The sequence below is a fragment of the Miniopterus natalensis genome, chromosome 7, assembly GCF_054644295.1.
Source record: "Miniopterus natalensis isolate mMinNat1 chromosome 7, mMinNat1.hap1, whole genome shotgun sequence".
Taxonomy (NCBI): domain Eukaryota; kingdom Metazoa; phylum Chordata; class Mammalia; order Chiroptera; family Miniopteridae; genus Miniopterus; species Miniopterus natalensis.
In genome coordinates, this window is record NC_142087.1 from 69,218,195 (window position 1) to 69,288,931 (window position 70,737).

The window sequence follows — 70,737 nt, forward strand, 5'->3', positions numbered from 1 at the left end:
GCACAAATACCGAAGGAAAGGATTCTTGATGTTTGTGACTCCATTGCTTCAAGTTATCAGCTGTGCCTAGACCAGAACGGTCATCAGGTTGAAAACAGGCATTGACAAAAAAAATTATTCATTTCTGTAGATTTTTTAAATTTTGAAAATGAGCTATATGTTTAATAAACACTGACTTTATAATCATTCAAAGGGTATATACATTTTTGGAGGGGCACTCTGTATATCCAATGAAATATTACTCAGCCTTAAAAAGGAAAGAAATGACACATGCTACAGCAGATATGAACCTTGAGGAAATTATGCCCAGTGAAATAAGCCAGTCATGAAAGGACAGATATTGTATGAGCCACTCATATGAGGTTCCTATAGGGGCCAAACAGAATGGTGGCTGCCAGGCTGGGGAGTGCTGGTGTTTAATGAGTACAGGGTTTCACTTGGGGAAGGCAAAGGCCTGGAGATGGATGGTTCTGGACCCCAAGTCATTTCTTTTATTTACATATTTTCACGTCATGAAACTCCTTATACAGTGCATTCAGGAACTTTGCATAGGGATCAGGTTAGCCCCTAACTTTTGGGTCTTAGTTCCCTTTCCTCCAATAGAGCAGATCTTTTTGATAAAATCTGTCTTTGAGAATTATCTATTCTACGGACATGCATTGAAAAACCAGCATTTGTTTTGGTTGGTCTGGCTTTGATTAAACAGCTCTAAGTGTTTTAGAGGTAAATTTTCTAAGTCTTTTGGATAATTCCCTTTGAAAGAGAGCAAATGTTAGGAAAAGGAAATCTGTGTATACCCTGGGAGGCTGTGGGACAGAATGACAGCATGATTTATTGGAAGCTAGCCTGAAGGGAGAGATGAGAGAGGAAAAAAGAGAGGTGGGGAGAGGGGGCAAGAAGAGAGGAGGGTGAGAGAGGAAGGGGGGCAGAGAGAGAAAGGGGGACACAGAGAGACTGCTGCCACCAAGCTCAGACAAGAGGAGGTGACGCTGGATGTAGAAACAGCAGTGACCTTGCCAGTTGCCCCCCAGCCTTTAGTTTCACCCCAAGTCCATTCTTCAAGTGGCCTCTAAAACGAAGCTCTACAAGGCTAAGGGCTGATAAGTCTGTTCTCTGCCTTCATTCCTCATCTGTTACCCCATCCCCACTGCTGCCCCTTGGCTTCGAACTGTCCAAATACCACGCTTGATGGGAAGCATCCACGATGGTCAAGGAGCTGGGAGTAGAGGTGGTGTGGCCTTTGCTTGCAGGTGAGTCCGCAGCCTGGGCTCCCGGTGGCACCCTGACCTGCCACATCTTTCTCTGAAGGGACCTGGAGTCATGCTAATGATTGGCCAAGGTGAGACCTTGCCCTCTAAGGAAGGAAGTCAAGGAAGAAACCCCATTTGCTTTTGTTTCCTTCTGCCTGTCCTGAGGATCTTTAAGCAGGTGTCTGTTGAACCCTTTCACAGCTGCAACTCCGTGCTCAGCCGCACTGACAGCTGAAAGGAGAGTGTTATCATTCTCTGCCGCCAGGTGCTAGCTAAACGTCCTACGGGGAACAGTTAGAACAAACATCGAGTTGTTATCTATGTGTTGATATAGAATTTCGTCGTCACGGTTTTTCTAACCCTGCCCACTGCGTGGAAGCCTATGCTGCTGAACACGTCCAATAGGAGAGCGGTCCCCTCGCCTTCACTGGCCCCTCCCTCGCCCCGCCGCCCCTCACATCACAGCACACTTCTGCTCCGCCGTCTGCCTGATTCCCGAGAGTGTGGCCTCTGCCGTCTGCTTGATTCCCGTGGCCGTGGCCTCTGCCGTCTGCTTGATTCCCATGGCCGTGGCCTGGGCTTTTTCTTTGACGGTGTCCAGGTCCACGTTCTGAAGACTCTGTAGCTGCCTGAGGATAGAATCCTTGTCTTCTTCCTCCTCTTGGTCTTCATCTACCATTTTCCGGAGATCTTCGGGCACACCCACGTCATCTCCAGCCCCCTGGATCTGGGTCTCATCCATTTCGCTCTATGCGGAGAAACAAAGGCTTAGACGGAGAGAACACTCTGAGCCCAACAACATGCAAACAAATATTAAAAGCTGCAGGAGAGCAGAGGCCTGTTGAGGGGTGAAGGGAATGGCATGCTTGGCTGTCTCTCAGTGGAGCCCGGGCTGGTGGCCACGGCAGAGGTGGGGGTCCTGGCTGAGACACCCCTCTTTCGGTGCACTTGCGGGGGTCAGAACCACTAGCACAGTGGTTTTCAAAGCGTGGTCCCTGGACCCAGCAGCCTCAGCATTATCTAGGACCATGTTAGAAAGACAAATTTTTAGGCCCCATCCCAGACTTACTGAATCAAACGCTCCTGGGCCAGGCACACCCATCTGTGTTTTAAGAAGCCCTCTCTGTTATGCTGATGATGCAAAGCTTGAAAACCACCCACCGATCTGGCCTCGGCAGCTCTGGGAGCTTTTCTGTCCAGTAGCCCCAGTCTGGGACTCAGTGACCCTAGCTGATCTCATTCTAGAGGGTGGGGTTGGGGTTCACAGTGGCCTCACAGTGCTCCTCAATATTAGGCATCACTCTTGAGTGGCAGCTTCTGCTTAACTATTTATTGTCCCTTCCGCCCCTTCTACTAGATGAGGGGACGGGGGGGCCCTGGTGGGTGCAGAATCATGCCAACTTCAGCCTTTCATCCTTGGCACCTGGAAGCTAGCCTGGCTCCCACTCAGCATCCTGACTGTCTGGCCATAGTTTGCCTTACAATTTCATCTCGTGTTCTAGGCATGACTGTTCCTGAATTTCCAAGAGCCTGACACCTGGTATTAAAAATCCCTTTGTTTTATAATGAGAGAAAAGAATCTAGAGAAAAAGTTTCTCTGGGAAAGGTTAAGGGTGGTGGACACTCCCAGATTGCTGCTATCAGATAATTTTCTGAGATTAGGTTGTAACAGGAGACACACTGGGCTTCAGGGGCAGATACGATTAAAGAGAGTGTCAGAAAAGCGAATGTTAGGGAAGACCTAGGTAAAGTTGAGGGCCACCTCGATATGTTTTAACCAGTCTGGAATTTGTCACCAAAGCGCATGACAGATCACATAAAAATAAAACGATCATCTTAGTCTTAATCAGACAACATTGATTTGGCTAAAGAAAGATTTTGATGCCTGCTGAATCCCCAGGTGGAGTTCAAGTTAGCACCTACAGGGAGCATCCCCTTGCCTGGGTGCAGAGTAGAGATAATCATAAACATCGGTTGTCTCGAGGTCCAAATGGTGAGCCAGGGTGACGTGTAAACCTGACCCTCCATCTGTAAAGTGGGTGTCCGAGGGCCCTTTCCATTCTAACTGTCCAAGGCTCCATACTTCTCCAGCAGATCCTTTGAGAAGCTGGAGGCCACAGCCTTTCCACAGAGCTCCTTCCTGTATTTCTTTCTCTGGGCAGAGTAACAGCAAGCCTGGCTCTAGAAACAGCTGGAGAGGCAGACTTCTGCAGGGGTGACAATGCCTCAGAGGCATGAGTCTCACACAGGTCCTCCTGAAGACCTCTGAGGTCCATTCCTAGCGTCACCTCCTGAGGTTGGAGAAGTCTCTCCTGTACTTGGCCAGGCCTTGGCCCCTCAAAGTGCTTAATGGATTAATTAGTTCCTGGGCAAACTGTTGTGGGGATTAAATAGTTAGCTAATCCCCAGGGGCTCTCAGCCAATCCTCCACATCTATTTATTTTTTATTTGCCTACCCTAGAAATTGCCTTCGTGCTGATTATCCTCTGGGCAGTTTTGCAGGAAAGAGAGGAGACACAGGACTGCAGGCTGGCGAGCTTCAGCTTATGTCAGTGCTGGACATCGGCCTTCTCTTATGCACCCTGGAATAACGTGATTTGAAAGGGCATTCCTGGGAATTCTGACAGCTTGTCCCTCTAGTTGGTAATAAGATCTCTGTGGATGTCACCAGGCCTCAGATGAGGCTGGGGGTTTGCACTGGGTAATTGTGACTTGTGCACATGTGGTCAGCCCCATCAGAAGGACTTACTCTCTTTGCACCTCACCCCTGGCCTAGGAATGGCCCTGTTTTTGCTCAATAGGCTCAGCTTTCCTAGCAACCTAGGCCTATTCATTTCTCTTTTGTCACTAGGCCCTCAATTCTGGGAGAAAGCCACCTAGAGGGCCCAACTTCCCCTTTCCCCTGTCAGGCCCATCCTTATGTTTGTAGGTCCCAGAGGATGAGTACTGGTGAAGATCCTGGCTCACAATCTGGCCCCCTTTTTTTTCCAGGCCCTGGCTCCATCTTCCCCTGGGAACCTTGTGTGTATGCATCCCAGACTCCTGCCTTACTCTTCAGCTCTAGCATTACTCAGGCTGGGGCAGCTCAGTGTAGTCTCAGGATGACAGGCCAGGTGCAAAGGCCTGGGCTGGCCCCAGAATACATTTAGGCAAGGAATCTGGGGTCCTGGGCAGCCAGAGTGTGGTCTAAAAGAGGGGTGTGGGCTCTGGATAGGCCTGTCCCTTTGGCCCTGTAGACTTCTCACCCCATGAGAAGGACTGTGGCCTGAGGAAGGACAGAGGGGAGCCCTCTACAGTGTGGGTTCCAAGGCAGGTAGCCAAAGTTGTCCAGTCTAAAGACAATATTGGTTGCCATGGCCAGTGTGGCCTAGTTGGTTGGAGCGTCGTCCCAACCAACTGACCAGGTTCGAACTGACCAGGTTCGATTCCTGGTCAGGGCACATACTTAGGTTCTGTCCCTGGTTGGGGTGCATGTGGGAGGCAACCAATCGATGTGTGTGTGTGTGTCTCTCTCTCTTTCTCCCTTCTCTGTAAAAACCAATAGGAAGGAAGGGAAGGAAGGGAAGGAAGGGAGGAAGGGAAGAAGGGAAGGAAGGGAGGAAGGAAGGGAGGGAGGGAAGGAAGGAAGGAAGGGAAGGAAGGAAGGAAAGAAAAGAAAGGAAGAAAAGAAAAAAGGAAAGAAAGGAAGAAAAGAAAAGAAAAAAGAAAAGAAAAGAAAAGAAAAGAAAAGAAAAGAAAAGAAAAGAAAAGAAAAGAAAAGAAAAGAAAAGAAAGGAAAGGAAAAAAGAAAGAATTGGGTGTAGTCAATGGCTGTGGTCAGAGTCCTACAAGCGCCATACTTCTAGAAGGTCAATGCTACTGACCACCCGTCAGCAACACGTTGCTTCTGGTGACGATTCTAGTACTGGAATCAGTTTCCCTGGGCTTCAGCCTAGGTGTGGACACCTTATAACTACGGGTAGGACAGGGCCCGTGAGTGGCTAGGGGACAAAATGAAGTGCTCTGGACCCACCTGGACCCCTGGCCTCATTAGTCCTGGGTCCTCACCAAGTGAGCTGGCCCGGACCTAACAGGCCAAGGGCCAGGGGCCCATTTGCACAGGCTGAAGCAGGTGCACACTGCTGTCCTGCAGAGATAGCCTATGACAGTGGGAAGGTCATGGGTTTGGAGTCAGGAGGCCTGGTTCGAGTCCTAGTTCTGTCATTTGTCCGCTGCATGACCTTGGGCAAGTCACCTTACGCTTCTAGTGCCCAGTGGGAGGGCCCCTCAGAGGATTATTGAGCAGATTGAATGAGACACATTGTGAAACAGATTTATAAACTTCTAAGTCTGGGACAACCAGTGCCTGTGGTTATTTTAGAGGAAGAAGCTGCCGCTCGGTGTCAAGGTCCTTGCTGAAAGGGGCCCTGGGATAAAGAAGGCATGGACAGCCAACAGAGGGGAGGTGGGTATCAGCCCTTAAGAGAAAGATCGGGGACAGAACAAGCAATTAAGGAGTATAAGTGGGAGGACCCTGGGCTGCCTTGCCTCCTGCTGCCTGATGAACCACCCTGCTGATGGGACCTTGTCTACAGTCCAAACAATGAATGTCTTTCCAGACTTTCTGCTGCCTGCTGACAGATCTTGGGTTGGATATTTTGATGCAGGATATTTTGACACCATTCACACATCCAGAAAAGGCAGTAATGCTTCTTTACGCCCACAAATATAAATGCAATTATAGCCAATATGAATCAGCTCCAGGGAGGGGAGGCTTGGCACTGAGAACCATGACATGAATGACTGACTGAATGAATAAAATGAACCAGCATAAAGTTAGGGGACTTACAGGCTACACTGTGTTCTTGAAGGTTCTGTTTCAGAGGTCTTTCATTTCTAGAAATCTTATCAATCTGGGACATTGTTTAATGCAGTTAAGAGCTAATTATTTTTGTGCCAGCTGACCAGACTCAGTTTTAATCTCTTGGTTTTTAACCAGACTTACAATCTTTATCATCAGTGCTGAGTGCCCCACTATTTAAATAGTCTCACAGCCAGCCTCTGTTATCCTGTGTGACTGATTACTACTCACTGAAGGGTAGGGAGAACCCTGGACCTAGACTTCCTACACCCTGGATCTTGATAAACTGGCCTTCACCTTGTGGCAAACTTTAGATATGATGACAAACTGTTGTTGATGGTTATATAGTCAGAAAGCTGAGCATTCACCAGAAGCGCCGTTCGAGTCTAGTCCACGAGCTTGGTGTGTCAACAAATACCAGTGTATTTGACATGAGGTAGCTTTGATTTGTTTTGGGTTTATTTATCTATTTCGGTCTACATGATACCAGACAGCTAGCTTAATGGATTTCTTTCCCTTTGACGAGTTGATCTAATATTTGATATTTACATATTTGTGAGGATCATGGGCTTCAACAGTCCCTGTCTTCATTGACCACGTGGCCCTCACTGTGCTGGCTGTGAGTGAGAGAGCTGCACTGGCCTCTAGGCAAGGTGGTGGAAGCCCTGGTTCCTGTTCTGCCAGAGCTCTTAGGACCTTAGCTGAGTGGAAACAGAAAATAGAGAGAAAACAAAGAACGCAGCCAGTCAACAAAAGCCTCCATGGAAAGTAAAAGTGAGCAAAGTAAGGGGCATCTGGGCAGGCCAGAGAGGAGTAGGCATGAGGATTTTAGGGGCCAGGCTCCAATAGACACTCATTCTTGTTCTGACCAGTTGCCACTGAAGGACAGAGCCAGGTTTATGTTCTGTCCCCCCGCCTCCCCCCCCCCCCCCCCCGCCAGGGACAGTGATTCTCAGTCCTCTCTGGTCCTCTGAATCCCTTGTGAAGGGTAGGAAAATACTGATGGCCAGGCCCCAACCCCAGAGAAGTAGCTCCTGTGGTTGTGGCAGGGGCCCAGGCAGTAGAATTTTAAAGAGCTTCCCGGGTGAACGTGTGAGTGGTGTTGAGACCCTTGTCCAGGGCTTGCTGGCTGCTCCTTCTGTGGGGTCACACTGGTCTTCGCTCTTCAGCTGCTTCAAGAGCCCTCAGTACACCCACATTAGGACAGACAGTGTAGATTTGACTTCTTGAATAATAGGCGTCTGTTTTTAGTGTTGGTTGAGAATTTCTGGAGCCAGCTGTGCACATCTTACACTTCTTTCCTTTCTGCAGGCATTCCATAGGGACTCAAAAGGCTCTGTGAGGTCACTTCTCCAAGCCTCTCATTTACAGGGGAGGAAACCCAGGTCTGGCAAAGATACTACATAAAGGTCATTCAGCTTGCTGGGCCACGAGAACCCAGCATGGCCACCAGGTCAGGCAGGAAAACATGGCCAGCGGGGGCCGATCGGGTTGAGGGTCTCACCTTGCCCTGCCATTTGCAGGCTGTGTGACCTTGGGAAGTCACTTTTCCTCTCTCAGCTGGCATTCTTATCTATGAGGGGGAAATAATACCTGCCTACCTTCCAGGGTGGGTGTGGGGATTAACTGAGAAAGCTGTGGCTAAGATAACTGTATTGAATTCCTGCTTTGCCACAATAGGGTCCCAGGGCTTTTTCTTCCTTCCTCACGTCCCCTTAGGATACTCAGTCCACAGATCTTTCAAGGGCATGAGTAGAAGGGGAGAACTGAATTGGGGCAAGATGGGAGGAGAAGGGACAGAGGGCCCTGGCTGGCCTTGGATGGCCTCCCCACCAGGCCACCAGGCCACCAGAAACAGCTGCTCAGAAGCAGGACGTTTCGGTGTTTTGCCTCTTAATTCAAAGGAGGCGGCAAAGAAAGGTTTATAGAATCAAATCTTTATTTAAGAGGCAAATTTTGAATTCAATTCTAATGGAGCTTTCAGTGTGATACTTTGAAAGACAATTCTATCGATAGACTGTCTTCATCTTCATCTTTATTCAAACTGAACGATGCCCTTAATACAGCAGACAAACACCAGGTGTAACTAAATCACGGAGCTCAGCAGGGGGCATGACATTATTTTTCAATGACTAACCTAGATTGACAATTCCGTTAATAGGATTAGGGTTCATTGTGGAACTGTTTTCTCGTATTAATTTGGCTTGACTTACATGTACATTTTGAATTGGCTAGGAAGAGGGGCACCTTTGTTTCTACACATAATCTTGTGGCTTTATTTAAAATGAACTACTTCCTCCATTTGAAGAAATATGACATCTTAATTATGATGTCAAGGAGCCTTTGCATTTTACACAAAATTATAATTTTGTATTATATTATGATCTCAAATCCAGACTTGTTCTTTTCGTGAAAATTTATTTTACTATAACTCTTCCTGTTGTTTTTGACACTTTGTTCTTTGGGTGTGTTCTCCCCCCCCCCCCCTTTCCCAATAACATCAATCATTCAGCAAACCTTTTGCATAGGGGGGGCGTGTGTGTGTAACTTCTACATGCCAGGCACCATACAAGGCTTTGAGCACAAAGATGAAAAACTGAGGCCCTTTTTTGTTAAGGAGCACACAGTGTAGTCAGTGAGAATACGCAGGGTGGAAACGACATAGAGACATGTACTGGTATCATGGGAGCAAGGAGGAGGGTGGGGAGAGGAAGGTCATGGAAGGCTCTGGAAGAAATGGCACTAGACCAAAGTCTTACAGGAGGGAAAGGGACCACAGGAGCCACATCATGGTGTACAGGCCAAGGGGTCTGAACTTCATTCTAAAAAGTCGTGCTAAGTAGTTTTGTTTTTTTGGTTTTTATTTTTATTTTTTTTGCATTTTGGAAACCTCACTCTGCCTTTTTAAGAGGAACAAGACTCGAAAGTCGAAAAGCTACTGAGGAGCTGTTGTAGTAAAAGAGGTGAGGGAAGATGAGGCCTGCGCCTGGGGATGGGATTGAGAATTATTTAGGAGGTGAAATTAGGGTGACTTGGTGCTTTGCTGGAGAAGGAGGAGTCAGGGTGACTTCCGATTTCCAGCCTGGGGCGGGGGGACCGACAGGAGGGGCAGGTTTAAGGGGAAAGGAAGGACTCTGCTCTGGATGTGAGGCTTGAGGAGCCCCGGGAGAGGTGACCTCAGGGAGAAGGCGTGGGCTGGGCGTCTGCGTGGCACACATGCATAGGTGGTGGCAGAAAGCAGCAGCGAGGTGTAGTCCCCCCCACCCCGCCGGGAACAACGTTTGATTAGAGAGGAAGAAAGAGCAGACGGAGGGGGCGCCTGGAATATTCCAAAGCTGGGGGCCCACAGGAGGAGGGTAAGCCGCGAGGAAGGCAGAGAAGGGACAGTCTGAGAAGGGCGCGGTGTCCAGAAGCCGAGGGCAGAGAGGGCTTCAGAGAGGAAGCTGCGACCAGCGCTTAGGGAACCGAAGGGAAACAAAAAAGCAACGGAGGGTCTGAGGGAGGAAGTCTCGGCAGAGCAGGGGCAACCAGCTCTTCAGGGAAGAACCTAGAAAGGCGCGTTCACTCAAAATGTGCAGTTTGTTTGTTTCGCTGGAGAGAGTCAAGTCCTTTATAAAGGAGAGGCCAACAGAGAGAAAAACTCGCAAGTACAGGATTAAGGAACGGGACCCAAGTCTAACATGAGCATCCTGGCTCCCTGTAGCACTTGAGGTCCTTTCATTACCAGTGACTTGAAAACCAGAGGAAGTGAGCAGAGTGGACGTGCACACGAGCATGATCGGGACTGATACGTTTACTAGGTGAGCTTCAGGCTGCTGCCATTTGATCACTGCACATACTTGACTCCTTAGGTCATTACTGCATTTAAATATGGTCATCAAACACACGGGTGTGACACATGGTATTGTCACTGACAGTAAACAATAACCTCAGAGAGGAGGCCTTTCATAGTTTGTCTGCGGGGCCAGGGCCCACACTGCTCCTTCTCGCAGCCCAAGCTTCCTTTCCCTGCTCAACAATCGGGTGACAACGCTCTTGTTCACAGAAAACACCGGCTAAATAACTTACTTAGAAAATTCAGTTCCCAAATGTGACATGGTTATTCTCATCAGACCCGACAGCTCCTGGGAAGACATTTTCCTCCACTCTGCCCGAGTGAAGGGAAGGGCCCAGGGCCACCTCCTGCTGGCTGTGCAACATGGACGTGACCCTGGGCAATAGTGAATGAGGTGCCCAGCTTGTCCCTCATTAGCTAGGGGACAGGTTGAGTGTGTCCAGCTCCCTGCGGACTGTTAATACTATTAGTGTGGCAGCGTGCCCAATGTGGACTTTATAGGATGGCACAGGGCTACCAATTCTGCAAACTTTGAGGGAGGAGAAGGTTGTTATTAGGAGCCCAGTAAGATGCAGGTGACCCTTATCTGCTGCCCAGTACTTTTTTGGTTCAGTTCTTAAGTCTACCATCCTGGGTACAGAGACTCAGGCTAGAGGGGATGTGGGGGGAAAGGGCATGAAAATACCAGGGGAATAAGGGGGCTCGAGGCCCCGTTTGTCACAGTAAACTTTGTGACCTTGGAAAAGTCCCTCAGTTTACAGGAGTTTTATGGTTGTGCATTGATGTACACCTATGTCATGAGCGTTTCTGTAGATAAGTTTAATAAAATAAGTTTAATAAAAATAAGTTTAATAAAAAGATAAATAACACTCGGACACTGGGGTCAAGGAACCAAGTGCCATGGTGGCTCGGGAGCCCATACCTGCTCTAGGGAGACAGAGAGAGGCAGAGAAAGGGCTCCCCGACCCGGCACGCTCCCCAGGTGACCCTGCCTAGCCCAAAGGTTATTGTTAATTGTTAATGACAATATCAGTTGCCCTACCAATGATTTTTGATGACCATTTAATAAAATAGTCATCATGCTGTACGTTACAGCCCCAAGGCCTATTTACCTTCTAACTGATCCCCTTCACCTATATTGCCCAGCCCCAACCCCTGCCTCTGGCAACCACCAATCTCTTCTTTCCTTCTATGAGTTTGTTTTTTTAAGATTCCACATATGGCCCAGCCAGGTGTGGCTCAGTGGTTGAGCATCAACCTAGGATCCAGGAGACCGAGGTTCGATTCCTAGTCAGGGCACATGCCCAGGTTGTGGGGTCAGTCCCCCCTTGGGGGCATGCAGGAGGCAGCCGATCAATGACTCTCTCATCATTGATGTTTCTATCTCTCTCTCCCTCTCCCTTCCTTTCTCTGAAATCAATAAAGATATATTAAAAGAAAAAGATTCCACATATGAGTGAGATCATGCAGTATTTTTCTTTCTCTGACTTATTTCACTTAGCATAATGCCCTCAAGTTCCATTCATACTGTCACAAATGGCAGGATTTCCTTCTTTTTTATGGCTGAATAATATTCCACTGTATATATACCATGATGATTTTTTTTTTTTAAATAAATGTCTAGTGAATTGGAGGGAAAAGAATGAGGGGCTGACAGGCCAGTGTTACACTCTTAGAGCAGCAGGGAAGGGACAGAGGCCTACGCCAGTGAGGAACTGCTAGGTTGGAGATGGGACAACAGATACCCAAGTCACTTCATACATCTCCTTCATGGGCTGGCACCTTGATTACTGTACTTAATTGATTACTTATCTGATTACTGCAAGCAAAAATGGTCATCATTCACCCAGCCCGTGCCCCTCCAGGTACATGGATTTGAGACAGCATGAGACTCAAAGCATGGCATTCAAGTCCTGGGAAATGACTGTCCCCACAGTCGTTTCCCCTCAAGTCATCTCTCAAGGCTGCATATCCCAATTTCACAATCACTGCCTGCCTTTCAAAACCCCTCACCATCCTGGCTGCTATGGAGACGGCTAAAACCTCAGTCCTGGCATACCATGCACGGAGGGTCCCGCTGCTCAGACGCTCCCCTCCCGGCCTGTCCCCATCGGGGTCCCTCACGGGAGCTGCCACCTGTGACAGCTGCTCCCGGTAGGGCCCACCAGGCTCTCCTGGGCTTGCTAGCACAGCGACCGCTTTAGAATAAAGTGCACAATCCAAAGAATGGACTTCAAAAAAGAAAAGCCACCCTCAGACATTTATTTCTGTTCCCCACGACCACCGCCGTTGGCGCTACAGCCCACGGTCCCTGCGGAAGAGCTGAGGTCAGGGACCGCGAGGGTGCGTGTCCCTGGGGCTGCCGGCTCCCGACACCAGGGGGCGCCAGCGGCCCGGGTTCCCGACCACGCCGCCGCCGCCGCCGTGCGCCCGTCGGGGAGCCAGGGTCCCGCTTGGACAAGAGTGACCGCTCTGCACGGACACAAAGCCGCGCCCCAGCTCTGATGCCTGATGGGGGGGTGGGGCTGGGAAATGTGGCTGTCCCCCAGCGCCCCCCTCTAGCCTCGGAGGCTACTGAAGGCCCGCTGCACTCAGAGCCTCAGTGGGGCGCGTGGGAGGGGACCGTGTGACCTGTGACAGTCACGGGGGGGAGGGGGGCCGAGGAAGTGCCCGCGGGGGGGGGGGGGCTGGGTGGCAAAGTGGAACATGAAGGATCGCATTCCCCTCAAAATGTTGCTTTTATATGGGGTACTTTCTATCAATTACGTTTTGTGGGTAGCGTGCGCTGGGTTAGAATGTCCATCTGCTTTACAAAACCCAGGCAGTGATATTATTTTTAGTATCTTCTGCACCATAGGGACATTCTTGGAGCATTGTGCTCAGAGTCCACTTTTACAAAATACAGCCGTACATAACGGTGGCCCAGGGGGCCCGTCTCACAGCAGACTCTGCAGTGAAGGATTCAGTGACTATTTTCATCTATTTATCTGGATTGTATTTGGAATGTAGGCCTCAGCTCACAGGTCTGTGGTCAAACCATGAGACAATACAGAAGAAGGAAAAGCCATGTGCCCGGCTGCTGGGGTGGCGTTCTGGGACACTTCCCTGAAATAGTGACCAGTACAGGTTGTCCTCAAGGTCCTCATGCAGTTTTTGTTTGTTTTTTTCTGTGTTGGTAGCATCACACAAATTCTGCTACAATTCATGTAGTTTTAAGCCACGTGGAACTGAAAACTGCACAAAACTTTTGGGACGCCTGGACTATTAAGAGGAGAAAGAGCAGAGACCTTGGGGTCAAAGGGAGCGGTGTTCAAATCATTTGGTATGTCACTCTTTGTCATGGTTGAGCGGCCTAAGTTCCAATCCTGGCTGTCACTCAATAGTTGCAGGTTTTTGCAAAGCTATTTAACCTATAATTCTTTCGTTTTTCCGTCGTTTCTGTTGGAAAAGTTCTTGTCCCAGAGGCTAGCTTGGCTCAAAGATGTGGGAATTATTTTTCTCTGAAGAGCGTCAAAACCCTGCTGCTAAGCCTGAAAGTGCTCACCCCTGAGGATCTGGAAATGAATAAGACCACCGGCTCACCGTCAAGGAAGAAAACAACCAAAAGCTCAGATTCTTGAGGTTCAGGGACCTCCAGTTGCATTGTTTACACACGTCAGCACGCTTGCCCATGGTCTTCAGGACCCCTGGTTGTTGTTATCAAGAAATAAGACTTCTGTGCAATAATAAGAGCTATCTTATATTGAGCCCTTTCCACTAGTCAGGCTCTGTGCTAGGTTCTTTACATTATACAGGGCTGGGCAAAAGTAGGTTTACAGTTGCGGGTACACAAAACAGAGTTTATTCTTTGTATTATTTATTAATTATTGCATTATTTTCCTTATGAACAACTGTAAACTTATATGCACCTATCCCTATATTATCACAAAGACCTTATTAAGTAGATATCATTGCCCCATTTTATAGATGGGGAAGCTGAGGCTCAGATAGACTTATTTAAAATCTATTTTTATTGATTTCAGAGAGAGAAAAGGAGAGGGAGAGAGAGAGAGAGAAACATCAATGATGAGAGAGTCATTGATCTGATGCCCCCGATTGGGGATCGAACCTGCAACCTGGGCATGTGCCCTGACCGGAATCGAACCCCGATCGCCTGGATCCTAGTTCGACACTCAACCGCTGAGCCACGCCCGGCAGGGAATGCTTTTAGCTTCTGAAGTCAGCTTTTGGGGGATCTGCAAGGACCCACTGGGGGAGTTGGTTTAGTGGCGCATTCTACCCCACCCAGCCGACTTAGAGGTGGCTCTCATCCCAGGGGAAGCATCATGTACTTTGGAGGGATCTTCCTCTCTGGCCTCTCCAGGTGGAAGATGCTCCCATAGGGACTGTGCACCTCCGGAATGTGGAGTTGAACACCAGCCCAGAAGGTGACGGTGGAGTCATTTAGAGGAACTGGGTGATCTCTGGGTAGGGGAAATAAGAGTTGAGCCAGAGGAGCTAAGTGCTGGGCACTCATGTCACTCCATGCAAGCCTGGAACAGTGCATCTGAGCCTTGCTACACATGTCAACACATCTTCCCAGCACTCAGCCAGTAAAATAAAAACACATGTGCAGTGAGCGCCCTGTTGAATACTTTTTAGTTTACAATCCGCAGAGCCCATTCTTTTCTAAACCAGCTACTACACCGGAGCTTACAGGCATTGGCCCCCTCAGCCAAGACAGGCGGATGGTGGCAGGTGATGACCAGCCCTACCGCACCATCCCCCAAGAAGCAACCAGTCATTCCTCTGACATAGAGGCAGAAGAGTAGAGAGTTTAAAACCCTGGGCTCCGCCTTGCTGCTGTGTGGCCTTTGGCAGGAGGGGACTTTCTCTGGGCCTCTGTTTCCCCTACTGTAGGAACCTACCTTACAGGACTGTTGAGAGGATTCAATGAATTGATACCTGCGGAGCACTTAGAGCCCAGTGAATGGCAGCTATGATCACTGTCCCTTATGTGAATTTATATATAGCAGTTCTAGGAACTTTAGATAAATTTACATAAAAATGTCATCTATAGGTATTAACTTCATTTTGCTGAGTGGAAATGGAAGTTCATAGAGGCTGAATGACTGGGATCCAGTCTTTATGAGTTCCTAGTTCAATGCTTTTTTTTTTTCTTCCCATTGATTTTTCAGAAAGAGTGGATGGGAGGGAAGAAGGGAGAGAGAGGAACATTGATGGGAGAGAGACACATTGACTGGTTGTCTCCCACATGTGCCTAACTGGGACCTGGGATCCAACCTGCAACCCAGGCACATGCCTGTGACGGGGAATGAAACCCGAGACCCTTTGGTGCACAGGCTGATGCTCTAACCGCTGAGCCACAGTGGCCAGGGCTCAATGCTCTTTTTCACTACAAGAAAATGCCTCAACCAGTCCAAAAATATTAAATGAAAAATTCCAGAAATAAACAATTTATGCATTTTAAATTGTGTGCTTTTCTGAGTAGCATGATGAAATCTCATGCTATCCCCCCAACCTCACCTCGTACATAAAGCATCCCTTTGTCCAGCATCTCCACACTGTACACACACCCGGCCCTCTAGTCACTCAGTAGCCGTCTCGGTTATCAGATGGACTGTCATAGTATCGCAGTGCTTGTGTTCAAGTCACCCTTATTTAACTTAACAATGCCACATTCACATGACCTTTATTACAGTATATTGTAATCGCTCTATTTTATTATTAGTTACTGTTGTTAATCTCTTACTGTGCCTAATTTATAAATTAAACTTTATCATAGGCTTGTATGTATAAGAAAAAACTTAGTACATACAGTGCAGTGTTCTGTACGCTCCGCGGTTTCAGGTATTCACTGGGGGTCTTAGAACATATCCCTGTAGATAAGGGAGGACTACTGTATATATATGTTCATGAGCATGATCCTTTGCTGATAATCACGCCTTCTCCATTTTTAATTATGTAAGAAATGGTTGGATGCTTATTGTGTTAAGAATGCCTCACCTTTGGAAGTCTGTACTTCTCTCGGAGATGAACTCTGAGGCACGCCCTCTCTGCCTTTTTTTGTGTAAATGCAGCATCTCTTTCCATCCTAAAAGGAAACCAATAAAAAAAGGATCTAAGGACAGGGAGCTGAGGATGTTCCAGCCCCTGCTCAGAGGAGCCAGTCACTGGGCTACCCCTGCCAACCCACTGCTCTCAGATGAGTGAGATGGGGCCGGGGAGCTACATTTCTAACAAGCTCCCTAGTGATTCTTCAGCCAGCTAAAACATCCAGAACTGGGGGTGCTTTGGAGGCACATGGCATTTGGGGATGCAGTGTAAAGCCATTTCCCTTCCTTGTCTCCCCTTCTAGGGGTGGTCCCTTCCCTGTTTGGAAGGAGGCATCCCAAGCAAAGCGAGGTAGATTGACCACCTAACTGGCCTTGTGATTGTGCTGGTTTGAAATAAACTCCACAGAGGCAGACACCTTTGGGGATGTCTGCAAAGTTCACAGCACCGCCTCCCCTCCCTGTCCACAGAAGTGCATGACTGGGGCTAAATTTACACATGGCCATGAGCTGTTTCCATGGGCCACGTGGCCTGGGAAACGGAGGAGAGAGCTCACTCCTGGGAAGGAAGAGCAGAGCTGCACTGAGGATATGGAAGCAATGGCGAGGAGTGGAAAGGGTGCTCCCGGCTTCCCAGCAGCTCTCTGCTTCCTAGTCGAGGCCCAGGGTATCTGCTCATGGGTTTGGTGAGGCATCTTTGCATGAAGCATTATTTGCATTAAAACAAACTACGTTTTCATTTTCGGGTGGCTAAGCTGGTTTCTATTCTTGACTATAAGTTTTGAAATCATCTTAACCATGACCTGTAAGGCTGACTGCAGGAAGCTGGATGTGAAGCATTCAGATTAAACAGCCCCCTGGGCCCTGGGCTCTGGGCTCAGGCACCCCCTGAACTCACTGCCCGCCACAAAATGTCAGGCCTGGGGTAGGCAGGAGGGAACACTGGGTTCAATCTCCTAGTTTTGGACAGGGAAACAGAATAAGTGACTTACCCAAGACATCAGTGACCTGTGGCGTGGGGCAGAAGCAGGTCTTTTTGTTCCTCCCAATATTTTATCATGAAAAATTTCAAACATACAGAAAAGTTGAAGGAATTTTACAGTGAAACCCATATACTCACTGACTAGATTCTACAATGAGCGTCTTACCAGACATGTTTTATCATATATCTATCCCTCTCTAACCATTCATTTATCCATCTTTTTTTTGGATGCATGACCTGTAGAAATCAGTACTCTTTTCCCCAAACACTTCAACTGCATACCATTAATTACAGTTATGTATTTGTTTATAGTTTTATCATCTACCATCTATCTATCTATCTATCTATCTATATCTATCTATCTATCTATCTATCTATCTATCTATCTATCTATCTATCTATCTAATCTATCATCTATCATCTATCATCTCTATCTATCATCTATCTATATCTATCTATCTATCTATCTATCTATCTATCTATCTATCTATCTATCTATCTATCTATCTATCATCATCTATCATCTATCTATCTATCTATCTATCTATCTATCTATCTATCTATCTATCTATCTCTATCTATCTATCTATCTATCTATCTATCTATCTATCTATCTATCTATCTATCTATCTATCATCTATCTATCTATCATCTATCATCTAATCATCTATCATCTTTGTCCTATTGATTCTGTTTGTGTGTGTAACCCAAACCCTATTAAGATATAAAAGACATTATTGTCGCCTGAGTATATTCTCACTTCCCCATTTCCAACCAATGCCTACTCCCCAGTCCTACAGTCAACCACTGTCTTTTATTTTTTTTTACACTTTTAATTTTTTAAATTCTCACCTGAGGATTTCAGAGAAAGTGGAAGGGGTGGGGGAGAAACATCTATGTGAGAGAGACATATTGATTGTTTGCCTCCCGCACATGCCCCAACCAGGCCTGGTATGGGGCCTGTAACCGAGGTACGTGCTCTTGGCCTGAATTGAACCCGGGACCCTTCAGTCCCCAGGTCAATGCTCTAACCACTGAGCAAAACTGGCTAAGGCAACCACTGTCTTTTCGCCATGGTTAGATTGGTTTTGCCTGCTCTACAACTTCACATAAATGTAAAGCTTCTTTCATTCAGCATAAAAAACTTTTGAGATTTATCCAGGGTTTTTTTTGTTTTGTTTTTAAAAATATCTTTGTTGATTTCAGAGAGAGGAAAGGAAAGGTAAAGAGAGATAGAAACATTAATGATGAGTCGTCATTGATTGGCTGCCTCCTGCACACCCCTGACTGAGAATCGAGCCCGCAACCCAGGCATGTGCCTTGACTGGGAATCAAACTGTGATCTCCTGGATCCTAGGTCAATGCTCAACCCCTGAGCCATGTCCGGCAGGGCATCCAGGATTTTTATTTATCAGTACTTTCTTCCTTTTATTACTGAGTGTATTCTACCGTATGAATATATCACATCTGTTCATTCATTCTGCTGCTGATGGACACCTGGGCTATTTCCAGTTTGGGGCTACTGTGAAGGAAGCTGCTGTGAACATTTTTGTAGGCTTTTTGTGATCATGTACATTCATTTCTACTAGGTGATATCTAGGCCTGGGATTACTAAGTGATAGGGTATTGGCTGACTAAGTGTAGTTTTATTAGAATCTCTCAGACCGTTTCCCAAGTGGTTATACTATCTTACATCTCATCGACCAGAAGAATTCTGTCACATTCAGGTCAACACATTTGGCATTGTGTCCTTTTAATTTTAGCCATTCTGGTACGTGTGTAATGTTACCTTAGTGTGATTTTCATTTTCATTTCCATGATGACTAATGATATCAGGCTCCCCCCCCCTATGTACTAATTGGCTGTTTGTATATCTTTGTGAAGCATTTATTCAACTCTTTTCCCCATTTTTTTTTTCTTTTATTATCCAGTTGTAGAAATTTTTAAAAAATACGTTTTTATTTATTTCAGAGAGAGGAAGGGAGAGGGACAGAGAAGTAGAAACATCAGTAATGAGAATCACTGATCCCCTGCCTCCTGCAATGCCCTGTACTGGGGAACTGGGCATGTGTCCTGACCAGGAATTGAACCGTGACCTCCTGGTTTATAGGTCGATGCTTAACTACTGAGCCACGCCAGCCGGGCTGTAGAAATTCTTTATATATTCTAGATCCCAGTCTCTTGTCAGATATGTTTTGCAAATATTTTCTCTGTTTGTGGCTTGCCTATTTATTTTCTTAATGATGTCTTTTTTCCCCTTTATTTTCTTTATTTAATAATTTTTGCCTTGTTGCATTAACTAAGATTTCTAGAACAATGATAGCAACCACGTGTATTGTGCTGTGCCTGACTTGATCTTTTAAAAATTTTTTATCTTTATTGTTGAAAGTATTACAGATGTCCCCTTTTCCCCATTGCCCCCTGGACCCCACTCCCCAGGCTTTCAGCCCATTATTGTCTATGTCCATGGGTTTTGCATATATGCATATAAGCTCTTTGGTTAATCTCTTTCCCCCCTCTTCCCTCTGAAATGGTGTCTTTTGATACACAAAAGTTTTTAATTTTGACAACTAATTTATCATTTAAAAATTTTATGGTTATTGCTTTCACAGTCATGTTTAAGAAACCTTTGCCTACTTCCAAGTTGCAAAGATATTCTATGCTCTTTTCTAAGAGATTTATCATTTGAGCTCTTATGTTTTGGCCTGTGATGCATATCAAAGTTCAAGTTACGAATATTACTGTAGCAATTTTTGTACCATAACTAAGGTAAAGGGACATTTTAATATAATTTAGAGACATGGAGAGATAAACAGATTGTTTTATTTAGACTTTTCCAAATGTTCTGTTTAGGTATAAACCTCTTTCAGTATTAATGTTATCAGTAGTGGAAAAAAAGCTGAACATGGAAGTAAAATAAAAATGTGCAGTAGAGTGCATTGTTTAGTAGATTTTAGTTTACAATTAGTGGAGTCAACCCCAAGACTTCTCTAAAATGATGAGGGTAGGTTTAGAAGGCTTCCATCTGCTAGTATTCATTTTAATGATATATGACCTATGGTGTCTATAGCTCTCTCTCTATGTAACTTGTGATGAACTATTTTCATGCCCATCTCTTTATGTTGTATTCTTGGTGATGAAGCTCTTGAAAACTCAACAATGTACTAGAAGTGATGTCTCTTGCCATGGGGAAGCAGGCTGGCCCCATTGCCTCGCTATTATTTCTTACATTAGATGACTACATAAATTTATAATATTCACACACACACACACACACACACACACACACACACACACACACACGAGTAGCTGGCAAATAACCCAACCCACTGATTGGCCATACCATTTGGGTATTTTGGTCTTTGATCTGCCAGATATAAAATTAAGGAAAACCAGGACATTAGTTAATCAAACAGATACATATCTGCGAACAGATTTATTGCTTAGACATTAAATATTTTACAGAATCAGGTGTATAGTCTAAATTTCTGACCATTTTCCTTTTATAAGCCCACTTGAGCTGAGAACATTTGGTGCTATTGTTCATTGTACTTGTTTTGTTACATGGCAAGGGCAAAACTAGCCAAAATTCAAGGAATGCTGCTTTGTTTTTTTTTGCCCAAGGATAATCCTAGCACCAACATCATTTTTTCAGTTGTATTTACTTTTTTAAGCTGACCTTCATTTACTGAAAAGCCAAGCATAATACCATTCTAGGTAGTTTCTAAGCCATGATTTCTTTCAGAAAAAATACAATAGACAAGGTTTCCATGAGATGTAGGCCTTTGAACTTTCTTAGTTTCCTCCAGGTAATTAACCTTTTCACTTATAATCATCTTAGCAATAGGACTTAGGCAACTGTTATATAATTGATCGTTAGCAAAATAGCCATGGTGGCAAAAGTATTTTTCTTCTGTAGCATATGATAAACATTTAACCTCAAGATCGATGTTTTGATTCTTAGTTGATTGCTAAAAGACTCTTAAAGTAATTCTACCTTGAACTTAAAACATTACATATAGGTTGCACGTGTTTAAAGATCAGTCTTTAGCAGTGACAAATTGTTTATATTCACATTCCATAATACCCAACTAATGTATTACAAATATTTTGTTTTTATTACGTTTTATATAGCCAGGACAATGTCTTTATCTTTTGGAGGTATATGGCTGAAATATTCAGGGGTGAAGGATGATGATGCCTGTAATTTACTTTAAAAGTGGTTCTATCTATCATCTGTCTATGCAACTACTCTATCTATAAGCAAATATGTCAGAATGTCATATGCCCTGGCCAATGTGATAGGAGCTTTGGTAGGAGCGTCATCCTGCACACCGAAAGGTCTAGGATCGATTCTGGTCACGGCACGTGCTTAGGTTTCAGGTTCGATTCCTGGCCCCGGTTGGGGTGCATCCAGGAGGCAACAGATTGATGTTTCTCTCTCTCTCTCCCTTCCCCTCTCTAAAAAATCAATGAAAATGTCCTTGGGTGAGGAATATATATATATATATATACGTAGTGTTATAGGTGTAAATATATGTATATGGGTATTCATTATACTGTTCTATTTTTCTGTATCTTTAAAATTTTCACAATACGCTGTCCACAAATGTATTCATAGTCTTTGAGAAGCAAAGTCACGCTGTGCTTTCTAGGGCTTTTTCGCACATGTGAGACCAAGAAGCTGCACTAGATGTTCTTTAAGGCCCCCTTCCAGGTGCCACGTCTGAATTCTCACAAATTGAAAGGTTTCTACTTGCTAGGAGGATGAATTTCAGAAAAACTACAAAGATAGGCTCACAGTTTTTCATGTGAATAAACTGAGGTCTATTAAACGCGCCCAGGTCAGGGAGTGCTAAGCTGCTTTAGAGGCGACATGCAGGTTCCCTTACTATTTTTCATTTCTGCTCACACAGGTAGGACATGGACTGCTGGTGCTGCAGCACTGCTCCCTTCAGCAGAGCGCTTTCCTACGCCTGGAGGCAGAGGGCACAAGGTGAGGCGTGGAGAGAGCCAAGGGCAGGGGTGGGGAGCTGAGGAAGGTAAGGCCGCAGGAGCTCCGTCCTGCTCTTAAAGGGAATGAGGCCGCGTGTACTTACTTCTCCTCGATCATCTGCTTCTGATATTCCTCATATTCCTCCCTGGTCATCCCTTGAGCTGCAGCAGGATCCGAGGTCCCTCCCTCTTCTTTATTTTCTTCAGACCCGCCACCAAATCCTAAATTCTTTACCTGGTTACTTATCATAGTTTTCACAAAGAAAGCCATTGTTTCTGCCCCAGAAAAAGAATACCAAAACTCAGACTAAACCTGAAGAAGAAGAAAAAAAGACAAAAATCTCCAAATATCCTCAGTGACAGCCACACATTTAAGAGCAAAGGGCTTTGCGGGGCCTCATCTGCTCAAGGGCATCCCGATGGAGGAGGCAGTTTGCGGGTGGAAGCCGGATTAGGGGCGAGCTGCCTGCTACGCAGAGGCAGATGGTTCAGATTACTGAGGCCTGCAATCAGATGGGACCGACTCCTTTCTGAATTAATACACTAAGCTAATTTCAGAGGGGAAAAAACCCTTCCCATTATCTCCCCTCCTTCCCCACCCATTTCTGAATTTTAAATTATAAGCACAGCAGGGCTTCTTCCAGAGTTCTGCTTCCGTTAAATTCATCAGAACTGACATTATATGGTTGTGGTAGAATTTCCAAATTCCAGCTCTTGAGCATAATTATCCTGTTGAAAACTGAGTCCAATGACACTCAAAACCCAAAGTGCTTCATTAAGCAAAAAATAATCCTTTGATTCATCATTCTGTCTCATTGGACTTCTAAGTGCCATGGGGGGATTTGCCTTTGGTTTGCTTGGGTTCTGTCCTGCTTTGGTGGTTACCATGTCTCGTACGTAGACAACCAAGGGAGGCAAGTCCAAAGGGACGGGGTCCTTAATGTATATCTGGCAGGTTCCCTTGGTCTTCTGCACTGAAATGTTACACTTCTGCGTGGAAGTGATGCTCTGGACATGTTCGGTGCTCCCACCATCCGGAAGGTCAGGACATACATGAGTCATGTCATTATTGTGTAATGGGTCACCTTTTTCTCTTACACGAAGCCCACTTCCTGGGTGCTCTAGCTCAGTGGTGTATAGTACTTGGAGAAAGCCTTTGACAATGGTTAGTGAGGCAGCGTTCTCAAGTCATGGTTTTCCTTGGGTCAAGAGAGGAACTGAGTATGGCTAAGACTTTAATCTACATTAGCATCTAATTACAGCATTCCAAACTGGGGGTGGGGGGGAGACTGGGGTGGGCTGATATGGGCTATTTGTAACGTATGCTTAGTATTCTATCTGTAGACAGGAGCCATCCCAGGAAGCAGATGACTATCCTTGATTGTACAGAACTACATAATCTGGATTTTTGCCTAAAATGCTTTTTTATATATTTAAAGATCTGCTTTCCCTTTTGCTAACCTATTTAAAAAACTTTTATTTCCCAAAGATAAGGGCCATTTGCTGAAGATCTGTCCTATATAATAGTTTTGGTTAGAAAGTGAAATCCCCAAAGCCAACTTGAATTTGGTAGGTCTGACCAAAAAAACCCCAAACAATAAAAATTCATTTAATTTTATTATAAATTATTTATACTTATTATAAAATCTACTTCTAAAATTTTACTTTATTAGGAATTAGAAAATATTAATGATAATGGTGTCAATTCTACACTCTAAAGCATTTGTAAAGCAGCCTCTCCCTGTCTGGTCCTTTTGTGTGTGTGGGTGTGTGGGGGGTGGTGTCAGCATTAGAGACCGACCTGTAAGTGGTAGCTACACCAGTGCAATTGAAGACTCTCTGGTTTTGCTTTGTTTTATGAAATCAAATCACTCAGTCTCCCCAACAGATAATTCCGTTCAAAATGGTATGTCTTTAAACTTTTTATTCCTCAATTTATTACAATGGCCTTTCTACTTGGACATCCAGTAACTGTACTTGCTGCTGTGTACAGAATCATTCATCCCTCCAGAAAGGGAAAATAATTTCCCCAGGACCTGTGAAATGGGTCCACTAGGTGTTACCCCTCCAAAGGCTTCCCATCCTACTTGAATAAACCCCAGATGTTTACTATCACCTGCAAGCCCATGTCCCAATGCCCCAAATAATGCCTAGGGCCTTCATAGCATCTAGTTTGCACCATACCACCTCCAGCAAGCTTGCTAATCTGGCTTAAGTTCCCTTTGATTTCTTTCAAACCCATCTAATTTATTTAAATCTTTTATCCAGTATTTCTCAGAAGAGGTGTCCATTTCCGTAGTCTACCATTTTCTGAAACCACTTTATAAAGATTCTCTTTTACAATGCTACCAACCGTGGAGATAAGTATTCTGAGGAGACTGAAGGTCATCTTTACTGAGTGGCAGAGCCAAAATTCAAACTCCGATTTGCTTCACCCCACAGCTCTACTCTTCCCTTCTTATACTGCATGACTCTCAGAACTAGAATTACCTGGTTAAATGGTGCTTGCTAAGAAGATTAGAAGATTTTTTCCCTGCCATTACTAATGACTAAGAGTTCAGGGTGAATTACACTTTGACCAGTAGTTGGTTATTAAAAGAGGTAACACCAAATACAGTTTTAATTGATTTGTGCTTTTCATACCAGTAGAGTTAGCATTTATCCATGACCACTGCTACCTCTTTTTATGCTTCCGTGTGTTGATTCCACAGGTGGTGCCCCACCTTGGGCAGAGGGCACAGCTCATCATAAATGAAATACTATGAAATACTATCACGAATCAGGGCCTATTTGGAAAATAAATAGCTACTGATTACCAGAGACCAATGAAGGAAAAAGCAAATTTACTAAAATAATTTCTTTATTTGAATAAGGTCAATGTCATTTAATTCCAGCTAGCATCAAATAACAATCAGAAAAAAACACTTGACAAAATGTTATCCAATTGAAATAAACAGTGGATAGAAAACTCTTTTAAATTTTAAAAGCAATATATTAAACAGGCAACATACAGATCTAAAAAGTTGCAAGTGGTGATTTCACATTAGATTGCATAAATAAAAAATTCCCCAATATAATCATTTGTTCATGATCTCCCTGCGAAAAGCACAGGGGCAGGGAAAGATATCAAATCTTAATATTCACAACTGTCATGTTCTCTACACAGACACTGTGTCTCTCCAATGTAGTGGACCTGGCAATCCCTTATTCAAGTAATTTCTGTTTTCCCCAAGTTATCAAAAAGTACAATTGTCTGAGATAAAATGTCACAAAAATCGCAATCAGGAAAGCAAAAAGTTTTAGCAGGCAGATGTGAAGATGAGAGTTTTCATGGTTTGACCATGATCTGAAAATGATTTTGTAAGTTTAAAAGCCATCAACCAAAGTACAAAGGGCTACAGGCAACAATCTGGGTTTAGTTGGTAGCTGCTACTAAACCGCGAGTTTCAGTAAAAAGACCATGAATTAAACTGGAAGTATAAAAGAATCAGTGCACACTGCTAATACCACTGACAATGAAAGTGTTATATTATGCTCTCAGCTCAGCTTTAAGCCAACAAAACAGCACTTATTTTTTCCCCACTCTTCTTAGTGGTTCTCAAACAGTGTGCTCAGAATCACCTGAGGTGCCTGTTGAAAACTGATTCGGAAGCTGACTCCTGAGTTTTGGTTCAGGTGGTTTGGAATGGAGTCCTAGGATCTGCACACTTAACAAGCACTTCAGGACCCGGAAGGCCCATGGACCACACTGTGAGAGACACTGATATCCCCTCAGTAAGTAACAAAAAATTGTTTATTATTTGTGGTTTCACAAGAAAGTTTCCAGCGGCTTAAAACATCCAAACATTTAGAACACAAATAGGCACATTAAATAAGGGTGTCAGCCATTATGTAATTGCATTTCTTTTTAAAAGTGGCATCATAAGCTCAACTTACACTAACATTTAAAAATCAATTTTGTTTTAATCCAAGGCACCTGTAAAACACTTGCTGGTGTGAGAGAAGTTAACAAGTTCAATTATACAAAACAGTACAGAAATGAAAGAATCCTGGCAGTGACGGATTTTTCCACAGAGCAAACATTTTTCTTCAGCAATGAGCTTTTAAAGTCAATCGTTTTGAGGAAAATAAAACAAATTTCAGTTAATATGATAAACACCAGTGTAAACTGCTCGGCTGAGTAATTTTTAGCAAATTAAATTACTAAGTAGAAAAGATTCATGCTCATGATCTTTCATAATAGCTGTCTTCAATTCTGTTAGGAACGATGAGCATGGTTCCTCCAGAATTTCAGCCTGAAAACGCGCACTGCATGGACTGGTATTCTTCTAAGTTCAGGCACACGTGACCATGGATTTATAATACTGAATATTTGGAAGCCTTTTATCTCAAGAGGATTTCCAAGTTCACAGTCTACAACTTAAACACTCTTCTGAAGGTATTAATTTTCATGAAATAAGAGTAAGTTCTGTGATGATGGTGTCTCTCAAACATGAATTCAAAATATTAACACTATAAGGAAAAACACTAGGGAAGCATTTTTTATGTTGCAGTGACTGGAGTTGAGCCAGTAATCATTAGGATATTCTTGTTCAGTGTTCTAGGATAAATGCTAATATAAAAAGCAACGTCAGGACTGTTTGCATATATAGTTCAAGTTAGGTGCTACTTCATAGTCTTTGTATAGATTATAACCAGTTAGCCTAATCTGTAAATGACATTTTAAAATAAATTTATGAAGGTTTAGAAGAGTTAAATAGTTCTATTTTACAAAAGAGTATTATTTCAGATTCTATGTTAAATGGAAGATAACCACTTTAGCTAAAAGCGATAAGGGGGTTTTGAAGCCAGCAAAAATAAGTCTACATCAGCTGTGAAAACAAAGTGCATTTTAAAATGTCATTGACAGACTGTTTCTCTGATACCTAGGACCCTGTACAAAGACTACACCAACTCCTTCCAGTCTGACATTTCGAGGGGAAGCTTACTAACAAGTACTTCACAATGTCCTCAGTTCTGACTTGAAAGAAGGGAATCAGAAGCATTAACTCTGTTTTTCAAATTCTGCCTTCAAAGATCCTAACCCTGCTCCTATCCAGCCTCCTTGATTTACATGAGCATGCAGTTGCTAACACCAGGCTGCATGGAGTAATGTAAACCAGAACACAGTGGTGGGTTTTGTGAACTAAAATATCCTCCGAACATGCAATGTGAACTGAACTTACAGGCTGCACAAAAGGGGAGAAGTTCCTTAAATTACAACTACAGACACAACAGTATTTTCATGATATTGAACTGACACTTGTAGAATGGAGACGTTCAAGCATATGAACGATCATGAAATGAACACATCACCAGGTAAAGTACTCATAAAAACTATTGTCAGAGGAATGCGGTCACCTAAATTTTTTTTTAGGCAAAGAGCAGCTCTTAATTTCCCCCTAAAATTTCCATTAAAGGTGAAATATATCATTGATAATGAGAGGGAAAAATACTTCGAAAAACATTATGAAGCTTATTATCCAGATCCTAATGCTCTCAGACAAAATATTCTTTGATGTCAGAGGGAGTAGTATTAGATTGCAGGACTGCAGGGTTGGGTCTTAGAGTAGAAAATTCTGGTATCTTAAAAAAGACTTTGTTACAAAATAATCATGATGAGGAGCTCCTAGTCAGACCTCATATTTGGAGGGCAGGAGGGCAAGTGTGTTTATTTTAAATAGAGATCTCCAACATCTGAGACTTAGAGGTAACTTTCATATCTGGGGGTTGCCCCATTTTCTATTATTTACCCTCTTATTTATCAATATTCTGTTCAGTGGCTATATTCCACTGGCCAAAAATTCAGTGAAATTTAAATAGATTTTATGTACTATGCACAAATTTACACATGGTTGTCTTTAAGGTCTACTCTTACCGCAAATCAATGTTTAAAGTTCTTTTATACAAAATTTAATAATTTAGCCTATGAAGCAATTTAAATACTTACAGTCCCTCAAAAAGACAACATTTTGTACATACATACATGATGTACACATATGAAAATGGTGGTCAAAAGAATTTTTTGGCAGCTGCTTCTTGCTGAGTCCTAAGAAAAAAGAGAAAAAAAAGCCACAAAGAATTTCTATATATTTTTCTTTGGAAAGAAAGAGGATTGCTTAAAATTAAAATATACGTCTTTTGAGGTATAAAATACATTAAGATATGCATACATTTTGTACATACATGCCCATATGAACTGAAATAGACTTGAAATGATATTTGCTTTGTATAAGCCTAATTTATAAGTATTGAAAGTTCTGGTATGAACACAGATAACTTTATCGAGTATTTCAAATTAAACAAACACAAAAATGTTCGGTCAAATTTTAGAAACTTACCTATACATGATGTAACCAATGAATAACACCGTTTGTATCACTACAAATAGAATGAAGTGAACCGTAGATAAACATGATGGAAATGGTGGTAGTTCTGGGCATTTTGGTCTTTCATTTGATGGCTATAAGGCAAAGAACACTCTTAGAAAAAGAAATGTGAAATCTCTATAAAACTCATGGCTTCCTGTGTAAACTCAAGTATTTCCACTTATTCATCCTATAAATACCTTCCATCCCCTTACTTACACCACCAAGCTTTCTGAAAGAGTGGCCGACACAGGACAGCTTCCACCTTTCAGTCTATTCACTAACTCACTGCCCACTGCCTCCTATCTTCATCAAAGTGACAATTATTTTAGTGTTCCTGAAGGTCACAGACCACAAATTCCCCGGGTACTACCAGTGGAAACTTGCTGCACTGGAGTAATTCTTAATGGTATCACCTTCACCAGGGTAGCCATGTAATTGTCTGAACCAGAACACTTGAAAGCATTCAGCATCACTCTCAGAAGTGCTCTGGTTCAGACAATCACATGGCTATGCTCCCAACGAACTGCTGACAAATCTAATGGCTTGATTGCTGCTCTTGTAGCATTCAACATTACTAATTAGTATTTTGAAAAATGTTTCTGCCCTGGCCGGGTAGCTCATCCGGTTAGAGCATCGTCCCCATACACCAAGGTTGCAGGTTCCATCCCGTCAAGGCACATACAAGCAGCAGCCAATGAATGCATAAATAAGTTCAACAACAGATCAGTGTTTCTCCTCCACCCCTTCCTCTCTTTCTAAAATCAACTTAAAAAATAAAATAAAAATGTTTCCTTTCCCATTTCCATGAGTATTATAAGGAGATAATTAAATATCAGGGACAAAGATTTCCTCAAGGTATGCAGACAGAATGGTTTCTAAGAGTATTTGTTTTCAATATGCTTACATCTATGGGACAAAGTTCTTCAGTATGTATATATAATACCCACAGCATCAACTTGGTCATTTCAACAAAGGCTCAAGTGGGGGAAAAATAACCTCAAACAGAATAAGATAATAATGCTTACGATGAGGGTTAGTGGTCAATAAGAAAACTAATAAGCCACATTTGGAAAATTGGAAGGGGAGGAGGCAAATGCTACCAGCATTTGTGACTTTTATAAGGATTTTTAAAGCAAATAATTAAGAAAAAACTTAAAGTTTCAGAGGTCTGTCTTCTAATATTATCTTATATACATGTTTAATTTCAAAAAATGTTACCTATTTTTAATATTTATTGCCAATCTCCAATAATGTAGATGGGGCTTACATTATTAAAAATACCTGATAAAGTAAAACAGAAAAAAACAAAGTTTTAAAAACGAAACAAGACAGGAAAAGTAGCTAAAAAAAAAAAGAATCTTGCTTAGAGAAAGCTGCTATCAGATTTAGATCTGTGCTTCCTTAATGTCAGAGAGAGAAATGTGGGTTACCCAGCATGGTTTGTCAGTCTAACACAAGAGTTTGCCAAGAGAAACATTTACCTTTTAAAGTTGTTGAAAGGTTATTACTGAAAACAAGAACCTTGTTTTGTTTTTTTAAAGAAAACTTACAGAAAAGAATCTAGGGGAAAAAAGTCCGAGATTATGACAGTTCCACTAATTGGAACAGCAATTAATTAAAAAAATAATAGTTCTCTTCAGTAAGCTATGGAAGCATGACAGAGAACTTATAGCATACAGAACAATTCTACCTGAATAGAGGGGTGGGAAAAAGTAGGTTAATAATAATAAATACAATAATTGATAAATACCAGAATAAACTCTGTTTCATGTACTCACAACAGTAAACCTATTTTTGCCCACCCCTGTATTATAAAAGAGCATTCAGCACTCACTAAATAGTTAAAACAGTTTCAGTAGAATTAGTAGAATATGTGTCCTTCCTTTCCTAGAAAAGGCTGGTCCTGAGGCTGAAGGAAGAGAGCTCACCGCGTTGCGCAGCACGAGGCTCTCTATGTCCCGCTTCACTATGTGAAGATGCTCTTTGATGTCGTTGAAGTGCTGGGTTGTCTCGTAAACGCCCCCTGCAGACCCAGGATGCTGGATGCCGCTGACCAGCCTGATGGTTTCACTCATAGAATTCCTTCAACAGAAAATCCCTTTAGACAATGGAATCACTAGAAAGATTACTTTTTTCTGTCACAGATTTCAAATGGTTAGATATACTTCTAAGCTCAATATATCAGATCATAAAAAACAGATAAAGAATATCAATATTTTTAAAAACTGAATTGTCTTCAACAACTGGAAAATAACTTATGAAACTATAACTTAACATTATACCTTTATCTTTTATTAAAAGTCATCTAACCATATAGAGAATAACACTAAATAACTTGTGTTAAAACCAGTATTATAAATGGGTACTACATAACATAATGGATGACAATTTTAATGAACTTAAATCTTTCTAGGGTGTTTAAATGCTATGCAGTAAAGAATTAACCCTTCAGGCCTGGGCTGCCCAAACCCTGTACATTCCAAGGGTTTTCAGGACTGGCTATTGACCCCAGGAGGTAACCTCTAAGCCTCTGGGATATCCTGCTTGATTTAAGAGTGTTCTTGTCTGCCTGGGAACTTGGACCCCACCAGATAGTTTAATGCTAACAACATGATTTATGTTTTTGTTTGCCTGGGGCCTTAGATGCTGTATCAGTTTGACCCCTAGGGGGACTGCAGACTGAGTAGTTAAGTCACATGGGTGCTTCATGACTATGTGACTGGCACCTAATACAAATCCAGGAGGCCAGGGCTTGGCGAGCTTCCTTGGTTGGCAACACGAAACACGTCACATGTCACTCCTGAGAGGAATAAGTACTGTGCATGGACTCCACTGGGGATGGGGGCAACTGAAAGCTTGAGCCTGGTTTCTCCAATTCCACCCTACTTACCTTTTTCCTTGGCTGATTTTATTCTATCCTTTTGTTATAATAAAACATAACTGTGAGAATAGCAGATTTTCTGAGTTCTGTGTACTTCTAGCAAATCACAGAACTAGGGATAGTCTTGGGATCCCTAAGTTGGACGTAATTCTATTTCCCCTTACAGTTCTCTCAGATAGCCCCAATATACAAACCTACTGCCTTGGCTAGAACTCAGCTAAAGAGGCATCTCTCTGTTTCAAATATGAAGGAAAAATTGGTTGGTTAGCATACTGAGCAGTGGTATGTCAGTCTTTAATGTGTCATCTTTCTGAAGGGTAATTTTGATTTTATACATTTCACTTTACACATATTGACTTCAGAATATAATCTCCATGTAAAATGTGATTCCACTATTTAGATATAAGATCAAGACGACCACTGAGAGGTGCAGTGGTGGGCTGGGTCACGGGGCTTGAGGAGAGTGGTATCTTGTATGAGTAAGCTATGATCAAGAAGGAAGAAGGATGCTAAGCAGCTTAAGTATTATTACAGGGACAGGCCAAAGGCAGAGAAGAGGATAACTAAGGGCAACCCCGGAGAATATGTAAAAATAGTCATGTGACAATGCATAGGCCAGCCCTGGCTGGTGTGGCTCCGAGGTTACAGCGTTGGGCTGCACACTGCACACTGAAGGGTCTTGGATTTAATTCCTGGTCAAGGGCCTGTACCGGGTTGCAGGCTTGATCCCTTATCCCAGTTGGAGCACATGTGGGAGGCAATAAATTGATGTTTCTCTCTCTCTCTCTCTCTTCCCCTCTCCCCCTCCCCTCCCCTTCCCTCTTTTCCACTCTATCAAAAATCAATGGAAAAATATCCTCAGGTGAGGGTTAACAAAACAAAAATGCCTAGTACAGTACCTAGAACGCATTAGGTATATGATAAATAAGGTAAGTAAACATGAAATGCTAAATGCTGTCTACTCACCAAAAAGAGCATTTAATACTTTGAATTCAACAGTTAAAATATATAACCAATTAACAAATGACACAAACTACCACATACAAATGGCAAAGTTCAAAAAATATTTGTAACTCTGTCCACTGAAAAGGCCTAGAAGCAATGACAATCCAGAAGCAATGAGCACTTGACTGCCTATAAACAACATTTCCCACTGAAACACCAGGGCTCCAAAGAAAAATGGCTTTGCCGGGTGTGGGACAGAAATGTACAAGAGAAACCTGGAAAGACTTATGCTGGAAAAGAAGGAAGCTACTGAAGATTACCTGGTTGTGTTGATAGGATGCTGACGCTAACTTGACTGGGGGCGCTAGTGGCCAAAGATGAGACAATTTGAACATTAATTATAAAGACTAGTGGCTCGAAACAGCAAGACCTTAAAACCCATGAGTTGAAGGAAAAACATCCCCTTGCTACCTCTCATTTAACCTTGGAGATTGCCAGGGCCCTGGCTTACTATTCTGAAAAATGGTAAGGAGAAAGAATCAAGTGTTTATTCTGCCTTTTCCGAATTGGCTCAGGATAACGAGTGATGGGGAAAATTCTAATTTTTAAATGGAGAGGAAATTTTAGGATGTGAGAGTCACCCCTCTTTAACCTCTGATGAAATGATAGATTCAGGCGATGGCCATCACTGGCTACTAAAACTTAAGAGTGGTCGAAGAGGCATTTTATCATGAACGGCTCAGGCTGACACTGGGGTATCTATCAGTTACTGCTGAACGTGGATGACAGGGTTATGAGGGAGGGCTCTTGTTCGCAACACTTTTTACGTTTGAAAATTTCTGTAAGGCTTTATGATATCCTAGAAATAGCACTTGAAAGTGAAGAGATAATGAGAACTAATTCTGACTCTGTTTTCATATTGTGATCTTGTATCATCCAGGGCCTTTCTTTCTTTTTGTAAACCAAAGGGGATCGAACTCCATGCTTCTGCTAAAAAAGTAATTCTACAATTCCCCAAGAATATGAAAATCCATAAAGACACAAACCACCCTAACCATAAAAGGCATATATTATATCTCTTTACATTTTTTTCTGAAACTTAATCCTGAAGAAACAGCTCTAGAGGACAAATTAAGAAATCTGAGTTCAGTTTTTATACTAACTTATTGTATATATGACATTTGGTCTCGGTAAGTGGGAGTTTACAAGGACTGCTAACAACCCTGATTAAGTGCTTCCAAGGATAATACAAATGGATGGCTAGGAATTACTAATCACTAATTGAATCTTAAGATGTTCTTAGCATTACTGTTGAGTAAGACAAGCAAAGCACAAGAGTATCTAGAGCAGGCTACCATCCACATAAGAAAGAAGAAAGTCTGAGAAAATACATATGTGCTGAAGTACAGGAAGAACAAACTAGAAATTAATGGGATGAGTCACTAACAGGGGTGGGTGAAAAAGGCTGAAAAGAAGGAAAGAATGGGAAAGGGACAGCAGTGATGAAAAGGGAGTGAAACATCAATGGAAAAAAAAATATATGTACACACACACACACACTAGCTCTTAGAACCCATAGTATTCACCTATCCTTCATATACCCAAAACATAAACAGTTAAAATCAACCGGATATAGGAGGAATACAACCACTAACAAAAAACCTAACTGTATTATAAATAAATATCATAAACATACTGAAGAGAGTGGGGAAAAAGAGAATTAAACTACCTGGAAAACCATGTCTGGACTGCAGGCGAAAGAACTTGACATAAATCTGTCAGTAAATGTGTTTCTCACAGGGATATGTGTTAACAATTTGAAACCACTTTATGTACATGCTAAAATTAAACCAATAAGAAAATACCTTATAGATACTAAGAACCAGGTTTCTCCCTGTTGGAGAAAGAATTTTCAAACAGGAGAAGGAGAAAGGCCAAAATGAACCCTGTACTGTTCAGTCTAGTCCAGTCCAGTCCAACTAGAATCCTAAGTATCCACATAATCCCATGGTTTTTTAATACAAATGTTGTGATGGATACAAAAATAGACATATGTGTACATGTGTGGGTTAGTATACATTCATCCATTCTGTAGCTCTGTCCACTAAGAGGGCCTAGAATCAATGGCATCCCAGTAGTAATGAGCACACCTAGTGCTCAGATCTTGGTTTCTAAATACCGTTCTCCAATAAAAGGAATCAGGACTCACTGGAGAAGTGGCTGATTCTAGAGCTGGAGCAGAGAAAATACAAGATGCACCTGAAACACAGTGTGGCATCAGAAAGTAAAGAGATGCATAAAAAATGATGGGGGTGTGTCAAAAGAACACAAAAGCCAACCTGGAGACGTTTCTAATGGCCAGAGCTGGGACAATTTGAACAAAATAAATAATGATAGTACTAAATTATAACCCTTAGGATAAATATTCATGAGTCCATACTGATATAAATAATTGATTAAATAAATAAATGGGGGAGAAGAAATATCTGGTTCATACAAAATTTCAATAAATAAATGTAGAAGAAATGATGGAAATAGAAAAATCAGCATTTGGTAAATATCACATTCTTGTTTCAGGCAAGACATCAATGATGCTAAAATGTGAGCAAAAGTTTAAAGTGAAACAGAGTATTTCCTAAAATATTTAAACAAGGGAAAGACAGTAACTTTAAAGTAGAGAAACTGGGAAGGAACTATCATAAGTAAGTGATCACAGCCAACATCACCAGTAATAAGACATATGGACATCATAAACATGATACACTGTTGTATCATTGTGAAAAATGTAGAACCTCTATTCAATCATGAGCAAATACCAACAAATCCAAACTGAGGGACAATAAACCAAATGACTGATCCATGCTCTTGGAATCTGCATAGTCATGAAAGTCAGTGATGAATTATTTCAGACTGCAGAAGTCTAAACAGAAATAACTAAATGCCTTGTGAGATCCTGGATTGGATCTTAGAAGAGAAAAAAGGCATTAGTGGAAAACTGCTGAAATGCGAGTAAGATTGTTAGTTAATAGTACTGTACCAATGTTAATTTCTTAGTTCTAACAATTATACTGTCTATGTAAGATGTTATATTAGGGAAAGATGGGTGGGGGATATATGGAAATTATATTCTTTTGAAACTTCTGAAGTCTAAAATTAGATCAAAATAAAGATTAAAAATATGTTACATGAACTAGTCTATTTCTAAAAGTACTTAACTATTCATTTAGCATCATAAATATTTTAATGAGTTTACAACTTGAAGATTTTTTAAAATGCCAAACAGTACAACTGAAAGAAATACAAATTTGCTGTTAAAGTTGGGTTGCCTTTAATGTCTAGGTGTTTGATAGTTTCACCTTTTAATTAACCTAATCCTGTTTAGTTTTACCAGTCCCAAAGAACTCATATGACATTCCTGTTTCTCAAGGGTTGTACTGGTTGGTGCAGTGCTCTAAAGTATTAGCTTATGAAACATGACATTTTGGCTGTTTCTCTGCTCCAGGCATTGAAAGCTGTTAATCATCTGCACACGTGGATCCTTTTTAGAAACTTATCAAAGTTCCAAGGACACAATATCTCCTCTCTGCTCCAACTCTTTGTCCAGTCCCTCTTAGAGTACAAGATGGAATGAAAAAGAGGTCGTCACACATAGCATATTTCCTTCAAAATTTTTTTCTTCCATCATGAATTCTTGTATCAGGTATGCTTGTACTACAGTCCTACAATGCTATGCATGCTTACTGCCCTAGTATTTTTCAAAGAATTGTTATATATTACTCATATTCTTTTTATATTTCAGAAATATATGACTAGTTCTACCTGTCAAGTAACTGTGACAAACCTATTTTTTTAAAGATGCTACAGCATTTCCTTCTTTTCTAGCTTAGAACAATTAAAAAATTAGACGTTTGTAGTTTCTAAATGTCAAAAGTTCCTGTATCTTACATTCCCCTATTTATGAAATCAATCTAGAATGTGATTCTTACACTCATGCAGGAATCTTAAATAATGTGCTTCACAATGCCATGAAACTAGAAATCAACCACTATAACAATAATGTGCTGGTATACCTAGAGAAGTCACAAATTTAGGATGAAACAAGCATGTAACACTCAGACATTACTGTTGTATACTTACTTCACTTCATTTACATGTCTCAGAATCTCATGCTGAGCGTTCACAACAGTATCCAGTTCTTGTTGAGAGATCTAGAGGAAGAACAAAAGACGGGCAGCCAGCTCAATAATCCACATTCTACAGGAACACCCAGCGCAGTAGCCTTTCTTTTCTACCTCTCTTCTCCATCAGGTCAACTAACTTGGGCATATCTGCGTATTTCAAAAGCTCACCTGTCCATGTTGCCCTGGGATTCCTGCTCCTCTTTTAGAGATCTCCTCCGTCAATGAAGAGACGTATTTTCTCTGTTCATCAAGAATCATATCTAACTGTCGGTTCAGCTGCTTGATTTCAAGATGAATACGATTCTGTCCTTCAAAGATTTGTCTCAGCTCACGATCTCCTACACTCTCAAATATTTCATCTGCTGAAGTGGAAATCACAGATTAAAATTATTAGAATCACCTATGCACATGTAGTTTTCAAAATACCATAAGTGACAAAGGTACCAATATATACTAAAATTAGAACATCACCAACACAGTAGTATAATCTCAACAGTGAACATGTAGATAATGAACTCAATTATGATTAAATTACTATTTGTTTTTGTCATGTTTGGTGGTTGAACATTTACTATAAATTCAGTCTGAAGTTTTTCACCTAAAAATAATTTTCTCTGTAAAATATACTGTGTGATTCTCTTTATGTGATTGGGCAAAACTAATCTATATTAATAGGAATCAGAATAGTTACATCTATGCAGGGGCGCTGATATTGAAAGAGGCACGAGGAAACTTTCTGGGGTGTTAAAAATATTCTGCGTACTGATCTGGTTGATGGTAAATGGGTATTCATGTCTGTCAAAGTTCATCAAACTATACTCTTAAAATCTGTGCATTTGACTTGCATGAAAGACTAAGAAATGGAATGACGAGGGCCTGAGTGTCCTTTCATACCTGACCATACTGAAAATAGCTAATTTCATTCAAACACTATAAAAAGCTTCAAGATATATGCACAAATCACATGTGATATCTGAAACAAATCTAAGAAAAGAGTAAAATCCATCTTTCATTTTTAGCTTAGTATGAATCATACTGTTGATCACTTAGGAATCACGTACTAATAAACAGTTCAACTGTGCTGATGGAACAACCCAGATAACAAAAGTTAGCAAATAAAATAAAGTCAGTCTATTTGTCCCTAATGTGTTTTATTTTTTGACATGTAGCACATTTAGGTTCTTAATTACAGGGGCTTAGACATGTATTTTAAAACTTTCAACCTTTAAAGTCCAGAATTCTGTTGAATAGTAAGGGGAGAAAAGCCAGATAATCATTTCACATTACTCTCATTTCACATTATTGGGAATAGTTTTGACAGTTTTCAAGTATTTTTGCTATATAAATAATGTAATTGTGTGCAACAGTAAAGAAAGAAATCAACCTTGGACAATTTCATTCAACATATATTTACCGAGTTTCAACTACTAGGTCAGCATGGTTTTTCCTCAGGTTTAGGGAACACAGCAGTAAACACAACAAAGTCCCTGTTCTCATGGGGCTTACACTGCAGTGGGTCACTGCTCATCCAGGGCATCATGGGAGTCCTTACTGCACACTTCACTATATCACTCTGACTGGTGAAAGCATCCATCTCCAAGCCGTTTAGACTGAAGATTTGCTCACAGACTGTTTCCAGAGATGACCTGGCATGTGCCAGATAAAAGGATGAGCAGAAAGAAAGTGTGTGGGGAAACACACGGGTCACCATGAATGCTGCAGTCCTGAGGACAGCTTCGCTACAACTCACCTGGTTGCCCTTGAAGGTCAGGGTGGTCCTTCTGAAATTCTTCTTTTTTTTTATCCAATTCTTGTTGAAAGTGCTCAAATTCCTCCTGATATTTTTCTTTTTCTGTTTCTGAAATTTCTTTATCTGGTGTAGGCTTTTTTGGAGTTTAAGAATAGATCATTAAAAAAAGAAAAAAATAGAAAATAATAAACCTCAATATATGTCCTTTTTCTCATTTTAACTACTCCACTACTAGTTAAAAGGTTAACATAAAAATGTTCATATTTAAATCATAACTGATTTACTTTTGCTACTACTAATTCCAACAAATACTACTAGCCATTCCCATTCATCTAGTGCTTGCTGGAAGTGCAGTATTTTTTTTTTGGTTAATCCTCACCTGAGGATATTTTTTCCATTGCTTTTCAGAGTAGAAGGGAGGGAACATTGATGTGAGAGAGTCACATTGACTAGTTGCCTCCTGCAGGTAGTGAACCTGAAACCCAGGTACCTGCTCTTGACAGGGAATCGAACCCTTGACCCTTGGGTGCACAGGACAACACTCTACCCACTTAACCACATTCGCCAGGGCTGGAAGTGCACTGTATTATTTAACACTTATAGACGTCTTGTGATACCAATACAAACACCTCAGTTTCCCAGCAAAAAAATGCTAAGTAACTCATACAAGGTCATATGGTAGAACTGGCAGAAACAAGAGCCAAACCTAACTCAGTGCCCCAGGTTTTCAGCTATGAGGCAATACTACTAATCTGAAAATAAACCTTTTGAAAAACTGTTTATACTTACTGGCTCTTTCCCAGGCTCAGTCAATTGGAAAGTCAGGAAAGAAAGGACATCATGATCATCTATAAATTTAAAAAAAAAAAATTGGGAAAAGTTCCATAATAGGTTATTTTTATAGTTATGAATCTACAGATACCTATTGCTTTAAAAATTAATAATCATAGGGGAAATAAAAACTAGCTCCACTTTGGTAAATGCAATGGTGCTCTGTGAGCTTAGACAAAAATTCATCGGAAAGATTTACATTGGAAAAGCGAAATTCACTCTCTTAAATCCTAAACCAGAACATTTAGCAGTGTTTAAAATAAAACAGATGTCTAATAAATGTCTGATGAGGGAATGAACAAACGAAGGGTCAAATCAAGCCCAAACTCCTAACCCTTGCACCAAGATCCCCCCATATTTTCCCACAAATCTTCATGGACTATGTCCCAGCCAAATGAGACAAAATCCTGTCCACGTATTTCCTGTACCTATCTGTCTCTACCTACCTGTCTTATGGCACTTACCACTTCCTGCCTTACTTTCTGGCTATAAACCCGACACTGCTCTGTCTCTGGCTTACAGGGAGTGTCCTGATTTATCCACATTGTCCTGGTATTACTAAAAGCATCTCCTTTTACTCTCAAAGTGTCCCAATTTAGATAATATGATTACTCTACCTATACAGCATTCATATTTGTTTCTCTCACACAGCAGGTATTAATAATTTTGTTTTATCTAAAATCAAATAAAAAATAAAATTAATTTTACACTGTTTAAGCTGAAAATAGGGACCTAGAAGATCAAACCTCATTACATCAAACTGAAACACCAATCCTGGCTGGTTACATCCACAAAGCAAGAGCAATTAATTTCAACTGTGGCAATCTCTAAGCTTTCTCCCGCTATTATGGAGATCTAGATGTGCAGCCAGATTAAAGAGAAAATTATAATACTACAGTGTAGGTTAGGTAACTTTAGGAGCAGTCATGCAATGCAAGAGAGCCCTGGACTCAGGAGAAATCCACACCAAGTCCTGCCTGGGTCTGACCATTATTGGCCATGTGATTTTAGAAAGTTCTTTAATCCAACATTTGGCAAACTCATGTAAGATCAGATAAAAATCTGTCCTCTTTCTCTCCCTGTTTTGTTGTTAAGGAACAATTCATATATTTGAAAATAATAAAAATATTATGTAATGTATCACATAAACACAAGACGGTATTAATGTCAAATGATAAGTTCACTTTTCACCACATGTGGGAAAAAATGGTAAATATATCTTGTTAACATTTAGTCCTCGATAATATTTTCTGAGATACCAAATTCACGTAAATGTGTCGTGACACCTCTCAGGACCCTAAAACATTTGACAATTAACCTTTACAGCCCTGACTTTAAATGTCTCCTGCACATTGAAATGGCACCTAAGCTGATGCTCTAACTTACATTAGTGTATGTAGCCCCAGCCATCTGTATCCCTGCAGAATATAAGTAGAGAATTAGCAATCCCAAGAGACCAAAAGATCGACCCTGCAGGCTATGGGAAGCTCACAGCTAGTCTTAAAGGTTAAAAGTAAACAAGTCTATACACCTTCAAAATACACTATTCCCAACAAAACTCAATTCACAAACTTTCAATGTTAAAGGATAGCAAGATTTACCTGCAAGGCCTCCAGTAGCAGCAGATATTCCAAAATGCCCTTGTGCAGGGATGACCATATTTTCCACTTTGGCACAAAATTCATAATCATTTTTATCCGGTGTGAAGCCATTATTGATCATTACCTAGAGAGATGTACAGTAGCTACAGCTTTTACAACAGACATTGTAAAAGGAATTCCAAGTAGTCAATTTATGACTAATGTGAGCTGATCTATATGTGGTCTAATAACCAATTGTCAGAAAGCTATCGGCTTTCTCTCATTATCATAAAAGATAATTCCTTGTCCGCTAAATAACCTCGCTTATTTTTGGTACATTATACAAGATATTTCACTTAATAAAATGGTTTTTACCCTGCTATGTGCCAAAGCTTAATGAAAAAAATATACAATAACTTTCCACGAAAATCTTTCTAAAATAGAATATGGTTCGCTTTTCTTAAGAATTCTTAGGGCCGGGCATGGCTCAGTGGCTGAGCATCGACCTAGGATTCAGGCGATCGGGATTTGATTCCCAGGTCAGGGCACATGCCCGGGTTGTGGGCTAGGCAGCCGATCAATGACTCTCTCATCATTGATGTTTCTATCTCTCTCTCTCCCCCTCCTTTCCTCTCTCTGAAATCAATAAAGATATGTGTGTTTTTTTAAAAAATTAGGAAGGTAATTGGACTGTCATTAAGTTAGCAGAGAGACAGCAAAAGTGTCAGAAGTCATATTGACAAAAAATGTGGAAAATGAAAACACTGAAAAGACACTGTTTCTACTCTGCAGAATGTATTTTTGAAGTAATGACCCTAAATGTTGTAAAAGAATCTTGGAATTCTAAGCACAGGAATCCACCCGACACATGACTACTCTTCTCATGACCCCAGTCCAGCAGTGGTCTAGCCTCCTCAATACCTTTCAGTTCCAGCCTCCCCACTCCCCCATCAAGTAGAAACAAACGGCCGCTTTTGGCTAGTTAATGGTACCACTTAGTTGTACAACCGGCCAGAAATTCAGGAACTACCTGACTCCACAACTGCATCCACCCTTCCACCCTGAAGCAAACTAGTACTAAGTCCTGTAGTCTCTACCTCCCAATCACTCTTCTTAATGCAGACCACAAGTACAGTCTTAAGAGTTAAGATGCTGTTGGGTTCAAATCAGTTCTGCTACTTATTTGGTATGACATTGTCCAAGTTACTTAAACCTCCCATATTCAATTTCCCCATGTAACTGGGGATGCCCACCCCATAGGGCTGATAGAATAAATGAGAAACTGCATGTAAAGCATCAAGCACAGGGCATGGCCCATTATGAGTCAAGGAGTCTAAATGATCGTATCTTTTGCTCCTTTCACAAATACCATTATAAGAACACTGCTGCTTAAGTCTTCTTCCTAAATTGCAAATCTGATCATTTTACTTTCCTTCTTAAAACTCTTTAAACAGTTTCTTATGAGACAAACTACACAAGACCTGAAAAACTTGTTACTGTCAGCCTTTTACCTCACTTTTACAATTTCCTGTCCTCCAGCCACAGCAAACTTTGTCTTTCCCCAATTTTTCAATAGTCCCTATGCCTTGTCTTCTCTGCCTATAATACACACCTCACCTAGGAGATTCCTACTTCTCCTCCAAGCTACACTCTTTAATGGTATCTGTGTTGTAGCATTTATTACATACCATGGTAATGCTACTACACAAGTGTCTCCTGCATTGGGCTACAAACTCTTTGGAGAAAAGGACCTTTGTCTTAATCATCTTTGTATCCTGAATGCCTGGATATGCACATAATGTGTGCTACATAGTAGGATGTTTAAATATTTACTGACTAAATGCAAACCTAGTGGCCAGGTTATATAATACACGACCACTTACATCAAGCTTTGCAACCACTTGTTTTCTCATATTAACATTGATGAGTACATGAACAATATCCCAATGTAAATGCATTTAATTTCTAGCAAAGATTCAAAATGAAAACTCATATGAGAATACTCTTCATTTGATTATCACAAAAAACATGGTACTTACTGTCAATGTTTTCTGGTAATATATAATCTTTGCCCGGACAGGATAGGGTTTATTACGAAAGTCCCTCTGGCAACTTGCTAAAGCTTGATTAGCACCATCACTACAGTATGAGGAAAAGGAAAACAAATAAGAAACTTAAACTTCTCACTATTAAAGAAAAAGATCACTATTTAAAATGATTCATGCCTAGAAAGATTAAAATAGTATCAAGTTAAGACAAAGTCTCTGGATAACATGAGGAGCCACTGCTAGCAGGTGCTGATGGCGAGGGCAAAGCTTCTCTATTCTTCTATGTGAGACTGGGGCCTAAGTCCTTCATCCTCGAATAGAATCAGAATCACAAGGCCTGGCACCTTTATTTTAAATAGCTACACAGGTAACTACCAGAGTAAACAAATTCACTAAGGTAGGAAACAGAAAACTGGAATGGGGATGAATAAATTTTTCTTACCATTCATTGACTGGCTAGAAGGTAATTTCTCCCACAACAAACATGGAAAAATAAAAAAATGTAGATACCTAATTCCTACATATTACAAATATACTGAACATTTAGAAGCTTTGTAGCCCACCAAGAATCTTTAAACATAGCAATTGTAAGGTGGAAGAAGATGGCATACATTTCTTAGTCATTAGTTTAGTCAAGACTCTGAACTTTATTTTTGAAAGAGCCCTTTTAAATAAGATAAAAAAACATGACTAGTGGCATCGCCAAGAGTCAGGAACATTTTATTAACTTTTAAAAGTACTATACAGCCCTGGCCAAGTAACTTAGTTGGCTTGGAGCATCGTCCCAATAAGCCATGGTTGTGGGTTCAATCCCCAGTCAGGACACATACAAGAATCAACCAATGAATGCATAAATTAGTGGAAAAATAAATCGATGTTTCTCTCTCTCTCTCTCCCCCTTCCCCTCTCTCTATAAAAATCAGTAAGTTTAAAAAAAAAGTATATAATTTTAGATGAAATAAAACAACAAATTTTTATATTTAAAATCTGAGGTGGTCCATAGAAAGAACTTTAAAACAGAACCAAGTTAAAATAAGATCTTTCCATGAAATTATAAAATAAATCTCAAGAAAAATAATCTTATTTCACCTGGAAAATGTTCAGATTTGAAACAATATATTTTACAAGGTTTCCAGAAAGAAGCTGAAATCAAGGTTAATGTAAAAAACACACACTTACTTTTGATGGTCATAATGGATTTGTCCATTGTTGCCTATAATTACTATAGCAGGATTATTTTTCTAAAAATAAAGAGAATATATTTGTTTTAAAGTCCTTAGACCAAATAATTCTATATCATTCAGGATGTGCTATAAAGTGTCTTATATTTCTAATATTGTAGAACCTAAAAAAATTAAAATAATTAATAGAAGAGATTCCTACTTAATTTAGAAAACATTCAGTAAACTCTTACAATCATTCAAAAACAGTCACTTAACACCTCAATAAAGACTGGTGACATGTCCTATCTTTGAATCATCAACCTCAACATGTATCTGAAGACACACCGTGATTATGGGACAAGTGTGGGACTTGTGGAAGCTAAAACAGGAGAACTAACATGGCTTCAGAATTCAAGGATTTATTAAAAGTTCTCCCTTAAACGGCTAATAATGACCCCAGTAGAGAAAACCACCACCTCAGACAAAGATCATCAATCTTAAGGCTGTTCAAGCACAAGTTAATGTTCCCAATTCCTAAGTACATTTTGTTCTTAATTGTTTTAGGAGAGATCAGAGAAACTGGCTGATCAAAACAAGTGATTAATACATGAAAAGATATAAACGTGAGCTAGTAGCAGTAATGCACATGGGTATTTTCATAAAAACAAACTATAATGGTTGACTCTAAACACTACTGGTTTCACTGTCTACATCTAAATGGCTCATGCTTATCCATCAAAATTACTGTGCACATACAGGGTGGTAGGGAGGGGGGCCTTACAAAATTCTCAGTTAGGGCTCCGTATGAAGTCAAGTTGAAGTATCAGGAACTCAGAGCTTTAAATGTGTAAATTCCCAGCTACATAAAGACTAATCTTCATACTTTGGGGAATTCTCTACTATTAAACCTACGAAAGTGTTAAGTAAGTTGTATCTCTCACAGCTTAACTGTTAGCAGACATATTAAAGTGGGTAAGAGTCCTGACAACAAATATACCTTTCCATCATTGTCAAAAGAATCGAAGAATATTCCAACACCATTCCACATATCAGCTGATCCAAACACAGGACCCTCCAAGCCTTGATTTTCTGCATACCAAACTGCCTGTAAATATATAATAGGGAACACTCAGAGGCTGGTGGTATATGCATTTATATACATTTTCTCAGTTAAAGAAATGATCATACCAGGCCATCAGCTCCAATTCGACCTCTTCCAGTCACTCGAAAAGTCACCTCAATTTCCCAGTTCTCAAAGGCTGCTTTTGTCTTTGTCCACACTGATCCCCTTTGGCTTTTTAAAGATGGTGCTATTCGAATTTGATCTGAACTTGGAATAGCATCTAGAACAAAAATCAGGGGAAAAAAGCTTTAAGTTATAATTAGATAAAACTCAATGAGTCACCACCAAACTGTTACATATACTTATAGAGATCTAATTTTAACTCAGTAACCTGTACAGTAATTTTTAGGAAAAAATTTCATGTTGACAGTTTTAAGGTTTAAATTTTAGGGCTTTCTAACACCCTTCCCCCTATCTTTTGAATAGTGAACTATCTCTTCAAAGAAAGAAGAAAAATTAAAGCTGTAACCATACACTAAAAGTGCAAGGGGCAGGAGGGAGAAAAATTTTGGCTTAAAAGGCAAACCAAATATTTGATTCTTATATTATCTTCAAATACTTATAAAAACTGCAATGTATTTTATCAGTTTACAAATGTTTAGAAAGCTCAAACAGTGTGAAAAGAACATACTACTAGGAATCAAGAGACTTATTCCTAGTCTCAGTTCAGCTGTGTGACTTTAAGCAAATAATTCTCTTATTCTCTTGGGCTCACCATAGGTTCACCTGTAAAATGAAGGGGCTGGGTTCAATCACTTCCATAAAAACCCCAAAAGCTATGTGCAAAATTTTGTGCATATATACATTCTTCTAGGAATAGGCTCAACTGAATAAGTCAATATGTAGTGCTTCAGCATCAGAAGATTCTCAGAGATAAGAGATCCCCAAAATGGTTGTTCCCATCTCCAAGCTAGGTTCAAGTCTCAGCTCCACCACTTACTAGCTGTTTAGCAAAGGCAAGTTATTCCAATTCTCCAACAACATCAGGTATGTAAGTTCCTATACAAATGCATATAAATATCTCAATAAATGTTAGCTCTTCCTATTACTATACTAAATAATTATTAAAGCAACTATCAGGCCTAAATTTGAACAATTCTAGCACACCCTCTAGGATATTAACCAGTTCTGCCACTCATGCTGCGCAATTACTGTATTGTCTCTTTACAGGTAGGAAAAACTGACAAAAATTTGAGAAACTTTAGTAACTAGCCACTATTTGTCACTACTACTTTCAAACATTTAAGGGATGGGGGCAGGTATCCTTGAGAGGAGTACTGGATATAGAATCAAGACCTAAATTTGAGTTCTATTCTATTCACACTAGCTATGTAACCTTTTCCAAGAACCTTAACCTTTCTGAACATTCCTTTTTGCATCTATAAAACAGATAACACCTGCCTTGCAGAATTAAATCAGAATGAAGGTGAAAGAGCTCCGAGAGCAATAAGGGGTTATAAATTGTTATCATTTGTTGCCCTTATGGACTCAAGGATGTGTACTGACAGTACAAAAGGAGATTAGAGTTAACAAAAAGAAACACCATAAATTTGGTCCTAATTTGGGGATGAATGTAAAGGGCCATGTTTAAACTAAATTTTAAATTTCTCTTCTTTTCAAAATTGTTTTAAATAACGAATCTCAGGGCAAAATGAAAAGGTAAAAAATAATCAATGGAGTTAAGAAAACAGTGAGACTATAAAAGTCACTGTGATAATGAAAGCAAAGGATACCCGCAGCAGTGATTCCCAGCGTCAGTAGGCAGAAGCGTCATGGCTAATATACTAATTTATTTCAAATTCAGTCTGGCCATACAACTTTAATTCACCCAGGCACATTATCTGACATTTCCGTAGCAGACAAACTTAGTTCATTATATAGGCTCTGTAAAGAAAGCCAAGGTAACTAATGTGAGTAGCTGATTAACACTGCTAATTGGCTGATTATGTGGCATAAGCACGAGAGGGAAAAGCAAGCAGGCAATGGAAAGATGCAGGAGTGAAAAGGGCGAACAAATTCATCATCATTCCAAAGAGAAAAACAAAAAACTCCAAATCTGTGTTTGGTACATCGGCATCATCTTTGTGTATTAAGAACATTACTTTCATAACAAATGCCCAGAAACATATGCCCTTGATGAGTGGGCACATAATTAAGGTCTGCTGAGTAACAAACTAATTGCACACTCTACTTCAAATACTTAATGACTTGGTCATTATGTCAAATTGAAATTTATACCTCTTAATTATACATTAGTTTAGTGAAATGGCCCTTCCTAGAAGTGTGCTTCCCATTCAAGAATTACTTTCTAGAAATGGAACATTCTGTTCCATGTATTGGGCAGCCTAAAATGATGTACAGAAACCTTATATAAATGACTTCTAATTACACATAAAGGTGTAATTCTGATGGCCAGAACCTGCATGTCAAGTGCTATGGCTGACTCCTTAGCAAAGACACATCAGCACATATGTTTCTTTCACATATGTAAATGTCTGGGGAGGCAAGCTCTTACCTACTAAGAGAGCCAGACACAGAGTGAATAAAAAACGTGGAGAATAGGTTATTTCGGTTTTTCAAAAAAACTATTTTTTTAAAAAGCTGTAGATATAATGGTAGTCTCAAGTTCTGAAACAATATCAGAAAATATAGCTCATCGTCTACTAAATAAAGAGATGTGTGACTATTAAGTTACATAATGTACAAGAGGAAAGATCAAAGGCCACACCAAGTCACTGAGAGTGGCAAATTTAAGGTATCCGTCCAACAGGGTGACAACAATGTCCTGACATAAAAACTTAAAAATTACTTGAAAACCAACATATACAACCTCTGGAACCATCAGGAGGCATCGGGAACAAACTGAAGCATTAACCATTGCTAATGCCAGGTTTAAAAAAAAAAAAAAAAAAAAGCAGGGGAAGGCCGAGCGGGAGCGGAAAAGGAGGTCGGGGGCTGCCTGAGCAGGTCTCAGGTTGGGAGAGTTGGGGGTGGGAAGCCGGCCGTTTCCCCTGGGGACGTGGCGTTAGGGTGAAACGTGATGCCCAGAAGCGAGTTTGAGTGAGTGCTTGGAAGTGTAAGTAACAAAACACTCTTAGAACAAACGGAAAGAACCGAGGAGATCAGAGGACAGGCGGAGGAGAGGTGGGCAGAATGGAGGGGAAGACTGGGGGGCAGGTGGCGGGAACCTTGCGGACCACAGCCGACCTGCAGGAGGGGAGGCATGGGAGGGTCCCCTCCCCCGCGCATGAGGCGAGCAGCAGAAAGAAGGTGAAGAGGAGGCGCCAGGCGAGGATGGGACCCGGGCCCCCCGCCCCCCGCCCTCCGCCCCGGCTTACTCCCCGCGTGGGCCCAGAAAGGCACTGTCCCGTCGCTCTGCACCAGGTGCGGCCCCTTGAAGCTGTACTTGTACTCGAAACGGCGATGTGGCAGCGGCCCGTGCGTGCCCGGGGCACCGGCGAACGCGGGGTCGCTTCCCACGACGAAATGACTAAGCGACAGCAGGAAGGCGCAGAAAAGCGGCCGAGCTTTGGCCTGAAGACCCCTCTGCCTGGATCCCGCCATCTTGGATTCTGGAAAGCGGAGGGCGGTGGGAGGGGGCGGGGCACGGGAGCTGCGGACGGCCAACAGGGCGCTTGCTGATTGGCGGAGCTCGAGGTGCCCCGAGGGCAAGGGTGAGCTCCGCCCCCCGGCCTTCACAGTGTCCGCGGCCGCGGGACCCGGAGCATCTGTGGGCGGGGCCACGCTGAAGGGGGCGGGTCCACGCTGAAGGGGCGGGGCCTGGGCGGTGCTGTGTGCACTTTCCTCCGCTCCAGGCCGGGTCCACCGAAGCCCTGCCTGCTGCAAGCCTCCTCCTGCCTGTAACCCGTTAGAGGGGGAATTTGCGAGCCCTAACTCCTGGGGAGCCACCACGGCAGTCCTCCACGGCTGTAATAAACCTTTCCGCTGTTAGCTGAAGGAAAGGCATTCCTTTTGCTGCGATGCCAATGGTTCCGTATCCGTTCCTCACCACGTGTTTGCGGGAACAAGTCTTCACGGGAACCGGGGAGGCCTAATCCCAGCCCGCTGAGCTCCACCGACAGGTGCCGGGCATTGCATACTGGGAACCCGCGACCCACGGGGCTGGGGCGCCCAAGGACCTATTTGTTGGTGTTCAGTGGGGGGTTTCTAGGCATTCGTCATTCGGCCTTTACCTCTCTCAACACTGAATTCCGAGGGCTAAGCATGATGGCCCGGGAAGCCGGAGGAGCCTGCTTGAAGGGCTCCTTGGGCCCTGGGCGGCCCAGCCTGCCCCCAGCTTCTGCGCTCTGCCGTGGGACCCTCGCGCGCGTGAGCCATCCTGTCCAGGTTTTGTTAGCGTCACCCCTGGTGTCGGAGCTCACCTGTCCTCAGCGCTGCTATGCGTCAGGCACTGTTGTGGGTGACAGACAGACATTCGGTCATTTACAAGGAAACTAGTCCAAGGTTGTCATTTAAATATCAGGCTTTGCTCTAGCTGTTTCATTCAGAAGAAAACAGTCCTTTTTCTCAAATTACATGGCCGCCTTCTCTACAATAGCATGTTGGGCATCTTAAACGCTCTTCTCCAGGTTTTCCACAATTACAAGGCAGTGGTGAAGCCCAAAGGCTTTGGAGTCAACTGGCTGGGGCGGGGTGGGGAGGGTGACTCCTTCTTTTCCCAGTGTGGTTTTGCACAGGGCTTTTAACTTCCCGAAAGCTTGGTTTCCACATCTAGTGAAGGGAGATTTATACCAGTACCCATGTCATTCCGTTTTAAAGGAATTCAGTGCCTGGGACCCAGTAAGCTCCCAATAAACAGGAGCTATTCTAGTGACATTTCTTCACTCTTCCACTGCTAGCAAAGAGAAGCCTAACTCGGCCCCATTGAATCAGTGCCATTGTGGTTGCATTCATCACCACAACACACAGTCCAACTCTTTATTTTCTTCTTAAGAAAACACAGCCGGTGCGGTCATACCTGGACAGTGAACACTGAAGTATTTGTTGACTTTATATTAATCTAAACTGCCTACCTTCTTTTAGGTAAGTAGCAGGCATTTTATAAATAGTCTCAGGGTCATCCCACAGATCTGGACAGAGCAGAGCTAATATGATTAATTTGGTATGTTTTCACTGTGTTGTATATGCTAGAGTAGTGCTAAAGAATTTGTCAATTATAATTAAATCTTCAATTTTATTTTTTATGTTTGCCTTTTAGTCAGTGAATAAGAAATGTAGATAAGAATTGCTTTGGATGCAGTTTAGGTTAGGAAAGGGAAAGGGCGAATGATGTTCTATTTGACACAGTATGTATCGGTATCTGTTGCCTGTGAATGAGCACGTCATGTGTGGGTTAAGCTATCAAATAGTGTTTGTCTTATGCAGTCAGTGTATGTGAAGATACTTTTCTTGGCCCTGCTAAGTTTAGATAGACGAATTGACCCCATTTCAACCTTTACTATATATTTTTTACTTAGTAAATGTAAAATTAGGGCTCTCACTTGAAAGAGGATATGTTGCTTATTATAAAACAAAGGTGTTTAACTTTTCTTTGTATATGAAAAGGTCAGCAATAACATGCCCCTTTATACCTCCATTGAGAGAAAACATTCTCTTTAATTCCTTAGAGAAATTCAGGACCCAGTTAAGAGGGAAAGGTGGAAAGTAAAAGTAGGCAGGGGAACAGAACGCAAAAGAAGAGAGAGACATGGTTGGAGAGGAGAGAAAAGGGTTCTTATCTGAACTAGGATATCCGGCACCATTTTGATTTCAGAATAAATATTTGTAGATGTTGATTTCCCAGTGAGAATGGATGATCAAAGGGAAGCTAAGCAAAACATTTAAACTGGGAATCAAAGCTAAATCTAAAGAAAGGGGATGTGTATCTAGATGGGGCACAATTGCCCACCTCCCACTACTTAATGAAGAATTGAATCAGGGCTTTTTTATCCAGGCCCTGTAGACAAAGTCTTTTGCATACATTTGGGATGTTGGAGTGTGAATATGTGCCGAAGCTCAAAGAAATCTCAGAAGTTCAAAGAAATCTCAGTGACGTGGGAGGCAATAATAAAAACTTCTTGTCAGCCACTGGCTAGCTCAGGGAGTAAAGGATTTTTCTATCTAATTCTTTCACATCATTCCAAGTTGGGACACCCATGGCAAGATGACACTGGAAAGAGACCATTGTCAATAATGAACCTTCAGCAATGCAAATCTCCCACCATACAAATGCTTCAAGCAAGTTAGGTCAGATTAGGGGTTTCTTCCTCTCCCCTCCCCCAAAGAGCAAGCATATGGTAAAACCAAGCATTATTTCAAATTCGATAACTTGGAACATGGGATATTTTACTCAAATCAGAGTTGGGCTGAAATTTGCCATAATTTAAGGTTGCTTAGCAAATTAACAGCAGCACATTAAGTCTACTTCAAAAAGCAAACAATTTTAGAGACTAGCTTATTAATTATTCAAGGGAAGTAATATATGCTGGTAATTACAGATTAGTTGGCTTGGCTGTTAAAACGGCATTGTACTTCCACTTGTTATCATGGTTACAATATGTAACTGAAATAAATAAAACTCCATTAGAAAAGTGCCTGACAGTGCTGATCAATGTATAAATTAATGTTTCATGAAAAACAATGCTGCTTTAACCTCTCCACTAGATCAAAGTGGTTTTCACCCAATTTGTTATGCCAAGGGAAGTTTTACTGTGAGTTTTAAAGCACAGTTATAAATCATTTATTAAATCATCTATATCACCCCAGAAGTCAAGGCTGCTTCAATATTAGCAAGTTTACTAATGTAATATACTACATAAGTGATGGCAATATCTCAGGAGATGCAGAAAAGAATTCCATAAAATAATCCTCATTAATGGCAAGAAGTTTTAGTAATTTAGGAATAAAAGAGAATTCCCTAACCTGGTAAAACCAATCTATCAAAACCCCACAGCAAATACTATTCTTAATGGTAAAATTTTAAAAGCTATTTTTATGACAAATAATAAAGATTCTTATTATTATCTTTATTAATATTATTTACTATTGTATTGATAGTCTTAACTAATACGATAGTGCAAGAAAATGAAGGAAAAAAAGAATTGGAATGAAAGGGACAAAAAATGTTCTTATTTGTATATTATATTGTTATATTATAGTCTTCACAGAAAAGTCACGAGATTTCAGAGATAAACTATCAGTGGAAATATGAGAATTATCATCTTTACACCCTAATAACAAATTAGAAAATATGAAAGAATGCCATTTGTAGTAAGGACAAAAACTGTAAGTTGCCAAATAATAAATTTAATTTTAAAATGTGCAAAACCTTCAAGAAAAACATTATTTAAAGATATAATGGAAGACCTAAATAAATAGAAATATATACTATGTTCATGTTTGATAAGACTTAAATGATCTTAATTCTTTCTCCATTCATTTATAATGAAAAGCAATTCTAATTAATGAGGGGAATGAAATTTGACCCACTGATCCTATAGTTTATGTGGAAGAGCCACAGGCCAAAACCAGCCAACACTATTTTGAAAAACACGACCAAGGATGTAGGATTTTTTTCTGTTACACAGATTGTCCTATCAACTCTACTATCTAATTATGATAATTTTTATAATGAACAAAGGATGGTATTGGAACAGGGCTATATAACCCAATGGATCAGAGTAAAGCTTATAGACACACACATATGGGAACACTGATATTTCTTATTACAGAGTATTAGAAATATGCTGGACTATTCAATAAATGATGCTGGCAAGTTAGAAATTCATTTGAAATAAAAAAATAAAATGGATTCTTATCTTTAACCTTATATAAAGTTAAATTCCAGGTGGATTAAAGATCAATATGTAAAAAAGCAAAATTATAAATCTTTTAGAAGAAAATATAAGTGAATATATTTATGACTTAAGTGTAGGAAATATTTCTTTCAAACATACACTAAAGCTCAACTTATAAGGAGGAAAGATTGATAAATTTACCTACTGTAAATTCACAAAAAACTTCTATTCAACAAAAGATACAGTAAACAAAATGGAAGAAAATATTACATACAGGAAGAATATAACTTCAGTACCTAAACCGAGCAAGGGATTAGAATCTAGAACACAAAAAGAAGTCCTTGAAATCAACTGGAAGAAAAACATACAACATAATTAACAAAACAAAGCAGACAAAGGATTAGAATAGGCCATTTCCCCATAAGGAACTCTAAATTGGCAAGAAATAAATGTTAAGATGCTTATTCCAAGTAATGTGAATTAAATTAGAGAAATGTGAATTAAAACAATGAGATTTCCTAGTCATTAGACTAGTAAAAATTTATAAGTATGATAATATGAAATATTGGCTAATATAGAGAGAAATGGGAACTCTCAGACACTCCCCTCACCAATGGCACACATTCTTGATGGAAGTCAGAGGTAAAATCTATGGTCCATGAGATGCTTCAGTAACCTTGTAATCAACCCTCATTTTTGCTCAAGCTAGCTGGAAAGGATTTCACTTAGTTGCAATAAAAATAGTGTTAAAAGTAAGGTTGCATAGCAATTCATTGTTTGCATTCATGGGTTAATTATTGTTGGAACCTCAATGACTTTGAACCAATCGTATTTGTTAAGAGTAATGACATGTTATCTGCCTGCTCCTTCCGTGTATGGTCATTTTTCATTCATGCATGTGTGTGTTCGCATTCACAGTGCTCCACTATGTGAGAGGCAAGGCAGGGGAACACAACCTCCTTGGAGATTTCAGATTTAATCCTAAAAATTACAAAATTATTATACATATTTTAATAAATGGTATGGTTTAGGCTGCAAGATAAAAACTATATAAGCTCAATATATAAGTGGGTGAAATAATAGGGAAACCCATTATCTCACAGAACTGTAAGCTAGAGGTAAGGCTGGGCGCAGGAGGGTACAGCAGGCCCTGCTCCGCATCTTTGAGATGTCCTTGGCTCTACCTCGCGTTGACTTAGTCTTCAGGCTTCTCTCCGAGTTCTAAGACGGCAGTTCCTTCCTCATGTTCTATGAGAGAAAGAAAGAAAATCTCTACCCTTCATTCCTACCCTTCATTCTGATTAGGTCAACTTAGGAACATTAAGAGTAGCCCAGGGAAGGCCAGGCGCTGAATCGATTACTGGTAAAGAGCACAGCATTACCAGGTTTGGTTAAGCACAGTGGTTCTCAAGCTAGTGCGATTCAGCATCACCTGCAGGGCCCACCCCCACACTTCTAGTTTAGTAGGATGAGGACAGTGCCCAAGAATTTGCATTGCCAACATGTTCCCCATGATGCTAATGCTGCTTGTCCGAGGACTACACTTTTCTGAGACTCACTGGCTTAGACAAATCATGACCTAGCCCAGGAGGTGGGGACAGAGGCGGCTCCCCTGAGTCCCATGGGCTCTGTGTGAGGGGGTGAATATCTGACTAAGCAGTTCCGAAAAAAAAAATTTGAAACGAAAGATCAAAAGGCAACCAACAGCGTCTCCTACACACGTGTAAGCAAAAACATGGTAATTCTATAAGCAGGAATTCTATAAGCAGGTAAATTTGAGACTTGATTTTTCATACGCACCTTAAAGCGTTAAAAGCTCATGGAGGTCTCTAGTGGGGAAGTCCACTTAATTTTGTTTGTTTTCGTACAACACTTCCCAAGGTTATTTGATCGCAGGATTCCTTTTGCACAGCACTTATTAATTAATATACTACAGGACTTCTGTTTTGTGGAACACACTTTAGGAAAAGCTGAACAAAACTACTTTGAAATGCTGTCAAAGAAGATCTCAGTTTCCGTTGGTAACCACTCCAAGGTTTACCAACTTCTCTTTAAAAGAAGTTCACTCCGACAGCTAACCTAAGTGTACCACAGTCAAAGTCGGTTTCTTGGTGTTTCACACATACTATGATTAAGCTATGAGCAAATGTTATAAAATGATTTTATATGACTTTTCTGCTAACTCTGAACAAAATGAGGGCTGCATGGCACACATGGCTTATACACAATAGATGCTTAAATATTTTTAAAGGTGGTACGCAGCTGAGGACTATAATCATGAAGACACAAAGCTTTATATGCAATCAGTCAAGCATTATGATTGAAAAGGATTTTAGCAATTTGCCAACAATTCCTTCAGAAGTACGAATAAATAATTGGAGGTGCTGTTACCAATGATGTTTATTTCTAACACATTTGATTCCCTTTAGTTTCCTAAACACTTTTTGGATGGATGCCTGTGAGATTCCAGGCTCTGTACTATTTCTAGTTTGATACTTTAATGCTGAGAATTACTTATAACATTTAAAATTTTAAGACAGTTTTTTTCTTAACTTCTGGGACTACATTCAATAATTTCATTTTAGTCTAGATGAATAAAAAGCTAGTAATGCTTTTATGATAATTCTCAATCAGTACCTGTGTTTGCTTATTTGCAAAAACCATTTGAAGAGGCATCTCATTAGGTGCATTCTAAGAGTCCCTCCTTTCCACTGATACCCTCTGAGGCTGTAAAATATTAGGCAGGACACTCTAGTGCCCAAACTTTTCCCTGCAAAGTGTTTACTTTCTGGTTTTTTAAAATGGTTTTTTCAGTTCCTTTGCTTGTCCAAAATTGGTACATGAAGCCTTGTAATTGTGTAAATGCAAAGAGCAACCCCTTGCAATTATGATAAAAAAAATATGTCCTTAAATTTAAAGCAGTTAGTTACCAAAGACAAATGAATGCAGGATCCTGACCAGGATGAATCTGCTCAATATTGACATAGTGAATTGTCCTGAGAAGATTAAACCGCAACTAGAAAAGCAGGCGGAGGGACAGTGAGTGACAGGGGCTTTATGGGGGGGCAGTGCCTCCCAGGGGGAGAGTTCATCTTCTTACTCAAAGAGACGCCTTCAGGGATCATGGAGCTTGAATTCCCTGCGAATTCAGTGTCATCTTAGCTTGACCAGCTCTGGAAGAACATATTAACCTCCGCTTGTGATTTTTAGAAAACCATTCTAATTTAGCAAGTAATTAAGGGTCACATGGAGCATAAAGAGCTAGATAATCTTGGATTACCCACAGGAAGCTTTGTCTCCAAGGCAACCCCCTGATGGAGGGGCTGTTAATGCTGAGGCCAGTCGGTTAATGAACTGGGAATGGTAACTACCTCCCAGACCCGTTTGAGCCAGAGAAATGGAAATAACAATTATGTGGCTAGTGAATGATTCAGTGATAGAAAAGAAATGCTTCAAAAGTCATGGGAGGCAAAGCATTTAAAAAAAGGACATGATTGTCCCTGTTCTGCTAGACCAAGCCTAAGATTCTAAAATGAGCTTATTTTGAACTCAAGCTATGCCCCTCTTTATTCACGAATTTTAGCCTGGTCTCCAGCTGGATCCTCTGGTTCCAGGGCTTCCTATGACCTAATTACTCCACAGCCTTCCCTTCTCCAGAGCGACAGCCTCAGCAACCACGCCAGCCTGGGAGATCTGCCCAAGGGACCTTGGCAAGAGGAGACAAAAGTGACATTGTCCACCGGAGTCTTTGATTTCTCCCACTGGGCTAAAAACTAAGATAAGGTTGCACAGAAAAGCACCATGAGAGGATTTGAGAACAGGCTGGTAAAGGTGGGAGAGAAAATAATCGTCCCGCCTGGGCTATGTCCCTTGGCTTGAAAGTCGTGGTGTATGTGTTCACAGTCTATAAACATTTCCTAAGGGTCAGCTGTGAGGTGGGCAGTGTGCTAGGGGCTGGAGATGCAGAGGTGAGTGAATATGGTGCCTGACAGCAGGTGCTCACAGACTAGTGAGGGGGCAGGTGAGCGGGCAGAGATGTGCCGTAGCTCAGAGAGAGAGGTAGGCACAGCTGGACACACATCTGGTGCTGTCCATTCTTGGATATTCAGTAACAAGAAAGAGAGCTAATAACACAAAAGATTGTTTATCACCAAGGCCGATGGCATGGTGGGCTAAAACACAGCACTAGAAGGAAGATTTTTAGGAACTATTGACTGTGAAAATTTTGAGCTCATAATCACCAAATCAAGAAACAGATGAAAATCAGAGGGTATTGAACTTCTGGGTTAAGGCAGAAAAGGGTAAAGAGCAAAAAAGATATATTGGCGGAGATTTACTGTGACCTCCTTACCAGGAAAATAAGACCAGTGTGATGTTTCCAGTGTCTGACAAGATGCACGCCCTTTTGAGCTAATTCTTCCATCAGGACCAATTTGAGTGTGTGAGAGAGGAAGGTTATCGAAAACTGACCAAGTTGAGATGACAGTAGATGGAAAGAGACAACTTGCTTTACATGTGACACTAAATTGGAAAAAGACAGATTTCACAGCCTAGTTAAGGAACTGGTCTTAAGATTCTCTGAAACATATATGCAAAGACTGATGGGATGTATGAAGGTTGGGTGTTTTTTAATTTATTTATTATATTTTTTATAGATTTTTTTTTTTTTTTTTTTTTTTTTTTTAGAGAGAAAGGAAGAGAGAGAGAAACATCTGTATGAGAGATCAACATTGACCAGCTGCCTCCTGCACAGCCCCTATCGGGGATCGAGCCTGCAACCTGGGCATGTGCCCTGGCCAGGAACTGAAAAGACAACCTTTTGGTGCCTGGGACAATGCCCAACCGGAAAGCTGGTAGAATGAAGCTCAAAATATTCTGGGAAGCTGAGACCCAAATAAGATCACTGAGTGAGAAGCAGGGCCCCAAAGAATGCCCAAACAAATTTGGAGCCTTCAGGTCCAAAGGCAAAAAAAGAAAAAGAGAGGCCAGCTTCACTGAGGAGGTGGAGAGCACTTCCTTACATAGTGGGGAAAACATGCCCGTTATTAGCTGACCCCAGGGAAAGACCTGCTGGAGACAGATGACACGCAGCTGAGCTGGTCACACAGCTGAGTGCATTTACACAGGGACTTGCAAGAGGCAGAGATAGAGCGCATATCTTACTTTCCTTTCTCTGAGTATTTGTAAGCAGATATAAAAGCACTGGGGTGGCAAGGGAAATAGATTTGGGAGCAGAGACAATGATGAAGCCAATCGGGAGGTTGAGATAAGCTGAAGCCATTTGTCTGGCGACTGCTTAAATGGCCTGGGAGTATGCAGGGAGGTGTTCACATCTATAATTATGGTAATAACTTATAACCTTCTCTGGGTTAAATTTCAGATGTGCATGGCCACATCTGAAAACCACGGAGATGCACAAGAAGGGCCTAACACTGTCATCAGTTCATTTAATAATTCCTTTATTGTGCACCTATCTGTGCTGAGCACTGCTCTAAACAGGGATAGAAAAATGAATCAGACAGAGGGGGCACTGGTCTCATACTTTTTTACATGCTAGCATGAGGAGATAGAAAATAAAACTATGAACACATTTTCAGAAAGAAAATTTCAAATTCTGATATTGATAACCACTCACCCACCACCACCACCAATAACAACAACAACAACAATAAAACAAACACAGAAATGGGATTGAGAGTGGCTGGTAGGGTCGGGTAGGCAGGGGAATTTGCACTTCGGCTCTCTCTATGGGGAATACATTTGATCTGAGAGCAGCCAAGTGAGGATCAGGGGCAGAGTGTCCCAGGCAGAGGGGACAGTAAGTGCAAAGTCCTTGGGGCAGGAAATCCGTGGTTTGTTCAAGGAGCAGAAGAGAAACCCAGAATAACTGGAGTGTGGTCAATAGTTGGAGAACGGTAGGAGGTGAGGCTGGAAGGATGGCAGGGGCCTTCTGAACATGGTAAGGAGTTTGAATTTTATTCTAATCACAGATGGCAGCTACTGGAGTGCTTCTAGCCAGTGACAACTATAATCTTGCTCTGCGATCTCTGCCAGCAAATGAATCTCATGGGCCAATAGCATCTGCATCATCTAGGAGTTTGTTAGAAATGCAGAGCTCAGATCCCACCCCAGGCCTACTGAATAAAAATCTGTATTTTAGCAAGATCCCCAAGTGAGGCACAGGTACAGGAAACCTTGAGAAGCACTGCTATAATCATATTGGTGCTTTGAAAAGACTTTAAGGAACACCTACTTAAGGGAAGTCAGTGTTGGTGAGGCTCTGGAGAAATTGGGACCCTTGTGCATTGCAGGTGGGAATGTGAAATGGTGCAGTCACTGTGGAAACTAGTTTGGCTCTTCCTCAGTAACTTAAACATAAATTATCATATGACCCAACAACTCCACTCCTGGGTATATACCCAAAAGGACTGAAAATAGGTGTTCAAACAAAAGCTTTTACAAGAATGTTCATAGCAGCACTATTCACAACAGCCAAAATGTGGAAACAACTCCAAATTCATTAACTAATGAAGAGCCAACAAAATGTGCTGATATTATTCAGCCATGAAAGGAATGGAGTACTGATACGTGCTACAGTGTGGATGAACCTTGAAAACATTACGCTAAGTGACAGAAGCCAGACACAGTTCACTTATTGTATGGGTTCACTTATATGAAATATTCAAAATGGGCAAATCTATTGAGACAGAAAGTAGGTTTATGGCTGCCAGGGGCAGGGGGAGGGATACTGGAGGATGACTGCTAAATGGATACAGGATTTCCTTTAGGGGTGATGAAAATGTTTAGGAGCTAGATGGTGGTGGTGGTTGTATGACACTGTAAATGTACTAAATGTCACTAATGGTAAATTTCATGTTATGTGTACTGTGCTATAGTTTTTAAAAAAGACAGTGAAGAACCAGAGTGAAAAGCACACCAGATGGCATTTCCTTGAGGGCCATTTGTGGGTGGTATGGAGTTGCTAATTGTGTTTAAATTTTGTAACGTTCCATTAATGAGCAGGATACTAAAACTTTAACATGCACTTACATTGCTTTTAGAAAACATCAGGCTAACAGATCTAGTTGTACCTTGTTGAAAGCCAAAATTCAAATGACCTTGGCTAAATTAGGTCAGAATCAGGCAGAATGCTGTTTCACAATGTCGAGCAGAGGAACTAAACTGTTCCTGAGGGTGAGCAAGTGAGAAGGGTACAAGAGATAAAAAAATAAATAAATTTTAAAAATAAATAAATTGAGGGGCCAGAGAGTACAGCTAGACAAAGCTCCATGGACAAAAATCATTTTCAGAAACTGGACTCATGTACCAGTGAACCACATACCTCTGGGTTCCCTTGCCATTCCATTTAGCATCCCTCAGACACATTTTTGAATTGTGCTTCCAGCTCTGGGGTAAGTTGGGAAACACAGGAGAACCATGAATTGGTTAGACTTAGATGATGATCACGATGAAAAGTTTTGTATATTCATTCATTCATTCATTCATTCATTCATTCATTCATTCATTCATTCATTCATTCGTCCCCCATGTCACCCAATCTCTCCATGTCCTGAGAGGCAGTAGAGCATGAGAGCTCTTTGTCTGGAGAGATCTTGATTCATGCAACAACCGTTTATCGTGTATGAGCCTGGGCAAATCATTTCCCCTTGTGTGCCTCTGTTTTCTCATCTGTAAAATGGGGATAATGATTCAGACTTGTGAGAGTTAACTGTGTCAGTACATGGAAAAGGCTCGGAACAATGCTTGGGACCTAGGGATCACTCAACCCCATTAGCGGCTATGATTGTTACTCAGCTGGGCACTGGGATTATGGAGAGAGTAAGATGTCCTTCCTGCCATGGCAGAGGCACCTCTGGTGGGAAACACACTGCAATGCTGCCTGGCAAACATGAAGGAGGAGGTGGGCACAAGTGCTTTTGGGTCCCAGAAGGATTTTAATTCTGCCCAGGAGGAAATGTGAGGGCTCAAAGGCTAGGAGGCATGTGAGCAGATCAGGAGAGGGGTGACAGTCACTGTAGCCAAAGGGAACAATGTGTACAACGGTCAGAGGTGTACAAGACCTGGATCCCTGGAGGAGCTGTGACTGCTTTGGTGCTGCTGACGTAGGGTGTGAGGGAGGGATCTCTGCTGATGAGCTGTGGTTGCTGGTAATCCTTGGCGGTTGCTGACTTGTGGATACATCATCACGGAAATTTCTATCTCTCTGTTCACATGGCCATCTTCCCTCTGTGTTTCTGGGTCTGAATTTCTTTCTTCTTATAAGGACCCCAGTCACGGGATTAAAGTCCATCCTAATCCAGGATGACCTCATTTTAAGTTGATTACATCTGCAAAGATCCTATTTCCAAATGAGGTCACATTCATAGGTACTGGTGGCTAGGGCTAGAACAAACCTTTGGGAGGGGAGGGGATATAATTCAGCCCACAATAGGGACTGGCAAATTAGAACAGGGGAGAGATGCACATAAATATACACTTTACAGGGATCAGTTTTGAGGTTTGAGGTGAGGGAACTAGAGGGCCATAAAGTGCTGGAGGGTCAGTTAGGAGTTTATTGCAAAACAGTAAGAACTGCCGAGGCCTGGACAAAGGCCATGTCTGAGAGTGCTGAGCCATCAGATGCACTGGACAATCCAGCTGGAATTTTTGGCAAGAATAGTTCTTAGGCAGTGGGGAATGTGTACTGCGTACTTCCATCAGCAGTCACTGACGATTGTTTCCTCGACCCATTACTTCATTAGGTTTGATAAGACAGTGATATCTAATCCCATTGTTTCTTCTTCATTAGTTAGGTGCTTCCATAAAAAGAAACTTTTCATCAACTCTTTACTTTGATCTACAGTTTATGTAACAGTAAGAAAAATGCTTGATTCTTTCCTTTTTTTTTTAACCAGTTTCAAAACTAGCCCGGCCGGGCGTGGCTCTTCGGTTGAGTGTCCACCTGGGATCCAGGCGATTGGGGTTCGATTCCCGGGTTGAGGCTAGGCAGCCAATCAATGACTCTCTCATCATTGATGTTTCTATCTCTCTCTCTCCCTCTCCTTTCCTTTCTCTGAAATCAATAAAGATATATTTAAAAAAACCACACAACTAAAGAGTTAGTTCCCAGGCATCCTCCAAATGTGACCTGCATGTTTTTGTTGCTGGCTGTTGTTGCTTTTCTGCTTGCTGCTTGGTATCATTTTGAACTCATGATGTGTGTTTTTAACATACTTGATGTGTTTTAATCCACTTCAGTTATTATCCTTAATGCTCAAATCATTCCTGTGGGACCCTCTTCAAGCTGTCTCCTGAGTCCTGTTGATACAATCCCAGGAAACTTCGATAGTTTTCTTGCCTGGTGCAATTTATTTAACTTTTCTAATCTGACAGGTGAAAAGTGGTATATGATGGGGCCTTAATTTGCATTTCTTTTATTAGCAGGAGCTTTTCCTGTATTCAATTGGATGGATTTTTGCTTTGCAGTTGACCAATCCATGGGTACAGGCAGGTGTCGGGGTGATTGAATTATAAACCAGGAGCTCTGCTCTCTAATCTTGCCATTGGCATGACCTGTAAGGAAGTCACTGATCTTTCTGGAACTTTCTTTCTTATCACATTTGTGTGTGGGGGGGTGTGTGTGCTTCTACAATCTTCACATTTCAGCCAGAATGCTGAAAACTTAATTCCTGGCTCTCATGTGTCCCAGACCTCATACCAAGGTATTTTTTCAGTAAAGCCAATTGAATAATTGTATAACTCAGTTCATTTGGTTTTTGTCTGTGCAAGTTATTTTATCAAATTAATCTGTACCATGAAACAATTTGTTAGATTATGTGCTCTTTTAAAAAAATTATTATTAAAAATATGGTCGCCGCACAGATGGAAGCCACATTGATTGACCCTTCTGCTTGCTCTTTCAGAAGCTGCAGCCAACTGCAAGAAGCTTCCCCAGCCTCCCGCTGAAGCATCTGCTGGGGTTCTCAGGCTGCTGCGGGTCCTCCACCCCCCCTCGCCTCCTTACCCACCATCTTCAGGCTGCTCATTAGCTCATTAGAAGCTGCTTTAATTGCAGGGGTGGGGGGAGGTTCTGCTGTCTGCTCACTGTGGCTCAGGGTTTTCAAAGCACCTTCCTCAGTGTCACCTGGAGACCTTGGCAAATGACTGTCCTACATCCACCTGCTCTGGCATCACGCCTCGTTTTTCCTCGTGCATCCCTTGTGTAAACCTTTGTGGCATGCCTGCCTCCTGTGCTGGACAGGAAGCTCCGTGAGGGCAGGCTGTGTCAGGCTGTGTGCTGGTTTTGCTCACCTTCAGATCCCTAGCACTCAGCTCAGGGTATGGTACTTTGCAGGCACCCCAGTATCTGCTGGGCGCTGAATGTATGGGCTCATGAGTGACCCAATGAATCAGTCTGATGGAGAGCCACCCAGATGCACAGAGACTTTCCTCTTGATGTTCAAATTGTCCATGTGAGTTTAAAGAAGGATTTTCTCCCAAATTGGGGACAACGTGTAGGTCTAGGTGTTGGTATATGTGTGCAGATGCATGTACGTGTATACAAGGACCTCAGGGCTCTCCTGTGCTCATCTAACATTCTCAGGAGCTTCAGAGGAGGAGCCTGGCCTGTTCCTGGTCCTATGGGGCTACTGAAGCACTGACGTGGGAGGTTGAAGATCTAAAGTCTGGGGCAGACTCGGCCACTCTTGGTGACCTGGGCGATTGTGAGCACATCACTTCTTCACCTGCAGAACAGTGGCACCTGTAGGGACCTTTGTAGCACTGTCATCCTAAGGTTCTCCATGTGGGGAGTGTTGTCTCCCCGCCTAGAGCCAAGATACTGGCAGGCTGTCTTCTCAGCCCATAAATGACATAAGTGATGTTCATTCTAAATATCTCCCCACAAACCAATCTCTTCCTTAGATTTACAGTTTTCAAACCAAATGCAGCATCTCTTCCCTTGTACATCACTGTTGCCTTTTAGGGGTCTGCTTCCCAGGGTTACCTCTCTTACTCTCAGTCTCCATGTGTCGGCTTTAAGTTACTGACCCCTAACTGCGTGCCAGGCATTGTCCCAAGCACTTGACATGTCTCAACTCATTTCACCTAGGATAAAATGGGGTCCCACAAGGGTCTGACACATCACGCGCTCGACCTGCAGCACATCAATTTCATATTTCTTTGATGGTCTATAGCATGGCTGGGTTTTCCATGAAGGCAGCGTGGAAAAGGTAACTTAAGCACTTGAATACTTACGTGGGAATGGAAGAGGCTGGGGAGGGAGGACTCACAGGTCAGCAGGACGCATGCCTGTCTCCATACACTCTCCCTGCAATTCTGACAGGGAGCCAGAGAGTCGAAACATAAAGGCTTTAGCCTGAATTCAGAGAATTGTGAGAACCTAAATATGAGAATTAAAGGGAAGAAAGAGTTGGACTCACCAGATTATTTCTTTCTAGCTAAACTCTGAAGATGCTTTGGAAAGATTTTTAAATAAAATCTCTCAGGTCCTCGCCTTTCTCTCCCACCCAACCTTTCCCTTCACCCCTCCTAGACACAACAAATGACAGCTTTATTTTTTGTCAAGCTACACTTTATAAGTTTTTTTCCCCCTCTCTTTTTTGTCTCATTAACTTCACTCCCTCAGTCTCCCCAGATTTTCCAATGATTAAAGTAGTGGGCTTTTTAAAAAGGCCTCCAATTAGCACCTCATCAGCTCCAATTAGGGGAGACAAAAGCAGGGTAAAGATAACTCACTGAGAGAGGCCCGCACAACCTCACGTAATCACTTAAGACAAGCATTGAGCATGCTCTCTGCTGACCACGCCGGGCCCATTCACCTTCCTTTATTCCTTTTGGGTGCATTTAAGTCTGTTTTGCTGGGAAGACAGGCCTCCCAGGAATCTCATAATTCCTTATTCAGAGGCTACCTGTTTACAGCTCCCAGGGCTCAAGGACCTAAACAATCCCGCATTGTGTGCCCAGGGCTCCCTGAAACCTCGCCTCCCTAATGGCCCGCTCTCTGTGACCGGCCGCTCGGTGGAGCCGGTTTCTACTCACAGTGTTCCTGTGCTGTCTTAATTACTTGGGACGGCCACAATGTATTTTTTTTTTTTCAATGAGAGTTCTTTGGAGCAGTTAATTTGGTGCCTGTCCTAAATGCCCCCAAACATTAATTAGGGTGGAAGGAACCCTAATTTCCTCCACAGCTTTCCCTTCCACTTACTTCCCTCGTTTTCACAGAGGCCTGGATGAGTCTCCGTAATGAAATTACCTCATTAATGCCTTTAATCCTTCACGGTAACTCATTCAAAACCAACCATTTAGCTTTCATTTAATGCTGTCAAAAGGAAAAAGGTGCATTCATGGCTTTGATTAGCAAAAAATGTTCCCCCTGAGGGGCGGACAGATTTAAATTATGAAGATGGTGAGTAGTGAGTTATAATTGGGCACAAGCAGCACTTTAGGGAAGCTTAGCTGCCTTGCGAGCCCGGCTGGCCGGCCTGCAGACTATTAACTGTGCCCACTGCCTTGTTCTATTTGAATTGATGGCAACCTAACTATGAAAAAGAACATGGGGTTTAATTTTTGTTTAATACACAGTGGGGTTGTATTTACCCACAGAGCAATGGCTTTTCGATGAGCTCAGTCTTTGTTCTCTTAATAATTATTACCCAGGCTTTCTGAGATGAGTTTTGAAGGGCGCCATGCAGGCCCCTGTTTCTAGGGGAAAATAAACCCTTAAGTGCACAGACAGAGCAAGTGGGCCGTTGACCTCACACCTTGGCCCGCACCGCGTCCCTGATATGTGGGCTCTAATAATATATCTCATAACGATTTTTAAAGTTACAGCCCTTTGGGGATTTAACCTTTAAGAAAAGCTTTCCTTAACATTTCCTCGTTTATTAGAACAATCCTATGAAGTAAGACTTAGATGGTAAGTGCCTGTGAAAAAGCAGAGGTTCAGGGAGTCTGAGGGATTTCCTCAAAAGTCACTGTGAGTGGCAAATGCAGGACCAGAGGCCATTATGCTGCAGGCTTGGGGACACACATGCTCTGATTTTGAGGCCAGTACTGCTTTTTGTAACATCCGGAGCATCGAGCATGTTTGCATTGGCTCAGTCTCAATTTGTATAGAAAGGAAGAGTCTATATCAGCAGGCAGAACTATCCTAGCTGGAATATGTACATAAGATCATATGACACATGGTTCGTTACATGGCACTGAATCATAATGGATGGAGCGGGTCTTTCTGGATGCAAAGTGGTATTCAATCATTAAGCCCCACAAGTCGAGGAAGAGAGTGGTTCTTTCAAAACCTGAAATTATGTGGCACAACCATCAAACAATATAGAGGCTCAATGGAAAAAATACGGAACTTGGGGTCAGATGGGTCTTCTTTAAAAGTCCCTTTCTAGCCCTAGCAAGTTTGCTCAGTGGCTAGAGTGTTGGCCTGTGGACTGAAGAGTCCTGGGTTCGATTCCGGCCAAGGGCATGTACCTCGGTTGCAGGCTCAATCCCTGGCCCGGGTCCAGGCTCATGTGGGAGGCAATGAATCGATGTGTCTTTCTCACATTGATGTTTTTTTTCTCTCTCTCCCTTCCACTTTCTCTGAAAAGCAATGGAAAAAAAATCCTCAGGTGAGGATTAAAAAAAAAAAATCTTCCTCTACTATGAACAGGTTACTTCCATTTTGTTAGCCTGAGTTACCTCATTTGTTTAATGGGGATAATAAAACCCATTTGTGAGGATGAGATAGCACATGAAAAAAGTAAACATATAAACAGTGCCTTGCAAGTTTCAGGGAGTAAGTGGTGCTGCAGAGGGGAAACTTTTCCTTTACCCCTTAGGTTCTGTGCTTGAGGCCTGCAGATCAAACAGAGGACAGATAGAAAAATGTGACTCAAGGAGCTATCTGGGGCCAACACACCATTTTAATAGGGGATGGGCTACTTCTGGGAGAATAAATGACTCCTTAGAATCAGGATGGGAGAGAGGGAGAAAAGGCACTTAAGAAACACAAATGAATTTTTTTGGAAAGATAAATGGGCCCTCGGAAGAATAGATGGAAGATATAATTATTTCACAATCCCAATGTCTGTTTGGGTGTGGTGTAGATTTCTCCTCTCCAAGAAGAGATTAGAGTTGTTCCAGGAGAGAGGGTTTATGACAATTAAGTTCTTTTAGGAGACTCTGTTTTTTGGCAGATAAGGGGTTTCTGGAACTTAAATGCTTTTAGTCCCAAATAATTTTTGTGCCACAGTGGCTTATTCTGGATCCTTTCATAAAGAAAGGATGGTATTGATAAAAGACACTTACTAAACCATGCTAAATGCCTTCCATACCTTGAAAAGCCCCAAAATGTATCAATTCATATATTTTTGCATTAATTCACATATTTAATATTTACAGTTTATAAGATAATACTTGAAGTATAACTTTTATTTATTTTTATTGATTTATTGGGGTGATGTTGGTTAATAAAATTATATAGGTTTCAGGTGTATAATTCTATAATACATTATCTGTATATTGTATTTTGTGTTCGCCACTCCAAGTCAAGTCTCCTTCCATCACTGCTTATGGTTTTAAAACCACCAGATATTAAACATGGCATTAGAATACTTTATACATTTCTGAGAACTTGATCTTATAAAATGTTTAGACAACAAACATCAAATACGAGAGTCCTGACCTTGCAGAAAATACCAGGAAGGGGAAAAATGTACTTTTCTACATCAAGTCTATGTGACTCTATCAGATAACTTGTACATGTTTAACTTCTTTTTGTTGTCACAGTCAAACATATAACTTGTGAACTTTTTTCATCATCAAAGCAAGGTATCTCCCTTAATTAATATAGTATTAGTTGTTTTAGAAAACAATCCATCCTGTCAGTGTGAGCACCAACATTTTTCTGGCCTTTGGCTATACTTTACTAGGCTTGGTCATTGTTAAAAAGGCCACTGTTCTTGCTCGAGACCCTTATTTTCCTCACTTGAAAACATGAAAAAGCCCGGCTGGTGTGGCTCAGCGGTTGAGCATTGACCTAGGATCCAGGAGATTGAGGTTCGATTCCCGGTCAGGGCACAGGCCCAGGTTGTGGGCTCCATCCCCAGTCAGAGGCGTGCAGGAGGCAGCCGATCAATGACTCTCTCATCATTGATGTTTCCATCTCTCTCTCCCTCTCCTTTCCTCTCTCTGAAATCAACAAAAACATATTAAAAAATAGATTAAAATAATATTTTAAAGAAACATGAAACACACTCAGGTTCTGGAGTAACTGGGGAATACCAGGTTTTCCGAGGTTATTGGAAAGCAGGTGCTATTATGGGTTGACTTGGGTTTCTCGAAAAAGATATGTTGGAATCCCCAGTATCTGGGAATGTGACCTTATTTGGAAATAGGGTCATTGCAGATGTAATTAGTTAAGATGAGGTCATACTGGAGTGGTGTGGACCTTAATCCAATATGACTGGTGTCCTTATAAAAAGGGGAGAATTTGGACACAGAGACAGACCCATGAGGAGGACACCATGTGAAGACAGAAGATTGGCGTGATACACCCACAGGCACCAAAGTTTGCTGACAAACAACCAGGACCTAGGAAAGAGGCCTTCAGAGGGAGCATGGCCCTGCCAAAACCTTGACTTTGGACTTCTGGCCTCCAGAACTGTGAGATAAGTTTCTGTTTTTGTGGTACTTTGTTTTGGCAGACCAAGGAAACTAATACAGGCTCCATACAAATATTTTTAGAGTTTATTATTTCACCTTGTTATAAGTAATGGACCTTACCTTTCTGTCATCATAATGATCAGTGATTTATTATATAAATTGTGTTAATATGCTCTTATTAGAGCAATACTTATTTTGTTTTGTTCATTTAATCTCCCTCCCCCCAGTAAGGATCTTTAAGCAATAACAGTTTGATCATTGCTAGATATTTATTAGAAAAAAAATACTCCTGAGGCACCCCTCTAACTCTCTCCTTCCTCACCCCCCAAATCAAACACCATATGCACAGGCTTCTTCCATGTCTTGCCTTTACTCTGTGGTGTTCTTGACCATAAAGAAACACCAGATGTCAAGGCGACTTCCTCACTAATGGGAAGCCATTTCCATCTTTGTTAAAATGAAGATGATATGTATATTTCAAAATTTATAGAAATTACATATTTATAGCATTGACAGACCCAAGAACCAAGGAGTAAGTGAAAATCTCAGTAAATAAGTGAGAAACAAAGTTGAAAGTGTCTAATTCAATGGCTGGTACATAGTAAATGCTTAACAGATATCCATTTCCCTCCTTCCCTCCCCACTTTTATACAACAAGGCATTGCAATCCGTGTACTAGAAACAGAAGTCAGACAGCAAATCCACTTGCAATTGAAGAGCTATGTGGGAGATGCTTTAAGAATTTTGTAAACTCTTTAGGTGAAAATACAGGTTAGGCATATCCAATGCACTCGGATGTGACCTCTTCCAGCTCTGAAGGTCACCTTGACATTGGGTGTTTTATCTATGGTCAAGAACACCATGTCACCTTGTCATTCCTTTAAGGACAGCCTGCCTTGGATGCTATTATTTGTGAGCTCGTCTAACAGACTGTAAGCTCCTAGAGGGCAGGTGTCCTTTTGCCCTTTTTTGTTTTGGCCCATGATTATCAAATCACTTTGTATCTTGCTCCAGGTGCCCTCATTTCTACCTTTTCTGCTTTGTTTACATGTCTGCCTTCTCCAACAAGCTATGATCTCCTCAAGGGCAAGTGCAAACACATAGGTACATTCTTATTATGTCCTGCTCTGGGGCCCTGGCCAAGTTCATGCCCATTTCAAAAACAATCTTGTTTCTGGCAAAATCCTCCTGGTCAGAGCCAAGAATTCAAACTTATTCCACATGAAGCATTTTCACAACATAACTCAGTACCGGGCGCCTTGTAGGTCAATACTTAATTGTACGAATCATGATTTGGCATATCATAGTCCTACATTGTGCAGTCCTGTGACATTTGAAGTTCATAACAGATCAGTTTGTATTCAGAGAAAAATGCCACGATTGTGTGGCAGTGTAGGAAGTGATATTAATTGAGGACAATTAATAAATAAGGAAATAAGAATGCTAGCCACCACTAAAAAAATACTGTTTTCATTTTATGGGGCATAATTTTCTAATGAGTAAATGAAACCGTGAGCCTTCAGGTGGAGCCCTCTCCTTTGATTGCTGGCTCATTTGATTCATACCAGACTAAGGCTCCATTTGGTAGAACAGGGAGACAGTTTATAATTATTCCTTGGAGAGTACACAATTTTATTCTCTCCAGCACGGCTGAAGGAAGGAGAGCCGAACACAAACCCCCTTTTCTCTCCCCTTCCTTCCTTGTTGCATCTGGTCAATTCTAACAAACACTACTAATGACCAGGCTATATCGGCATTACCTAGTCAAGTGGCCCATTCAGTTTGCTCAAAAGAGCACAGACATAATCAAGCATTTGGCTGAATGCACAATTCACATTGAATAGGGCAAATATTTGGATTCAAGTATAGGTCAGCGACAAGCAATTGAAATATTAATAAAGGAAGCCTGTGGGAACTAAATGTACATAAAGGCAGGACAGAGGAAAGAGAAAAAAGGAGGTTCTCAAGGGGTGAGCCGGGGCCACAAAGACCACAGGGCGATTAGTCTCTTCCTCGAGAAGATAGGTCCCTCGGCTGGGGAGGTGACAAGGCCAGCGCCGAGCGCCTTGTTCCAGCTTCAGAAAGCGGTGTGTTCAAACTGCTTCGCTCGGTTCCAAAGTGGAATTCACAATATGCTACAAACGCACCACGAAACTTTCACGAACCCCCTGCCCCAGCCACTCAACTTTATTTAATATGTTATTTTTTATTTTTAGAAAGAGAAGGGAGAGGGATAGAGAGAAACATCAATGAGAGAGACACATCATCGATCGGCCGCCTCCTGCACGCTCCCTACTGGGGACAGAGCCTGCAGCCCGGGCATGTGCTCTGACTGGGAATCGAACCGGTGACCTCTTGGTTCCTGGGTTCACGCTCAACCACTGAGCTATACCGGCTGG

The 70,737-nt window shown here is 41.6% G+C and overlaps 2 protein-coding genes across 3 annotated transcripts; both read right to left on the reverse strand.

Annotated features, from left to right (window-relative positions):
- Positions 1 to 1,704: 1,704 nt before the first annotated feature.
- Positions 1,705 to 22,226, reverse strand: CPLX4 (complexin 4). Its single transcript, XM_016223507.2, has 4 exons — positions 22,060 to 22,226; positions 15,932 to 16,019; positions 1,825 to 1,998; positions 1,705 to 1,758 (listed from the first exon to the last, which is right to left on the reverse strand). Exons 1-4 carry the CDS (start codon positions 22,224 to 22,226, stop codon positions 1,705 to 1,707), a joined length of 483 nt encoding a protein of 160 aa, XP_016078993.2.
- Positions 22,227 to 24,797: 2,571 nt separating this feature from the next.
- Positions 24,798 to 48,435, reverse strand: LMAN1 (lectin, mannose binding 1). Of its 2 annotated transcripts, none has more exons than XM_087819135.1 (13): positions 48,206 to 48,435; positions 44,933 to 45,087; positions 44,742 to 44,849; positions 43,761 to 43,822; positions 42,573 to 42,672; positions 40,555 to 40,678; positions 38,912 to 38,970; positions 38,123 to 38,255; positions 36,541 to 36,731; positions 36,329 to 36,399; positions 30,294 to 30,447; positions 28,336 to 28,457; positions 24,798 to 28,043 (listed from the first exon to the last, which is right to left on the reverse strand). In XM_087819135.1, the coding sequence occupies exons 1-13, from the start codon at positions 48,429 to 48,431 to the stop codon at positions 28,007 to 28,009; spliced, it is 1,542 nt and encodes a 513-aa protein (XP_087675261.1). In that variant the 5' UTR covers positions 48,432 to 48,435; the 3' UTR covers positions 24,798 to 28,006. The 2 variants fall into 2 exon arrangements, with proteins under 2 accessions (XP_087675261.1, XP_087675260.1); XM_087819134.1 differs by having other exon boundaries at positions 36,541 to 36,734.
- Between the last annotated feature and the right edge of the window lie 22,302 nt (positions 48,436 to 70,737).

Coding starts and splice junctions, on each gene's coding strand:
- LMAN1 (XM_087819134.1), bottom strand. CDS start 48,431: ATGGCGGGATCCAGGCAGAGGGGTCTTCAGGCCAAAGCTCGGCCGCTT. Junction 38,256..38,911: donor CTGAGCCTGGGAAAGAGCCA/GTAAGTATAAAC, acceptor ACTCCAAAAAAG/CCTACACCAGATAAAGAAAT. Junction 30,448..36,328: donor AGACATGTAAATGAAGTGAA/GTAAGTATACAA, acceptor TTTCTGTTGAAG/GAATTCTATGAGTGAAACCA.
- CPLX4 (XM_016223507.2), bottom strand. CDS start 22,226: ATGGCTTTCTTTGTGAAAACTATGATAAGTAACCAGGTAAAGAATTTA. Junction 16,020..22,059: donor AAGCAGATGATCGAGGAGAA/GTAAGTACACGC, acceptor GTTTCCTTTTAG/GATGGAAAGAGATGCTGCAT. Junction 1,999..15,931: donor AGAAGTACAGACTTCCAAAG/GTGAGGCATTCT, acceptor TTCTCCGCATAG/AGCGAAATGGATGAGACCCA.